General features: G+C 41.7%; 1 protein-coding gene across 1 annotated transcript; it reads left to right on the plus strand.

The window, feature by feature from the left end:
* The first annotated feature begins 6,690 nt into the window (after window positions 1-6,690).
* Rgs5 (regulator of G protein signaling 5) lies at window positions 6,691-49,132 on the plus strand. The gene is made up of 5 exons (XM_052737525.1): window positions 6,691-6,841; window positions 27,975-28,085; window positions 34,095-34,156; window positions 43,734-43,900; window positions 45,477-49,132. Exons 1-5 carry the CDS (start codon window positions 6,798-6,800, stop codon window positions 45,636-45,638), a joined length of 546 nt encoding a protein of 181 aa, XP_052593485.1. The 5' UTR covers window positions 6,691-6,797; the 3' UTR covers window positions 45,639-49,132.
* The last annotated feature ends 22,957 nt before the right edge of the window (window positions 49,133-72,089 follow it).

The raw sequence follows: 72,089 nt of genomic DNA on the forward strand, positions 1-72,089 counted from the left end.
AGGGGGACAAAAAAGTTGCACAAGCCAGAGGCAGTGGATGACTATAAGAAACTGTGTTGTGGGACATGGCAGGGCACATGAAATCACAGCAGTTAGGAAAGTGTACACAAGACTTGCAAAACCCAGACAAAGTCCTAATAGGGAGCAAGGAGTTGGGCGTAAAGTCCTACCTCTCACTAAGGAACTAGAGGCAATTAATAGCCGCTGGGAAAGGGAGGACAAGCTTTCTTTAAGGATGTGGCCCCGGTGCACTGATCACACTCAGCGGAAGGCCACACCACCAAGCTTCCACGGACAATGCCAATTGAACTTGGTAGGTTTAAAATAATAGAGGACACAGAGTTGGGTGGGCAGGGAGTAGGGATGGGATTTGGAGGAGTTTGGGGAAGGTGAGTCTATAATCTAAATACTTCATACAAAATTCTCAAAGACCATATATAAATGAGGAAAAAATATATTTGTGAAAAGAGCTTTGACTTTCTGTGGGAAGTCTTTAGAGTAAATGTGGATGGTGCTGGCACTCTCGCTTCTCACCGGCAAGGAGCTTTCAGACTCTGGGATGAAATGATTCTTCCCCCTTCACGTTCCTCATTTCCCCATCCCAAAATTGAAAATGTCGCTATATTAACTTGCTTTCCAGTCACCCGTGGATTGCTTCATTATGGTGGCAGTCATGAGGATGCTGAGAACCATGACTTGTCAGTTGCTTGACTCTTAAGCTATGTAACGGGTGGATGTGGGTGAACGTTTGTAAAGCAATCTGTGCCTTGCACAGTTTTTGTCTGCTGGAAGACTGGAAAAATACAAGGCAATCCACTTCTGTAAACGACCACCTGTTATCTTCTGACATCTGGAAACTTAAATATTAATAGTTAATGTTGTTGAATCTTCCTGTTTTTGTTTGTTTGTTTGTTGTTTGGTGTCCTGGCTAGTTTTATGTCGATTTAACACAAGCTAGAGTCCTCAGGAAGGAGGAAGCCTTAGTTGAGAAAATGCCTCCATATGATTGGGCGGGGGCTGTAGGAAAGCCTATAGGGAGCTTTCTTTCTTTCTTTTTTTCTTTATTAAGAATTTTTTTGTTCATTTTATGTACCAACCACAGATCCCCCTCTCATCCCTTCTCCCGCCCCCGCCCCACCTCAAACCACCCCTAATCCCCTCTTCCGAAAAAGTAAGGCCTCCCACGGGGGAGTCAGCAGAGCCTGGTACATTCAGTTGAGGCAGGTCCAAGCCCCTCCCTCCTGCATCAAGGCTATGCAAGGTGTCCCACCATAGGTAGTGGGCTCCAAAATGCCAGCTCATGCACCAGGGATAGATTCTGATCCTACTGCCAGGGGCCTTTAAACAGACCAAGCTATACAACTGTCTCACTTATGCAGAGGGCCTAATCCAGTCCCCTGGAGGCTCCACAGGTGTTGGTCTAAAGTTCATGAGTTCCCACTAGCTTGGTTTGGTTGTCTCTGTAGATTTCTCCATCATGGCCTACCCCAGAAATCAGATTGGTGAATACCCTAACTGTCATCATAGAGCCTTCATCCAGATCGAAGCAGATGCAGAAATCCACAGCCAAGCATCAGGCGGAGCTCCAGGAGTCCAGTCGAAGAGAGGGAAGAGGGATTCTGTGAGCAAGGGAATTTTCTTAATTAGTAATTGATGGGTATAGGGCCCCAGCCTATTGTGAATGGGGCCACCCCTGGGCTGGTGGTCCTGGGTTGTATAAGAAGCATGATGAAGCCATAAAAAGAAAGCCAGTAAGTAACACCCCTCCATGGCTTCTGCATCAGCTCCTGCCTCCAGGTTCCTGCCCAGTTTGAACCCCTATCCTGACTTTCTTCGATGATGAACAGTGCTGTGCACATGTAAGCCAAATAAACTTTTTCTTTCCCAACTTGTTTTTGTTATGGTGCTTCACCACACCAATAGTAACCCTGACTAGGATATTTGGAGAATTTGGTCTGCCTTTAAAACAAGGCTAAGAAGAATACAAGAGAAAAAGTAGTATACTCCCATTATTAAATATGTAAGATTTATCTATTTAAAAAATAATAATGTTCTCTGCTCTTGTGAGAAAGTTTGTTTCTATCAAAGGCAATTAGTCCAGCAAGGTTTGTATTTTCTGGACCTTCTCCTTTGTACACATTAGCCAGTTATGTCAGATTGTAAATCTGAGCTCCAACAAATGCCCGTATCTGGGATAAGAATGGAAGCCATCTTGGATGGTCATGCTTGTTAGTGTTAGTATACCCTTTTCATAAATCATTTTCTTGCCAAACTACTTACACTTTATTTTTGTGTTCCTTAGCATAATACCAACATTATTCTTTGTTTCTAACATTAGTAACATTCTGTAATTCACTTGAAAGGCAAGTTCTTTTATGTTTTGTTAAAATAATTTTTTTATATTTACATTTCAGACTTTTATCTTCTTATGAATTGTCTTAACAAAGTCCAGATTTGTTTAAATATCGATGTCGAAGTCTTTTAGATGACCACTTTGTAAGCAACTATTTCAATACATTTAATTCCCTATGTATCTGTGACCAGAAGTACGTAGAGCTGTGCATTTGAACTTTACATGTGGAAAAAATGTAACAGTGGTCAAGGCATGTACGTTTATTACATGGAAAATGAGCACAAAGTTGCTTGCCACAGGGCTTCCTCCCATCTGTGTTCGCCTCAAGGAAAGATAAGGACACCAGCTGCCGCCAGAGGCAGCCTGAGCAATGGTTGCAGAAGGCGGGAGCATGGGCCTAGCTTCTCCTTCGCTCTGGGCTAGGCTGAATAACTTGTGCCTGATGGCCATGGATAGACGCAAGGCAATGCCATACATGCATGGCAGTACCCTGGATGAGAAAGAAAAAGAATAAGTTATAGAGTTTGTGTCTCATGGGTAACTAGCAAGGAACCTCCTCCTACCCACAAAGTTGTACTTAATGCATCATTTAGGAACAACAGATAGAAATGAAGGAATCTTTTCATACTGTACTGGGACTTGTTAAAATTTTTCTTTAGTTCCAGTAACAACTGACTCCAGAAACGAACCAGAACCTGCTTAAAATGGGTAATGTTGGATCTTCAGAGGACCTGGCCACCCTCCCAAGAAAGGTTTCACTACATGTGTGGTATAATGCTGACCTCTTAGAGTCTTCAAGACATTTAGAGTTAAAAAGATATCTGGGAAAACTGCCATCTAGATGATATGAAAAGCTGGTGTAATCCTGCTTGACTAAAGCATTTTGTTAATGTATGAGTTTCACTTGTACATAATGGTTTTTATAACTAACATGGGTCTTGAACTGGTAAGAGATTGAACGTTTTGGTTATTGATGCTGTAGACTTATTCTACTAAACCAGAGACTCTAGATTTTCCTTTAGAAGTAGAAGTTAAGTTAATACATAATGGACTTCTATCTAGTTATTCTGTATAATGAGGTTAATTGTTACTGGCTTTTTTCTACGTATAGATGCCTCCTGGACTGTGCAAGCCTTGTAAGGTTTGGTAGGCACTGGATCTTTCTAACTCTGTACCCAGTCACTTAATGTTAGAAACATAAGTAAAACTATTTTGTGTAATTTAAAAACCATTTTGTATGACTTGAAATAATGTAATGCCTGTAAGATAGGAGCTTGCCACTAGGCAGCTCTGATAAGAGATAGGCCCCAAAGGCAAGATCTGATGTATTCATGGATGGCCACAGGACAGCTCAGATCTGAGCCAAGACCGAGAGAGGCTTTGATATACTATAAGAGACTAGCCCCGAGGTGGCATTGATAGGTTAGTGAACCAGCCCCAAGCTGTGGGACCTGATAGCACAAAGCTACTGTCCAGTGAGATACACAGAAATTAGAACTTTGGAAATGATCTCTAGGATGGCACTGCTCTTCTCCCAAGACATGGCTTCTCTAGCCTATGTGATGATACCCATTGGCAAAGGGCTCTGTGTGTTTTAAATGGCCTTTCTGTGTGTCTGTGACTTCAGTGACCATTGAACTTCCAGCACCTTTGCTGGGCTCACAGACGCCCACCTGTCAGTGCTAGCTGCTGGCTGGACACTCGCAAGGACCTTCTGGACCTCCACCAATGCCATTCTCTGGGCCTGTCATGGCAGAAGGACTTCATGGCAGGCGTGGGTTGAGCCTGAGAGCTTCTGAAACCTCCTCACTGAGGCGTTCCCCAATGGAACCTTCAGCAGCATTTTCTGCTCAACTGCTGTTCTCTGCTTGCTTGCTGAGATGTCGGTTTAACTTTTATATTGGCGTGATACTATAAGGAATGCTTGTGTGAATAAACTGAGCATGTTCAAAAGTCTAATCTTGTGTGGACATTCTGATTGCTGAGCTCCTCAAAGCCTACAGGCCATGCTCTCTACACTTCATTTTGTATTAGTCTTATTCATGTTGGTTATGTTTTTGTAAAGCTTTATAGCTGTTAGAATTTTACGGAAGTTCTCTGAAGAGAGAACCCAAAAAACATTTTTAGGGTTCTAAGACATTTCCCACAGAACAAAGAGAAAGGACCCCAGTTACCCCTAATATAAGAGTGACTCCTTCTATACCTCTTACAGCTTGCTTAAAATTGTGCCTGAAGGATTTACTGACAATAACCCCTTGATATCTATCATCCAACATCGGATCAAATCAGACCAACCAAGACAAATCTGACCCTGGTTACTGTCAGGTTCAAAGGAAACTCCATTTTCCCAAATTCCAAAAAAGCAGAAGGGACAAATGGCTATCTGCGGTGCCTATTAGCACAGGCTAGCCTTCAGGTTCTCTTGCTATCACAAATACATGTTACACATTTCAAAGCCCATGTTAGCATCCTAACTCTTCTCACTTCCTCTCCTAACCTAAACTTCCTCAGTCACAGGTTTCTCTCCCAGCAGCTACCCATTCTCCTCATAATCCTATTATTTTTGATATACTCTCTGTCTTCTCCTCTCAGTCTCTCCCTCTTCCTCTTTCTTCCTCTCTGTCTCTTCTCCCTCCCCTTCCCTCTGCTCTCCTGTGCTCTCCTTCGCTATATGTTCCTCTCTCACCCTCTGCTCTGCTCTACTGCTTCTCTCATGGCCAGGGGAACTCTGCTGGCCATATCCAGTCTACTTCTTCCTCTCTCTGCTCTGGACTCTTCCAGATGCCTCTGGCAGTTCTCTGTCTTTCATGTCTACAATGAAAGCCTCCCCCTTAACCATGCCGTAGAACGGTTGTTTCGTCAGTTTGTACAGTTACCAGGGACCGTAGAAAACAAGCCGTCAGATGCTGACTCGTGTCTTCAGAGACCTCTGTGTAGAGACCAAGGGGAAAATCGTCAGGATTGAAATGGAGTCACACTGGGCAGAGTAGTGGCTGCTTGTAATCCCACAGTTTGCGGGGTGGAAGCAGGAGAAACAGAAGTTTGAGGCCAGCTTAGGTCTTGTAGCCAGACCCTTCTCCAAACCAACAGGATGGAGCTGCTTGTTCCAGCCTTCTGAAAGAAACTAAACCCAAGAGTTATGCAGAAATGGTTCTCAGCACAGGAACCTGACACCACCCGAGTATATTCTGACCTTGATTCCTGCTTGCCTTCCCTTTGTGATTTTTATTTTCAGCCACATATTTCACCTCAAGACTGAGGTGTTAAAGCAAAGAATTGGGGAATGTAACCAACCTATCCGGCAGGAACAGACATTCCAAAGAGACACTTGTCTTCCCCTGTTTGGCTATCAGACTGTTGAAATAAGGACTCTAAGCAGTTAGACCTCCTCTGGCATTCTCCTGCAGGGAGAGGAAACGGCCGAAGCCCCGGGGGGGCATCCAGAACAGGAATTTGTCTTCTGGACAAAGATTTACAGCTTGTGCGATGACCTTGACCTCACAGCAGACTGACTTGCAAGAGGGACTCGGAGCTGGACATTGGTGGGCAGGGAACCACACTTGGCTCGACTGCTCAGTTTTGTGATCTCTTGCTTTCTGTTCATATCCTACCCTCATGTCAGGTAGATGGACTCGGGAGAGTGCCTGGATCTCTTTGCCAGTCTTTCTAGGGACATATGGAACAAATTTTCTTCTGCTTTTCACTATTAATTTAGCTCCCTTTAATTGACTCATTGAAGAAAGGAAGCTGAGTGTTACCTTGGGAGCACAGCGCTCACCCCAGAGTCTGGTAACAATGTGCCTAGGCAGCTCACAACAGCCTGGGCATAGCTGCCTCTGTTGCTCAAAACTGCTGTACCAACGTCTGTGCCATCAGAACCTGGGCTGGTCCTTTTAGCTCCAAATTCCAAACATCTATCTAAGTGCCCAGCACATGGGATCCTCAGGTACACATTCTCTCCACCGAGAAAAGAAGCATAGTTTCTTCCACTGTGAAAGAAAGGTGGGTTCAGTTTTGAATCGGACCCTTGACAGCCCGGAAGTGGCTCTGGGTACTCTGCTTTTAAAGAAAGCCCACGTCACTGTTCTGGCTGACCTGGGATCGCAGACTTCAAGCACTAATGGCCTTATCACAGTTTAGGGTCCCATTTAGCCCTGACTAAACAAACAGCAGACTGTGGTGACAGAAGCAGTCAGAAGCCTGCCCCAGCAGCCCCTGCAGCCAGGGAAGCCTCCCAGCCCTCGCCTCAGGCAAATTGCCTCTGTTTTCCAGCCCACAATTTCTCCAGAGCTCGGGATTGGTCCTCTGAGCCACAGAGCTGTGAGAGAGCCTGTATAAATTCCTCAGAGGCAAAGGCTGCCCCAGACAGTTTTGAAGTTTCCAGAGACCCGTTCAGCTGTTGAGAAGTTCGAGAAGTCGGCTGAGGACCTAACCGCTTGCCAAAATGTGTAAGGGGCTGGCAGCGCTGCCGCACTCATGCCTGGAAAGGTGAGAACCGAACTTCTTCAGTGTAAGAAAGTGGTGAGCCTGTACTCAAGGGAGGATGCCCGGAGGAACCGTGGGATGCGGTCACAGGGATGAAACAGCTGTTTGGTGATAGACTTGGTGTTGTCTCATCTGTAGCAGTACAGAGATTTGGAAAGATCTGAGCTGGAGATCCAACAGGAGATAATTCATGTGTCATTTAGTATACAGAGAGTCCTTTTCTCCCAGAAGATGCCTGTTCTGTAGGGTGTGTGTGTGTGTGTGTGTGTGTGTGTGTGTGTGTGTGTGTGTGTGTGTGTGTGTTTAAAAGGTAGCTTCCAACATCGAAGCATAAAATTATCTGGTTTGAATTCTGGATACCCTACTTATTACCTGTGTGGCTTTGAGCAATTCTTTAACCTCTCGCTTTCCATAGCTGTAAAGTGGAGGTAGGAAGCATGTTTGCCTCATAGGCTGGTTTGGGGGACCGAGCAAGTGTTCATGTGTGTGAAGTGCTCAGAAGAATGTCTGACACAATAGAACCGTGGAAGGACAGTTTGCGGTGAGGTGGAGAGAGCTTCCCAATGTTCCCAGTACCCTAACTTTGTTAGACAGAAGCAGATGGATTGCTGGGCAAAAGAAAAGCCCCTGGGATACAAGGCTTGTTTATTATGTAGCATTCTCAGACACACGGTTGTCCCCAGACTGTGCTATAGTCTGCAAAGAATCCTACATCTAAAATAAACATCTTACTAGAAACAACATCTTAACCCAGCAGCCCATGGGATCTGGGTGGGTGGAAGGGTTCTGCTCTCTTAGGGAATGGATCTGGTTAGATTTACTTTGACAGTCAATCATTCAGGGAAGTAAAAATGACTCTTGTACAGCCCGCTTCTGTCCCTAAGGGCAGTGGCGATGTTTGTCTGAGACGGTCATATTGTTTAGTGGGCCATGAAGGACTTTTGCCTTTTTAAACCTTCACATTGTCATTGATGGTTTCCATCACAGAAAGAAATTCAAAGTGCCACAAAAAAAAAAAAAAAGAGAGAAGATGATACAGCATATTCCCCGGAGTCAAAAGCACAGATGTTTTTAAACTGTTGAGCATAAGCAGAACCTGTAGCAGTGGGTGTGTGTAGTCACGGGCCAGTAACTCAGTAGTCCATTTTTCATTGGACCGGGGGAGGAAGGTGGATTCCAGGGCTCGGAACTATTGATTGTTTTGCTCCCTCTCACCTCCTCTATAGAAAGCTCCAGAAATAGGCAGCGTGCAGAGAGCTGAGAGGCAGCTCAACCTCTTGGAAGAGCACATGGTGCATCTTGCTTCTCTTTTCTGCTGTGAGAACGGCACACTGACTGACCATGCATGGCATGGATGGATGCCTTTAGCCCACCTGGTGTTTGCAGTTGAGCAATCTGACGTCATTACCCTGAGGAACAGTTGACACCACTCCTGGGACAGTCTGCAGGAGTTTGGGCATCTTGACATTGTTAGTCATCGTGTCCTATGCTTTTATGTAAATAACACAGTATTTACAGAGATATAGTGATGGGATTTTTGCAGTTATGCCTGTTACTGTCATGTATTAGATTCATTATCAACATTAGAATTTATTATATTTACATTTATTATTCATTCACTTTATTTCTAGTTGGGTGTTAGTTAGTGTTGTTCTTGCTGGAAACGTATATGTTTGAAGCCTACTATGGTGGATAGGCTAGTGATGTAATTGAGCATTTTGCAAAATTCATAATGTTAAGAATACAGTAAGCTAATTATGTTGGGGGGGAAGGTCACTGAGCAATTGCAGATTCTTACTGATGAAACAATTTCATGCATTTCAAGCCTGTACACATCTCATAGACAGCTAGATGACAAACCATACCCTGCTCACAGGACAGTGTCCCCATGTAGGAAGAGAAATGAGGACACACATTCCTGAGTGCTGTAGTCCAGTATAGAGGAATAAACAAAGAGTTCTTTTCTCTGCTTTCCATGAGGATGGGGAAGAACAAGCATTAGTAGTGACATGTTAGGTCGCAATGGGAGAAAGCACCATGTTTCTAAATACTGAGGTAATGAGTGTTTCCTGCAGGGGTGGGGGAGGGATTGGAAAGAGGAAGGGGAAAAGAAACCCAGCGTTTCTGTAATCTGTGCAGAAAAGGCTTGGTAAGCGGGGAGGGTGGTTTGTTTCCAACGGTGGCAGGCCTTTGGCTCTTGCCCTTAAGGAGCTTCACAGCTTGGGATGCTTCTCCTGGAGCCCCTGTCACAGCTCCTTTAGTGGCTCGCGTTCCCTACGTGAACAGAGCCCTTTCTCATTTAGTCTGGGTTATGCTGAATCACGGGCTGTCAGATCCCAGAAACTTAGTCGGGAAGGGTCCTTGGAAGGATGTTTAATCTCATTCCGCTTCTCTAGTAAGAACTCAGAGTAGAGTGGATGGATGATTACGAAATAAAGTTTATTTTTGTTTCTCGGGCCAGTGTTAATGGCTTGTCTTGCTGGCCGGAGAGAAAAGGATCAAAACTCTAATTAATTCAGGCAGGATCAATCATTAGCCACAGGAAGCAGGATGTGAGTGGAGGCCAGCCAATAATGGGTTCCTGTCTCTCTTTTCTTTGAAAGTTTCAGTCAGTTCTCAGATAACGTGGGCTCTGGACCGTATTTTAAAGACCTACTCCAGTTGCAGGGAGGTAAAGACAGTGATAGCCTGACCCTCTGGCTGCTCTGACAGTGACTGGGGGGCGGGGAACACTACCAGCACCAAGGAGAAGGCAGCTGCAGCACAGGAAGGATGGCTTTGCAGTCTATCCCTGCCTCTGCATTAGCCCTGGAATGTACCAGGAACACGGAAGGACCAGACACCATAGTCATCCTCTTGATTCCTTCCTGCGGAAGCTGGGAAAGCCCTAGCTCTCTCTGAGCCTCATTTTTTCATCTGAAAGTGAGTGTCCATCTTGTTGGAAAGAAGTATCACAAGGAAGAAACAAAACGAAATTCACAGGGTGACAGGCATCACAGGTAAACCCAGCTGAGTAATCCCCCCATCCCCACCCTCCCGCTCCTTTGTATTAGAGGCAGCCCGGAAAACACTGTATTTAGTCAATTCTATGTCCAAGCCTTTGATAAACATTATTTCATTCATAATTGTTCAACTTCCTGAAGTATTCTTCATTCTCCTTTTAAAAAATACACAGTGTACTCTGTATAAAACGCTAGAAAACACATTAAAAATTATGATTCTTATTCCAAAATCACCAGTAGAATTCTTTAGCACCGTAACCATCCAGTAAATGTACAAACATTTCGTGACCATTTGACAGCTGGGTTGTTTGGACTGGGATCCAAAACTTGTCACATTTGAGGTTAGGTCTCTTAGATCTCATAAACAACCCTCCCATCCCCATTGCTTAACACAATGTTTGCAGGTACAACTTAGGAAGTTCCATTATATTCTAAGAAGTTTCTAGATGGGGAGCAGGCAGAGATCCTGAACTATATACTCTTGGCTCAGGGAAGTCCTGAGCCCCCTCTAGGAATTGCTTCCTTACAGGAAGACTTGTTCACACATGCTCTTCTACACTCCTCGCCCCACCACTTGCCTATTCTGAATTTGGACTTCACATACTACTATTTTTTCATTTTAATTTAATTATTTTCTGCACCTAAATCCAGTCATATATTTAAAAGCTGTAGCAATTGTATTTTACTAAATGTGTACATGTCCATAGAGAGATATATATAACCTAGAATTTGACATTACGGGCATTTGTTGACAGTTTTATATGTGTGTATTATGTGTTTTGATCATAGTCACCCTGTTACCCTCTCTCATCTTCTTCTCGCTCTCACTGAACCCTGTGTTCTACCCAACAAGTCTTGTTCTTACTTTCCTGTGGTTTGTTTGTTTGGGGTGTGTGTGTGTGTGTGTGTGTGTGTGTGTGTGTGTGTGTGTGTCCTGTGAAGTTTAATTAATATTGATTGCATGAGCATGGATGGGGTTATTTACTGGAGGTTCACCTATACTACACACACACACACACACACACACACACACACACACACACACACCCCTGCATACACACAGATCTATATATACACACACATACATCTGTATACACACACCTGCACACTGCCCACACACACCTACACATCTACACACACACACACACGCACACGCACACGCACACACACACACAGAAATAGAGCAAGTGTGGAGGGCACTGGGTCTTTTCTGGAACATCAGTAGGTTTAATCAGCCTAAAGACTGAAAGTATGCATCGTCAACTCATCTACTCCTCATGCAGCTTTGGGGTCTTTACCTGGCCATAGAGCTCCTAGAACATCCACAGGGTGTCCCTGGCAAGGCATTCTACTTCTGCTGTACCCAGGTAAGAAAACTTAACTAGGCACTTTTTCCTTTCAAAAGGAAGCACTTCAGTGTTTAAAGGATTGTGCCAAACAGCTTTGGAATCCTCCAGACAGTAAGTACTTGAGCAGGGTCACTTCATGAGGAGCAAATGAGGCTGAGACAAGTGTCCTATCGTCTCCAATTGCCTCTCCAGACACTTCTCAAGCAGTACCGAGTTCATCTGGATGGGTTCTCACTTATATCCCTTAAACTTCATATTCTAGAAAGCCATTGGAGCTGTCCCTTTAGAGTTAGTGGAGGAGATGGAGCACGAAGTAAGCTGCTTGTGACAGCTTGTGAGCACCCGCTCCCCAAGCGATTATTATTAGCAGTGGAGTGTGGACAGCTTTTTTGGTCAAGCTGTGACTTTAGTTGATTTGTGTGTGTGGAGAACATCTGTTTCTTGATGAAGCACTCGTCTGCAGGATTCAAGAAGTTTGGAAAGAATCAAGATGTTCCATCTAAAAAGTGGCTTCCTGTATTTTGGCAGCTGGTTTTAAGTGGTAGCTTACAATGGGCATTTGGGTTTGCAGAAGTATGAGGCCTAACAACGTGCCTTTTGGGGATTGTCTAGTCTGGTGATAACACAAGTAAGCCAGCTGAGTGGGTAGATTAAGACACGCATCCTTGTATGGTATTTTTTTTTCACTTTGATAAAAGGCGTATCTTTTGTTGCCATCAGGGGTTTACTCAGATTTACATTTAGTAGAAGTGAATGACTATTTGTGTGTGCATGTATGTGTGTTGTGTGTGTGGTGTGGGGTCTGTGTGTGTGCAGGTGTGTACCACAGTGCTCATGTGAGGCTAGAGGATGCCTTGAGAGAGTCTGTTCTCTCCTTCCATCACATGGGTCCTGAAGATGAAGGTCAGTCTTACAGTCATGCCGTCAAGTGCCTTTGCCCACTGAGTAATCCAGTCATCCCCAGGAAATAGCTTCTTTGCCAAAGATGATTATAAATTGGTAAGCTGATCTTGGACAAATAGATGTTTCTTTATTTCATAATTTTCATTTTACACTTTTCATCACTTCTGGCACCATTTGTGTGGGCCACACTAAGAAATTCATATTCCGTGGGCAGTAATTGGGTGTCTTAGTCAAGAGTTTGTTGCTGTAACAGAATATCTGAGACTGGGTGGCTTGTAAGAGAAAGACATTCATTTCGACTCATGGTTCTGTAGGCTGAGCTAAGGGCATAGGGCTAGTCTCTTATACTGAGTCACAGCCCAGTGGTAGAGCAAATGTCAAGTAAGTGCCTATGGAAGAGATAACAGGAGACGGGTGGGGGTAGCCTTGCTGTGTGCAACCTGCCCTCAGAGTAACTAATCCAGCCTGGAGAGCCGCATTAGTCCCACTAATGTCTTAACCACCCACTCAAGGCCTCATCATCTCCCAACACTGTTACTATGGGTGATAAATTGCACTTTACAGTTTGGAAAGGAGAAACCATATTTGATTCATACTGTGCCCTACAATTGAATGCAATTTTGACACTGTCTACCTGGAGTTAAAATCAACTTCCACAGGATAAGGTCTCTATCCCACAAGAGTATCCCTATTTCATCTACCCTGTGGACCCCAGAAACTCAAGTCATTAAGCTTGGCAGCACTTCCCTTTACCCAGTAAGGTGGTCTTGCAAGCCAGAACTAAAGGGTTATTTTTATCACCACATTTACTATTGAGTAATTTACTATCCCAGTTTTACTAACTCAAGTCCTTGGAAATCAACCACACCCAACACTTATCGTTGTTAGTACTGCTCTCATGGGGGTGGGGGTGGGAGTGGTGAGGTGATCTAGCAAAAAAGAAAAAGGGTGTTGATGTAGCATTCTCCCTAGCCCCCTCTTCTGCACATCCACCATTAGAACAGGGACACTCAGTCCACCTCGAGTTGAATATGAGCACAGATTGAGAAGGTACATGAGTTGCCTTCCGTGCCTTTATCTCATCCTTCCCTGCTTTAGTAAACCAATGTTTTAATTGCTAGTTCCACTTCTCTCATTCCTCTGCCCATTCCGTATTGAGCACCGTGAGTTGGAGAGTGTGGTCCTTGGCCTTCCAATCATGTGCGAAGTCTTCTACTCCATTTCTTCTGTGAACTCTGAGCATCATGTCTAAGTCCTGCTGAGAAAAGTCCAGGTCAGACTCAGTGTCCTCCCTTATCAAGACCTGTCTGTAGCCTTCAAAACTACCAGCTTCAGTCTCGCTGGCCAGCTGCATTCCAAGGTTCCCACCAGGAAATCTGCCACAGAGCCATAGACAGTCTCTACACTCACACATAGTTTTGACTCAGTGTTCCAGCAGAGGCAACCATATAGGTTTCCATAGATCATGCTCAGTTAGCTTTGCTTAGAGATCAGGTTTAAGTATCTGTTTTACAATCCCAGGAAGGAGAGACATTTCCCTGTCAGATTCAGTCTCCATAAATGGAAAAGAAACACAGTTGCCTCACAAAGAGTTCAATTTTGATTATCTAACCAACCCTTAATTGTCTGTGTTCTTTGTCAAGCTGATATGATCATCACCAGGGAGACTGGGCACCAGGGTGCAAGGGGCTCCCATTTGAAGGAGTCCTGGAAACTTATATTCATGATCATGTTTACCCAATAATATTAGAAACACAGCAAAACTTGGGTCCTCAGCAGGGGCTTGGGCCTAGGGACCTTTATTGGTCCTTATCTTGACTTTTGCTTCAAGCAATTGCAGTGAGGGTTTCATTGAACTGCTATCCTATAAATTTCTCTAAACTTGGGTAAACAGAAGGGATTTATTTAGGACCCTCTCATGTTGGGTGATGAGCAGGGCTTTCATCTACCCAATCCCTTAGAGTTATTAACTCTCTTAATGCCTCTTTCATCTGTTCAATTTCAATTTCTTCCTTTAAAGTCCTTAATTCTCTCTCTCTCTCTCTCTCTCTCTCTCTCTCTCTCTCTCTCTCTCTCTCTCTCTCTCTCTCTCTCTCTCTGTGCCTGTGCGTGTGTATGGGAGAGTATGTGCATGTGCCCTTGAAGGCCCAAGGCATCAGATCTCACTGGATCTGAAAACTCTCGGACTGGCTTTTAAACTATCCCTTATGCAGTTAACCATCCCTAAAAAGCAAAGGGAGATAATGGATTCATTTCCTGTTGCCATTGTGACAGGTGCCACAAGTTTGGTGGCTTGAAGCAATGCACATTTATTCTCACACGGTTCTAGAGGTCAGCAGTCTGACATGGATCCCAAGGGCTGCTTTCTTTCTGGAGGTTGTAAGGGAGATTGATTACTTTGCCTTTTATAGCATTAGGAGGTGACCTGCATTCCTTGGCTTACGGCCCTACCTTCATCTTTAAAGCCAATGATTTCCCAGTATCTCCGCTGTCATTGTCACAGCACCTTAAGACCCTGATCCTCTTGCCTTCTTTATACAATGACCAATTTTACAATGCATCCACCTTAACTTTATCACATCTGCCCCATAAGATGTCTACAAGCCAAGACGGGACCTCCTTGAAGAGTCACTCTTTAGTCTACATGCAGGAGCTATGGGAATGAAACTTGTTGTGACTCAGTCTCTCCTCATGTCTGTTTCAATTTCTTCCTGGCTGTTGTCCATCATCTTCAGTGGAAATATCTCAGTCACAGGCAATGTCTTCTCAAGGGTTTACACAGATGGTTTTTCCACCCGGAAGATGTTGCTCATACCTTCTGTTTTCTATGGGATGCTCACAGGTCCCCTCTGGCAATGCTCCTCCAAGTCCCTAGATCTTTTTTCCTGTCTGTGCTTTGTATCAGTCCTGACTCACATTTGTAATATATGTTAGATTTTCATCTTTCTAAGCCAGTTCAAGTCCCTAGTCTTGAGGAAAGCTCTCAGCCTGAAGGCTGATGTAATATTTGCCCATGTTGTCAACATCATGGCTTCTGGCTTGTGGCAGCTGAGTGACTGCCTGCCTGGTTCCTGGACCCTGTTGCCACATCAAGCCCAGATCTAAAATTTAGTAACAACTTCAGGGAGTTTTTATTCTTCAGTCTTCAATATGTGAAAGTCATAGTGCAGATTGATTACTTTGAATTTGTAAGAAGTATTTTAGGAAAATGCAAACTTTCATGTGAAAGTTTGGGAAGAATCTCTGAAGAGTTAGGACAAGGATAAGAAGTGATTGAGATCTCTGGAGTCTGAAAAAAAAGAACAGAGAGAGAGAGAGAGAGAGAGAGAGAGAGAGAGAGAGAGAGAGAGAGAGAGAGAGAGAGAGAAAAGAAGAAGAAGAAGAAGAAGAAGAAGAAGAAGAAGAAGAAGAAGAAGAAGAGAAAGAAAGAAAGAAGAAAGAAGGAAAGAAAAAAGAAAGAAGGAAAGAAAGAAAAAGAAAAGAAAACATCCCTTCTTCCTGGCATGCAGTCTCTGACAAATCAGGCGCCCCCAAACACTGGTCCTTCCGGAGGTTCCTTGGAATGCTCCCCACCCAGGAAGAAGCCATTCTCCCTCCCTCGAACTCCCAAACAAAAATTCTTTGCCTTCCAAAGCTCATACCGCTTCTTAGGGGTGGGAGGTGAGGCAGGAGTGGTTCACACCTGTGAGCCAATTGCCTTGACCTCTCGTACGTGCTGAGGCCACAGTTATGAACCGCCATTCCCAGGGATCATCACATCATACCCTATATCCCCAGATTCACCTTTGGATCAATATTTGGCGTCAAATTTTCATAACAATCATATGACATAGACATCAACATGTTACTATTTTACTAATAATGAATACATGCCAGCTCAGAGTCAGAAAGTGAACCCCACAAACCTCAGCTCAGCCACAGGTATGCTAACTCCAAATTGAGGACTTTTAGCACATGTCAAGGCTGAATTCCAGTAAGTCACGCCATCCTTGTCTCCACATAAAGGGGAAGCTACCAGAAGCCAGAAATGCTTATTAATATTATAAAGTATTCCCACTGTATCTATTACAAACCATGACAAACAGCTCTTGCTCCATTAAAGTCAGACAAGTAAATTATTATAGAAATGAATTTATGAAACAATAGCTAATTCTTGAAAATGGAAATCTGAGAGATTATAAGCTTCTGTTTCAACATTTCCTTTTCCAGGAAAAGAGAAAAGATCATTTGAAATCTAATTCCAGCGATAGAAACCATTCTCTGGTCCTCATTGCTGTGCCATTATTTTCTCAACAACCCACTTTTAGTTGTTTGGCAAAGAGAAACACTGGATAAGACTTCTGATTTCTCAGGCCAATAATGCATCATGAGAGAAGACACCGAGTTAGTGAAGTGATGGAACTCATATTGGTGTTCAGTAAGATCTTAATCTTGGTGTATTCTCCTTTTCTTCTCTTTCCTTTTCCCCTTCGCTAATACCCTTCATTTATCCTTTCATCTTCTCTTTGGGAGATGCTAAAGGAGCTGAAAGTAGGAGCCACATGCAGTAGCAAGGGTTTAGTCTGCAGAGCCTCTCTGTAATTGAACAGAAAAGAATGCTCGGCGGCTGTGGGTACGTACCACCACTGTCCACAGAAGCTCTCGTGGGAACTTTGCTGACCCTTCCACCTTTGGAACTCAAAATTTCCACAAATATCTGTCTTCTTCAACTGGAGGACTATTTCCCACTATTCATTATCTAGCTTCCAAACTGAATTACCAAAAGTCCAGGGTTCCTGCCAGTGCTATTTTGAATAAGATAGGGAATTGAAGGTCAAAGGGAAACGAGCTGTTTCTGGCCTGTCTGTCTCATCCCTACACTGCCTCTTCATTACCCCCAATAACCTACCCTGAATGGGAAGTATGTCAGAGACAGGCCATAAAAGCTTGGGAAATGTCCCAATTTCCATGAGAATCCTTAAGTAGAGAGTGGACAGAGCTTGGGAAAAACAATGCTATTGTGAAAATACAAAATAAAGCAACATCAGGGATGTCACAGCATGGCTGCATTGTGCTGGGCAACTGTCAAGGCTATAGAAAAAACAGCCTTGATGAGGACAATGCCAACTCATCCTCCATGCTTTCACGGTTGCTCATGTTACCAGGTAGAGATTATTTGGAAGAAGCTTACTGTAACCAACTAGGTACACACCCATTGAGTGTGTCCCATCTCCTTCTTCAATGCATGTCTATCAATGCACACAGACCATGGCAGACAACCGTTGTTCCAGTAAAGTCAGACATGTAGATTAGTACAGAATGAATGCATGGATCCTGTGTACACAATGCTATGATAGGGGCAGCCGTAGTAATAATAACACACATGCTTATCAAATATTTACTCAGCACCAAAATGCTGCTGTAGACACCTCAGTGGGATGAGTTTATCCTCCTCACCGTGGATCTCCATCACCACTTGGTTATGCAAAGTGAGTTGTGATATTTAGTGACATGGGAAGGGACCCTGCTGGATGGTGGAAGGTAGACAACACAGCCATATGCTGTGACTCTGCTTTCATTTTCCCGCTCCATCCCAACAGCTAAAGCAACTGGATAGGCTGAAGTGGTAACAGACTTTGGGGAAGCAAACGAAATCAGAAGGGTTTTAAATTGGTGGGTGGTAGAGGAGAGATGGGGACGGGGGATGCTTGTGAGCTATCCATGAGGTCCTTGGCATGCAAGAAATTGTGTGGGGATAGTGGGAGACAAGATTGGTAACAAGAGACACGGAAAGCCAGAAAGCGCTGATGTTTTCGGTGCGGGATAGACCAAGCAGGGCATGGGCAGGGATGGCATGCGAAGGGAAGGATAAGGTTAGTGAGGCGGATGTCACAGCAGTTCAGTTCTTTAGAACTGGTAAAGTTAAATGTGGAACAGGAAGGACACATTGAAAGAATTTTCTGGAAAAAAAGGAGCAACACGTGTGATCAATCAGCTATTGGAATGAGGAAGACAGTCCATAAGAATCAGGGGGTACAGGTTATGGGAACGAGGTGGTTGTACTTACAGATGAAATGGGGCATTGGGAAGGTGCAGAAGGTATGGTAAACGATGGTACCACGCACAGCCCGTGAAGATCTTGGGTCCTTGCTTTTCTCATTTATGAGCCAAAGACGTCAAATGTTACAACTGTAAAATCTTGCTACAGTTAGGAGGTTAGCAGGAGTCTTATCACCTGTTTTCTTTCGTCCCCCCTGCCCCTCCCTCCTCTCTCTTTTGACGGGAGCAGAGAACTCAAATCTCACTCAAGATCACCCAGCACGGCGACTAGCTTGGCAGGAGGGTTGAGTCAAAGGCATAACACTGTCACTGGTCACGATGTGTCTCCCTTTACTGCCTCTAGCTCATTTTTCTGAGACTATTCTAGATACGTCCCTTCCTACAGGATTTTCTGCAATAACGTTAGAAATTATAAACCCTGGGATTTATGGTGTGCCATGGTACATGTGCCAGGCACCGAGAGAAATGCCTCACGTACAGTAACTCATTTCACCACGACAAAAGATGCTTAGAAGGTAGGCACCATTGTTCTGGCTGGAGATGAGAAAACAAGCCACCAGGGTTCCGAAAGTTCCCAAAGCCACGTGTGTAGCAAAGTGAGCTGAGAAGTCTGAGGCTGCCATGCCTGCACTCGGTTACTATGCTATCCTGTTGTTTCCTTCAAGGAAAAGGAGCTTTTTTTGTGGTGAGGGAGGGGAGTTGAGCTTTCTGGACAGACACTCAACGCTCTGCTTGGCTTCTTTCAAGGAACAGCTCTCTCAACATGTAGACGGTTGCTTTCGGTCCTGTAATCTGAGATGGGCTTCTCATCAGTTACAGACAGACATTTCTTTTCTGCCAAGGGCAAGGCAGAGATTAAACAGGGTTCAGTGTATTATTTGTGAGTGCGAAATGGACTGGAGGTCTGGAAAGTATCTTATGATGTCACTGGGATGGATCCAGGTGGTCACAGGACACGGTTATCCAAAGCAGCTGGCTGCTACTCTTGCCTTGATGGCTTTTCTTGGTAATGGAAACTTCTCCGCATTTATTGTTCACTATTTCCATGGTTTCACCACAGTTATGGTTCATAAATTCTCCTAAATGCCTCCTGTTTGAATTTGAGCAATCTCACTCCTTCGCAGGAGCATTTTTCTACTTATAAAAAGCTGGCTTTTTTTTAATCGTTTTAAATGGACACCATTATTTTTACGTTTCACGTTTGGAGCTCCAGGGTCTCTGGCAGTCAGTCCAGGGTCTGCTGGTTGGGTGTGGCTTTCATCTTAGGTTGAGCTGCAAGCTCTGCTGCTTTGGATTCAGAATCACTATGGACACCGTTCTATCCACCCTCCACCTCTGCAGTCCTCCTTTGCCCTGGTATGTGTGACAACAGGCAGAGATGTGCAGCTACCGTAGGGTGGCACTGACTAGTTCTAGAGCCTTAAATGGCAGGATTTTTGCCCCCTGTCAAGGGGAATCTCTCTCTCTCTCTCTCTCTCTCTCTCTCTCTCTCTCTCTCTCTCTCTCTAACTCTCTCTTCTCTTCTCTATTTTTTCTTTCTTTCTGTGTCTCAAACATTGTCTTCAACAAGATCGGGAAGAAACTATAGTGTGTCCTCAGTGATTTATGGAGAAGAGACACTGAAGGAGAATACAGCCCTCCATCGTCACCCATTTTTGCAGAAGCTCAGGGTTACAAGTCCCCAAGTCAAAGGAGTATTAGGAGTTAGAACTAACACCGAGTGGCATGAATGTTAATAAGTAGAAATGGTGATGATGAAGATGGTGATGACCGTGGTAGCAATGGTAATAATAACAGTAGCTGGCATGTACTGCTAGCATCCTGTTTATGACCAGGCCAACCTTTACTGTTATTATCTCTTGCACTCCTCACAGGAACTGCCTACACCATCTCCCAAATTTATCCTCATTTTACAGATCATGTGATTGAGGCCCAAGGATACACAGCTTGTGTAAGTTCACTCGGATAGTAAGTGGTTATTGGAAAATAAGATGATCTATTCAAGACCAGTTCTAGGTTATTTTCGGTAGGTAACCAACTATATTAATGGTTGGTTGTGGGTAGTTGTTTTTAATAGCTTTGCTATCAGTTTATGAAAGTAAGACCACTGTACCCACAACGAAACCAAACTGAACACATACTTTTTGAGCAAACACTTAAGCTAATGAAAGTGTTTGTATAATTTATTCCACGATATCAACAAAGTTCAAGTGGTCTGTGTTCTGCTTGCGCCTTGTGTGAAAGATTCACTAACCCACAATAGGAACAGAGAGTTGAGATGCTGATGTCCTCATGGTTGATATTAGACAATGGAAAAACCTCAGAGTCAACAAACAGATCTGGGGCTAAGCAGGGATCAAGCCCCAGGTTCCATCTCTAGGAGTGAAGGCTTAGTTCCGTCTTTGCACACTTGGTTTAACACGGACAGGGGGTCCACAGGAGGCTTACTAGTCCAAATCTGAGCCTCACTCCTGTGACTGCAGAGAGAACATTATTCATAGCAAACGCTCTGCTAACAGTGATCTTGATCAGGTCAGCAGGAACAGTTATAGATGGTCCCCCAGGAGCGGAACTTTCTACAAAGCTTACTGACCACCTCTGAGAAGGGAATATCTGATCTACACCCCAATCTCACACTGTAGCAACTGTAAGAAGCTAGAAGTACGACGAGCTAACAGGTCTCCTCACTTCTAGCTCTTTTGTTTTTACCTTTTCTTCCACAGGAGATTTCCAGACAAGTAGTAGTGTGTGGCACGGGGCATGCGCACAGCAGAGATACTGTTTGTTAATCTGTTAAGTAAACAAATGAGTAGAAGAAGAAACTGCATACGGCCCTGTTTTTTAATTGACACTCTGATCTTATGAAGTTAGCGTATTCAAATAAGTGTCCTGTGGACTACCTATGTGTGTGTATGTATGTATGTGTGTACATGTGTGTTTGTGTATGTACATTTGCATGGAGGCCAGAGGACCACCTTGACTGTCATCCCTCAGAGGTTTAATTTATTTGTTTTATTTTATTTTATTGAGATGGGGCCTCTCACTGGCCTGTAATTCACAAAGCAGGCTAGGCCAGCTGGCCAATGAGTACCTAAGGACCAACTTGTCTCCCACGGTCAGGAACTGGGATTATAAGTACATGCCACATTTCCTGACATTTTTTAAAACCTAGTTTCTGGATTCCTCAGGCTTGCAAACTGAATACTTGATCTCCTGAGCACCTCCCTGGTGTTTTGTTGCATTTGCCTGTGAGGGCATCTTCATGACCACAGTTTGGGTACAGCCGAGGTAAAAGCTTGCACACAAAAATGGCAATAGTTGTTATTAAGTCTGACAGGAAACAGTGGAACATGACAAGAGCTTGAAGGATGTAAGAGATAAATGTGTTTTCTATAAATATGTCATATTTGACAGCTGGCGTTGTCAATTCCATTTTTTTTCAACCATCTTATAGTTCAGAATGTCGTATAATGTAGTTAATCACATGAGCCGTGGGAAACAGCTATCATTTCTGAAGCTGCATCTCAGTTCCTTAACAATGACGGCACTGTGTATTTCTCCCCGTCTTTCTTCACCTTTCTATGTAACTGAGGGATATTTTATGCAAAATGAACTCTAGGGTCATTTGCCTAAGGTACCAAATATAAATTATGTAAATCAGGTAAGAAGTTAGGTATACATTTTAATGTACCACACTGCATTAGGTGGCTAAAACAAAAGCAGTGGGTGGTCTCTTTTTAGCCAGATGGAAGTACTAGATAATAGAGTGATGAAGTTTTTCTACATCTAAATGGCTCGGCCTTGCCTTCTCCCAAGACTTGAGAGTCGATCATGATTTTAATCAGTCAAGTTCAGAAGAACTCGGGGGTGGAGGGCGGGGGGGGGGGGTTGAAGATGGTAAATAAACAGCATTGGGGTGTGTGTGTGTGTGTGCGTGCCATGGATATTTATTGTTTTTTAGTAATCAAGAAGCATATAGTCATTGCACCTTCCTGGAAAGAAGCCTGCAGAGTTTTCTTAGCCAGATCCAGGGGTCTTTCTATGGCCATTGTAGCGCATGCCTCTTCCTGGCCAGCAGGGGGCATCTGCAACACAGATTTGGGTTGCATTGAGTTTCGCCATCCAATCATAGATCAAGTCTTTTGGAAATGCCGTTTTGAAAATGCTGCTCTACGCATCCCAAGCTTCCTACAGAGTGTCTGTCTTCATAGATGTACTTGGAATGTGTCTAGAGTCTAGGATTAAACCTGCTTGTGATTGCCAGATGTGTTACAAGCACAGGACCCTCAAAGGCCCCTCTGTCTCTTTAACATAGTAAGATGTACTCTTGCATCATTTTCAGATTCCTCTTCTCATTAAATATACCCTATGTAAGTGGTGTGAATAACTGAATGTATGCTACGCTTAAGCCCTGCTTGCCTGTTTTCTTCCCCCTTTCCGTTCCCGTTTCTTTCTTGTTTTCATCCTTAGTGCTGGCGATCTGCTCAGGCCCTTGCCTGTGCTAGGCAAGCACTTACCACGCTTCCTCCTCAGCCTCTTACTTCTCTGCCTCCAGTTACTTTAAAGGTAGAAACTGAACTCAGTCATTTTATGGTTCTTGCAGTCATCTAGTGGCTTTTTGTTTCTCCAGTCAACCAAATTAGTCCATTGAGATTTTAGAAGATCGTAGGGAGTTGGGGGGTGGGCAGCTGAAGATGGAGGCTAATAAACATTGGAGGGTGTGTGTGCATTTCCATGGCCAGTTATTGCTTTTTTCTTTTTTTAGGAAACAAGAAAGCACATAGACTTTTCACACTGTGTGCCATCAATATTTTTTAAATGATAGGAAAAACATCTATAGTCTAGTTTGCATGGTATACAATTGTGCCTTTAGGGTAGTTCCAAACGTCATCAGGGCCAGAAACACCATCTCCGTCCTTGAAATATCTAGAATCCAAGCCTCTCTACAGGCTCTCAATCAAATTTTCTTGAATAGAGTTCTATTTCTAAAGAGGTTGTGTGACTTCTGTTTGTACTGAGTCCTGGTGCTGCCCTTGCACACACATGCATTGGAAGGTTAGAATTTGCGACCCATGCACCTGCTAGGAGGAAGTACTAAGGTGGTCCATAGCCTGTGGAATCCCAATCCCCTGGCCAGCATGCCCACACGGGGGCAGTTTTAGCTTTGCACAAGGCTACTACTATTCAGACCCTTGCAGCTTGAAGCTCCTGGTGTGACTCATCTCCAGAACTATCTTCCTGTGAGCCTTTAATTAAACTCTCAGCCAGGCATTTCCAATTGATTTGATTTCAAAACAAGTTGTTTTTTTCTCCCTTGAAACACAAAAGGATAACAGGGGAGGAAGACCAGAAGCGATACAAATCATTTCTTGTTAATCAGCATTAATATAATTTAGCCAGAGAAAAATGCCTAGTGTGCAGCCCAAGAAAGCTAGAGACTGTGGCTGACATGGTAAACAAATTAGAAAGTTTTCCTCTCCAGATAGAGATGCTTTTGAAATCCAATTAATGTCAGATACATTCAAGTTTATCTCTAAAGGGGAAACTAATTCGGCGAATTCGAGCTTATTTGTTTTTCCCGTTGATTCGCGATATTCCCGCACTTGTGTGAGGCTCTGACGGGAAGGTAATCCAGGGTGAGGCCATCTTCTAGGAACTCTCGAGCAGTATAGCAACTCCGTGTTTTTTTTCTTGTTGTTATTGTTGTTTGTTTGCTTTGTTTTGTTTTGTTTTTAAGATGCCAAGTATTCAGAGTGGCTAGAACTTTATCATTTGCCAACTTTAAATGATCACTGCTTGATGAACATAAATGCAATAGTATTCATCATTTTCTGCAAATGAAAAATTAGGTCAGTTGACTTGCCACTAACTTTTCAATGTCCTCTCCTTAAGCCTATATACTAAGCCAGGAATAAAGTGCTTCCCAAACATTGCTTTCCAAAGCACTCTCTTCCCCCTCTCTTGCATTCCCGAGGCAAACAAGAGGAAAAGGATGCTTGGTGTTTTGGTATGGTTATCAGTTCTGAGAATGTGTGTGTGTGTGTGTGTGTGTGTGTGTGTGTGTGTGTGTGTGTGTGTATGTGTGTGTGTGTGTGTGTGTGTGTGTGTGTGTGTGTGTGTGTGTGTAATGAGTATCGTATATCTCAGGGTGGCTATGCAGCCAAGGGTAACCCTAAACTTCTCATCCACCTGCCTTTGCCTCTTAAGTGGTGAGATTATAGGCCTTTGCCATCATGTCCAGTTTATGTGGTTCTGAGGGTCAAACCCTGGGCTTCTCACATGGTAGGTAAACATTCAACCAACTGAGATTCATCCCCACCCTCACAAGGTGATTTTTTTAAATAGGTGATATTATAAACAGCACTTCGTTTCTAGATCATTCCATTCACACAAAAAGCCAAACCCACCTAACAAGTGATATAGATAAAATATTTCTGGGATTTGGGAAATGTGTTTGAAGAGCCTTTTCTCTAGCTTTAACTCTTTCCTGCATTCATGTCAAATATGCCACAAGCATGACAGTCCCTTGTCATCCTTCCATTGGGAAGAGGGAGACAAGATGGCGGCCTCATTGAATACAGCACTCTGATCTCTATGTCATATTTCAAGAGCAAGCAGTCCTTTCACACGGCCTTCTCTCTGCCCTGTGAGATCAGTCAGACGAAAGTTAGCAGATTTATGAGAAACACAAAAGGTCTCACTCATTTGGGTGACAACTGGCCATTCTCCAACTCTACTTCTGCTTCCTCTGAGAAGTCCCCTGGACTCACCCCAATGGGAATTGGGACTTCCTGTGCAGGATCTGCTCCCTTCTGGAAAGCCCAATGTAAGTCCTTAATAGACAATAGGCACCAGGAAAGCAAAGACCAAGGCTTATAGGTGTTCATATGTTTATTATGTGCTACCTGGTTAGCAAACATAATCAACTTGTAAATTAGTAAGTCATACATGAATGAATATGAATAAATGAATGAATACTTTAAAAATGCCCAACTCCTTTGTTCTAACTACCCTCTAATGCATGACTATTACTAGTGCATGGGAGATTATAAACCAGTATCTTTCTACCTTTTACAAAAGCAAATGGCTCAGATAATGCAAAAGAAAAGGTCAAAGAAATAGAAGTGGAGGAGGCAGGGAGGGAGAGGAGGAGGAAGCCTAAATTCTGAAAGACCAACAAAACCATGAAAACCCCCAAACATGAGAGCTTATCACTAGGGTTCATGTAAGTGTTGGTGGATGTGATGTTGTGTCAAGGTCGATGCTGGTAGCAGTTCTCCTTATGTGCATGAAGGAAGAGCCGTGTGGAGGCCAAGAGGCAGATGATTCTCTTCATAGTGTAGTGTGCCTGAGAGAAGAGAAACCTTTTATCTCTGATCGCAAATGCGACATATTGACCAGCAGAGGGCAGTCACAAGTGCTGCAAACATTTCCCAATCAACTCCCAATAATGATTTTATTCCAGATAATATAATATGGATAGTCTTACTTCCAGAGTTAGAATACTCAAGGAAGCTTTCTTGATTTAAAAATAACCTATGCAATTTTTTTGACCTTTCTATTTGGTGCTTATAGGCAGGAAGCATGGGTTAAACCTGGTTGAGAACAACGATTCTGCAGTTAACGCTAACTTTACAGAAGTAGAATTGTATTCCAAATGCTGTGCTTAGTGACTCATGTTATAGCACATTTGATCAACACAAAAGTCTGAGAACTTACCATTTCATCAGTCCCAATTTCCAAGCCAGAAAAACTTAACATCAGATAATTTAAGCGACTTGTAGAGCCTGGAATCCAGGGAGCCTTAGCTTACTCAGTGTGTTATGTAACAGTGCCCCCCCCCCCCCCAGAACATTTCCAATTTCTACATCAATGCCTTGTTCCGCTGAGCTCTACTTAATGCTACAGAGTGCTGGAGCTGTGTTTGCTCACAGAGAAGCTTCTAGAGAAAGAATTGAAGCAAAAAGAATATAAATGAAAAGATACCACAGAGTTAACTATTTCTAAGTCAGCTTCAACATCATATTTTGAGCTAAAAGGAAATTCAATATAGTAATTGGGTATTTGTGGGATTTGAAAGTTACAAGGCTGGATTTTCTTCACTTTGACTCTAATATACATGATTTTTAATCTTGGCCATGAATTTTACCTCTGTGCCATCTCTATGCATAAATTAAGAAAGTATGTTTGCACTATCAAAATCGTGTCTGGTTACAACGTGACCCCATCATAGCTCTTTAAGGCTTTGCTTATGATGGGCACTGACTTGGAGACAAATGTTAGCAGATTGGTAAGAAACAAAATCAAGATAATTTTAGTTCATGATGACAAATACTATTGAATATTTGCTAGGTTGCCAAGCAACCGTGCCAGGCACAAAGATTAAAAGGCATTTAAGATCCAACTCCTACCTTTAAAGCGTTCTTCTATACAGCTTGGAAAACAGGCACAAATCAATAACCATAATGCAGCATGATAACCTGATAAACCCTGTGTTAAAAGTGTTCACGTTAAAAGTGTGGCACATGGAGTACCATAGTGACAAAAGAAGGGTGGTCTGGGGTGTCCTGGGAATTCATGTGTGAGGTTAGGATTTTAGGGCTGGCAAGATAGCTCAGCTGGTAAATATACTTTCAACACAAGCCTGATAACCTGAGTTTCATCCCTAGAAAACACGACAAGCCTGATGCTGTGGATCACATCTGTAATCTTGGCACTCCTATGATGAGATGGGAGGTGGAGACAGGAGAATTACCTGGAATCTCCCAGGACATTTAGATCGGAGTACTCAGAGTAGCAGATATGAATGACCTTGCCTAAACAAAGTGGCAGGCAAGAATTAACTCCCCAAATGTCTTCCGACCTCAACAGATGTGTCTTGGCAATGTGAACACACACACACACACACACACACACACACACACACACACACACACACACACCATATAGATACATTATATATATATGTATATATTTATATATATATGTATGTATATATTTATATATATATATAAAGAGAGAGAGATGCATGCAATTTTCATGGTCTGTTTAAAGTATAGATTCATGAAGATGATTTTCTTCAAAGATTGGTTTGGAAACTAGGTGAAAATCATCACATTCTATCCTCTGATGGAAGACTATCCCGATTCTGGCCATTTCTGCAGAAGTTAAAGGACTATTAAATCTGTAGTCCATCTACTGGAAATCGCTCTCCTCCTTGAAGGCTGCTGCAAGGAGGGCACCACAGCAGCTACAGTGAGACAGTGAGAAGGAGCTTTAGAGCAATGAAGCAAAAATAGTTTAGTTTTAGGATTGGAAATGGCTTCCAAAGACATCCAGCTTTACTCTATGATTTTATAGAAAGGGGACAGAGATCCGGCAGGCAAAATAAAATCAAAATTGTTCAACTGTCATGCATCTAGTTGATGGGCAGAGCCAGAGCCTTCAGGAGCCTGCTAGATAGTCCAGTTAGTAATTACACTTGAGAATTCTGCAGACAGACTGCTCGGGCTTCCCTATACACCGACTGGGCTGTATTGAGATATTTAAACTTTCTGTCCTTCAATTTTCTCCTCTGTGAAATGGGAACATATGGAAATGAGAAAATATGAATAGAACAATTAAGGTTGGGATGAGATACTGTGTATTAATTGGTGTCTTCTAAACACAAATTTTGGAGCTCTGGTGTCCTATTTTCTACCTTGATGTTCTTCTTGTTGCAGTAGGAATCAAAAAAACAAATGAGGTTCCTTCCACTTTCCTTTCTCTGATGCAGAGAGAAATCACTGTCTTAGATTTGTGTACCCATGTGTCATTCTTGTTTCCTGACATCTGTCCTTCCAGGGCCAAGGAGATCAAGATCAAGTTGGGAATTCTCCTGCAGAAGCCAGACTCTGCTGTTGACCTTGTCATTCCATATAATGAGAAGCCGGAGAAGCCAGCCAAGACCCACAAGTGAGTCATGAATATGGATTCCTCACATTTTCCTCCAGACGAGGGTTGTTTTTCAAGCATATAGCACCGTCATTCATCTGTAGAACTACCCTTTCAATTACTGAAGACTATGTGAGTCCTCAGAGAGTCAGTTCATAAATAGCATATTTTTGACACTTCTGTGTATAGATCGTAACATTAAATACTTGCAAAGTTGAAAGAAATAGAGCCTTGCCTCATCTTGGGGAAGATGAACTGTACTTTTTAAAATGGCACCAGCCACTCAGTTATTGACTGTAAGGTCAAAACATCTGATAATTTATTGGCTTGGGTCAAGTAACCCTGATCCAATTAATTATGAGCCCTGCACACTCACCAGGAAGTAATGCCCAAGGCCTTTTCCTTAGGAGAGAAATGTGAGCAAGATCATGCTGATGAAAAGGCTGACAATTTAGGACTCGATAGTTTCTTCTTGAATGTACAAGGTTCCCTTCAAGGTCCAATGGAAGAGAAGAACCACAACTTCAGGAAGGAATGGCACCTCACCTAGCTTTTCTCACTTAATGCACACCAAGCATTGCTTTCTCAGTTCATAAAAAAACATATTCCTGATGGGGATTTGACAGGCTTCTGTCTCTCAACTTCATCTGTGTCCATCATCCCCACCCGACTCTTCCATCTGTGTAGGCATGGCAGAAAAGTATGATTCCAAAGAGTCAAGAATCTACCTACTTTTTGTTGTTGTTTGTTTGTTTGTTTGTTTTTGTTTTTGTTGTTTGAGACAGGGTTTCATTTTGGTGCTTATCCTGGATCTTGCTCTGTAGACCAGGCTGGCCTTGAACTCACAGAGATCCTGCCTCTGCCTCCGGAGTGCTGGGATCAAAGGTGTGCGCCCCCACCACCTGGCTGAATCTACCTACTTTAACTCAGTAATACCATCCATACCATCACCACTGTCCATCATCTTCCATTAGCTCCCTAGACCCTTAGTGTCTAGACAGATGCACTTAATCTTCCCTTTATAGCAGAGGTACCCATGGAAATGAAGGCGGGAAGCTAGAAAACCAAGGATGCCAACTCCTTCATTCTGCTACCTAAAAGCTTCAAGATCACAGATGTGTGGGGAAAATACCGGAGTCCCTTTTAACTCTGAGTTCTCTTTTTTAATTTAATATTTGTATAAATTGGCCAGCCCATCCTTTGTCCAAATGACCTTCAACTTAATATAGTTGATTGGCTGGTAGATTCAGAACTGGGTTATTTTGTTTTAAAGTCATTTTCCATCATCCTAAGTGGATATTTCCATTTTCCTCCTTTTATGACTTCAAAGTGTTCACAAACCGGAAGTGAGGCATAATTGAATTTTTCTGCGGTTAAAAAGGAGAAGCTAATTCAATGTGAAGCAGCAGGCTGCCTGTCCTAGTAGACAGCAAGAGCCGTGGTGCATAGCCAGCAGGTCAAAAGGTCTATTTTGAAGCAAACAATGTGGTAATTATTGATCTGTTGGGATTAACATTTCAAATGTAGCTCTCTATTTCCTGCTTTGATTCTCTTCTCCAAATGCCATACAGACACTTGAACTACTCAGTTCTTAGGGATTCAAGAGAGAAATGGTTGGAAAAAACTCGGGGCTGAAATTTCTTGGCTTATTTACTCTTCTTGTCTTCTATTCCCTCCCTTCTTCCAAAAAATATTACTTGATATTGAGAAAAAGAACAACCCTTCCCATCCCCAGGGGATGCTGCATGTGACTGCTGTTTTCAACAGGGAAATTTGACAAGTGCTCCTTGCAAACACACATGCTCCATTCTACCTCTCCATGTTGGGTGGATTTCTGTGCTTTTAGCCTTCAGGGAATGACCTTGCTCTTCACGAGCTCAGCCAAACTCATTTATTCACTTACACATTTCTCTGTATTTTTTTAAACCCATATTTTCTGAGTAGAAAAGTAAATCTTTTGATTGAAGGTATATATTTTTAGCTTCTCTCATCTTCTTTGGGCAATTGCTTTGAGGAAGTACTTTCTATTTTTTTTTAAATATATTTTAACTTCTCATCTGAGTTTAAAAAAATGAGGCCCTGGGAAATAAGAAAATAAGAAAAAGCCCCTAGAAAATAAGCTATCTGTACTCTTATACCAAATCCCAGCTTCTCTTATCACTTTGGTATTCAAAAATTGGTCCTGGGTCTTCTTCCATTAGGAGAAACCAATTATTATTATTTCATGCTGGAAACAAAATTCCCTCCCTCATCCTTTTGGTGCTGATGCGTTTCTCTTTGCTTTTATTGGCTGATGCTTGTAGACTTTCATCTCCTGTGTAAATCTCACATCCTTGATGAAGGTATTGTTCCTAATGCTGGGTGTCTGACCTATCTGCAGAGTTGACCTGCTTTGTCATAGCTTCCTCTCTATCAGAACTCTCCTCCTAACTCATGGTCCTGTGTTCTCCCTCTCCCTTTCCTACTCTGCCCACCCTCTGCCCCTCTGCATTCCCAAAGGCTGCTGAAGGTCCCCAGAATGAATAATAACCAAAATTTGTAAGCCACATACGTTGAGTTTGTAATAACATTATGGTTTGTAATATGCTGAGTTACAAAATGTCAGGGGCAGATACTCTTTCAAGTAGGTTTTTATATTCTGAATGTCCCTCCTTGACATCTGTTATCAATTTTTGACTGAATGTGTTGATCTTATTGTGTCTACCACTTTAAAACCCCAGAATGGCCTCCACAAATAACTAGTCCTAACCCTGGCTGATGACAAACAGTCATAGCACGTTATCCTCTGTGTTCCTGTAACTGCTTCACTGCAGAGTGAGCCTTGAAAGGAAATATGTACAATTTTATGGATATAAGGAAAAGACATTTCAAAAGTATGTAACCTATTCATGGTGCCAAGAGTCCTATTGGCCACGGGGTAAGGACCAAATAAATGGGCATGGACTTGAGCCTGCCTGTGCTGCGTAGGACAGGAAAGAAGAACAGAGCAGTCTCTCATAAATGACGCCAACGAACTCAAGGTTTGTTTTCTTTGTCAAAAGCAAGAACATGGAAAACACGATTAAGGATAATCGAGTATATACCAGACACTATATAGATTACCAACTAAACCAAGACCAAAAGGAAACCAAACCTACAAAATCCAACCATTGGTACTGGCAAGTTAAATTCTTCCCCAAGGCTAATATTGGCCAGTATTGCCAGCAGGTGTAGCAATGGCTCATGGCTCTGTTCATTCAAATCTAAATAGTGAGTCATCTGTGGCTTTCCACAAGGCTGATTCAGGATAAACTGAGCCAGACTTTGGTTACCTATCAATTTGGCACCTACTTATTAAAAGATGTCCTACATAGTGTATTTTGCTCATGACCTATTAAGTCCATAAATGGCCAACAGATGTCCATATGCAGGCTCCAAATTGAACATATATTTTTGGTCTTTACAGCCAGCCTCACTTATTACTTCAGACTGATGCTGTGGACATAGGAAAGAATAGGAAAGTTCTCTAGGAACAATACACGACCTTTGCAGGGGTTGTGTGTACTATTAGCATATGAAAAATATCCAGGAGTGAAAAGCCATTAAGAGTGGAAAGAGTTGTTGTTTCCAAACCAATGTGGTCACTTCCTGAATCAGGTACTATTTACACTGGGCATTCTAAAACCCATAGTTAATCACTCCCATAAATGTTTATTTTGTCTTTCATCTGAGCTAGCTTCCTCCCTGTCACTCCCACCCACACAGGGAGAGGAGAGTCTGTGCTCACCCTCTGTGGTCAGCAATGACCTTGCCAACCAGGATGCTCATTGGCTGTTTAGATCTGCATCTATCTTGTTTCCAAAGAAGTCACACTTAATGAGAGCCAGCAAATTCTGAGAATCAGGACAGAATGAACCTGTTACCTCCTAGACTGCTAATCAGAACACTGGGCTACATGCCGTGGGGGGATCTGTCCTGCTCAACTACGCCCTTAAGTCAATTTGGACTAATTTCACCCCCAAGCAGGCTCGGCACATGTCCCTTTCAGGAATTTAATCTTGGCCGTGATGTGCTGCTGATATTGACCATTACTTGACATTATAATGAGACCATTTGGGGCAAATTGCATCTGGTAACATGTTTAAGTCCAGGGCACCTGCTCATGCCATTGTTTCTTCCTGTGTGCCTTTATGTTAACCAAAGAACAAGGGCAGGAAAAGCTATTTCATTTTATGAGAATATTTTTAAAATCAGGAGGCTCAGGGAGTGAACCAGGCCTACTCTTTGCTCTGAGTTAGTTTCCATTGTTCCATCATATAATAGGCTCTCGATTCTGAATACATCTGGACTTGATGATTGTCTGCAATGTGGAAAGTATTGAACATATTGTGAACATGTACATACAAAATAATATATATATATATATATATATATATATAGTTCCTATATATAATATATGAAAATTTCCTATATATAATATAGGTTACAACGAAGTGTATATATGAAAAGTGCTTGGTATAAAGCAACATAGAGTAGCCAAAGGGAGTTATTGGCCATAGCTGTGGCTACCATTGAAATGAATGAAAAAGATATGGGTGAATACTTGTAATCCATGTTGATACCATTTCTCTTCTCTCTGCTCCTTTATAGTAGCCAAGGGGAAGGGGAAGAGGGATGGTAATCCACTTGTTAGAAATATATTTGTAAGAAAATTTTATGCTTTTGGTCTGATGTTTTTGTGTCCAGCTAGGAAAACAGAACCTATCTAAGTTTATTTCACAAGATTTATTATCCCTGGCTTTTCGTTTGTTTGTTTGGCTTTCAAAGAGAGAAGACATACATTTGAAAAAATAAAATAAAATCAGGACTTAATAGACACATGTTCTACAAAAAGAGGTTAGGCAATAGTCACAGCAACACTGGAGTTTAAAGACCTACTCCATGGATTCCTTACAGAGATAAAATGAGGATGCATATGCCTAAAAAAATAAAAGATAGATTGAAAATTGTTTCGGTGGCATCACTTGCGAATGACAATGATTTAAATGTCCAAAGATACTATTTCATGAAAACTAGGAACATGAATGTTCCTGATTTGTCTCAAACAGTTGCTAAACAATCTAAGACCTAGGGAAAAAGCACTTCATCAACCTCATCTCATAATAAATGTATTGCCAGTCTACTTTAATTGGATGATAAAGACATAATGTAGTGATTCAAGGGTTCAAGCCCTATGAACACAGGAAGATAAAGTCAGCTATTTTCCCTCAGACGACAGCTGCTCATCTTTGCACATTCCGAGGAGAGAAGAGAATTGGTGGTTACGACAAAGCACAGCTGTGGGGATCCTGTGGATGGGAATGTTAAAGTCGAAGTAGTCACGGGATAAATTAGATCTTGGAGGTTAACCTTCTTTTGAGTCAGTGTCTCGAACATTTATGCTCAGCACTCTGACTTAGGAGGTACTAATGCTTTTCTTCTGAAAAAAAAAAATCTTCCAAAATGTATCACTCTATATTAATTGGAAGGAAAAATAAATAAATGTAGATTTTATTTTTTAATTATGCTTCCAGTGTGGGGCAAAATCAAACTGTCTTCTATTAGTCTTAATGAGATGACTTTGGTATTGGGGTGTAGAACCAGATACTAGGTGTTGATTAAATTGGTGGATAATGTGTGGCATTGTGAAACATGGATTAGTTTACCCTCTGTGAAGGGACAATGGATTTTATTAACCTATATTTAAAATAACGATTATCTTTGGACTCACTCCTATGGAATATATAAGACTATTAGACATGGCCTCGGGGCAAACAGACTCTACTTCCAAAAAAGACCTGTCTGGTCAGATTGTTTGGAAAGCAATAAAAATGCACTGTTGATACCAGATGGCCAATAGCTCCTCTGGCTCAACTGGGAGAAAATAATCCTTCTGTCCCTGTCCAGAGTGTTGTATCATTTCCACCTAAGAAAACGAGGCTCGAGTCATTGTCATGCATGTGGTTAACTTCCTTCTTACTCCCTCCCTCTTCTCTGTACTTATTGATCTAGGCCCTCGCTGGACGAGGCCCTGCAGTGGCGCCATTCCCTGGACAAGCTTCTCCACAACAACTGTAAGTTCACCTGGTTCTCATGAGGATCAGACGGGGGCGGGGGGGGGGGGGGCAGACACAAAGCTCCTTCATTCTCCTCATGTCTTTCTCCAGTTTATGATCTGAACAAGAGAAGGGCATCTGGAGACTGGAGTTGTCCAGTTGACTAGAAGGGAAAGTCACTGTGGGAGCACGTGAGGACAGATGTTTGGGGCTTCCTTCATGCCTGTCCTTGTTTGCTTGTATAAGCCCCATCAATGCCTTACTGGTTGAGACTGGGTCTCATGAAGTCCAGGCTGACCCTCAAACTCACTATGTGTCTGAGGGTGACCTAGAACTCCTGATCTTCCTCTCTCTACCTTGAAATTACTGAGATTGCAAACAGGCATCACCCTCCCTGCTTCTGTATGCTTCTTCATGTTCTCATAAGTGAGCCAGATAAACCACCTCTCCTGCTTTGCCGCATCGATTGAGAAAGACAAGATTTAGTGTCGAAAATGTCTTTGAACAAGCAAGCCGTGGACACCTGAGCTCAACCTGGTATCAACGGCTCTTGTGACCTAATAAGATTGCTGTCTCTACCCTTGGCCGACTCTCTCCACACCATGCTTCCTCTTTTGTTAACCTACATTTTAGAGCTTCATTTGAGATGCAACCAAGACGCACATTCTTTTCTGGCTGAAACTAACATACTATTTACCTTTCCCCTACTCCACAGTCCTTACCAGTTCCCAAGGCTTACAGTCTCGAGTTCAAATTTCCAATGTTCCAGATATACCATAATAACTTCCAATGTTCCAGATACACCATAATAACCACGTGACTGGTCATGAGGCACATTGAACTGTTTATGTGAGATTTCTCCAAGTAAACCCATTGACAGAAATACCTTGTTCCCAGATCTTTATCTACTGAAGTTCTCTTTCCTGAAGAGCTAACCCCAGTGACAAATGCTTAGTCTTCTTGGCCATTTAGAAAGAATCAGTCACTCTGAAGTTCCAAAGCCATTCATCAGCACATCTTTCATGGTGCTTAGTACTTGCGGTCTGGTTTTTTTTTTTTTTTTGTTTTTGTTTTTTTGCTTGTTTGTTTAGTTTTGTTTTCATTTGGGGATAAGTCAAAAGCCTGTTGACAGTCAGGATATAGTCTTTTTCTTCTAGGCAATTTCAAAAGACAAAGTGCATAGTCTGGGGTGGGGGAGATAAATATCTGTTGGCTGATTCATTCTAAATTTGTGACCAACTTACAATATCCAACTTCTTCATCTGCATCATAAGAATGGACTAGGAAATTCTGTTAGATACTTAGAAAAAAAACACAAGGATTTAAAGAGTATTTCTTGTTGAAGCCATCATGAATAACAAAGGCAGAGTAGATGACAATGACTGCATGGTGAAGTTTATATAAATACCTTGAAAACAAATTTTTATTTTATGTGTGTGAGTGTTTTTCCTACATGTACTTATGTACCTGAAATGTATGCCTGGTGCTGGTGGAGGCTAGAAGAGGGTGTTAGAGCCCCTGGAACTGGAGTTACAGATGGGTATGAGTTGCCTTGTATGTGCAGGGAACCAAACTCAGGTCTTCTGCAAGAGTAGCAAGTGTTCTTAACTACTGAACCATTTTTTTCTAGACCTTACATGATAATTTTCAATTTGTTTATAATGGAGTAACTTCTTCTTACAAGTAAGAAACCTGGCAGTCTTTGGTTTTTGGAGTAGAGACCTAAAGTCTCTAACTTGAAAGATTTGAATCACATTCATTTCTGATTCTCTTTTTAACCTTTTCTTTCTTCCTTCCTTTTTCTTTCTTTTTTCTCTTTCTTTCTTTTTTTTGCCTTATGTTAAAGAGGTACCGTACCCTTACACATACAAGGTGTTCAGTGAATATTTTTTTGAATGAATGAGCAAGTTAATTGAGTTTGCTTCTTGGAACTAGAAATTCCATGAATGTAGAACAGCCATGTAGAACAAAAACATTTGTATTGATCTATTGATTTGTCTTACTCTAGTAATTTGGGGCCAATTGCATTTTGACATGATGAGTTGATAAATTATGAATGCTAAGTAGCCTAGATAGGGGTATTTGCTACTGTTATAAAGAAACGAGTTAGCAGAACCATGCTTTCCGAATTCTTAAAAGAGAAGATAAATATCAATGTGTTCATACACATTCTTTTCACTTGTACTAATTCTTAGGTTCACATACTCATACACTTTGATTTTAAGGGTACAGGGGACTATTGGAATAAAAAAGCTAAGGGTGTGAGCTAAGCCAGAAGTAGGTAATGTTAATACCTTAACATTGTTGTGGGAGTCAAAGTCTTTCCAATTTCAAACAGATGATTATCCTAGTGTGAGCTTGAGGCCTGGGGATTTCATAGTAATATTTTCTACTTCTCAAAGGAGAAAAATGTGCTTGTATCTATGCATTTGCTCACATATATGTATAATTTTCTCAAAGCAGTAAGTGGAAAAGAATTCAGTAGCTATTTTAGCCAATGCTTTCCTTTAACGTGATATCTATCCATTCAAACTAGCTCCATCAATTAAAGTGCTTAAGGTATGGGTGTGAAAGATCCAATAGAAAAGAAGAAACTGTGCCTTTAAGAGGGATGAAGCTATGAATAAGATAGGCTGTTTATTATTACTGTCTGTCCGTCACTTTTCCATTATATTTCTATCATTGCCTCTCCTCTCTGATTCTCTCTGTGACTCTTCTTTCTCTGTGTGGTTCTTACTGTTACGTCTCTGCTCTATTTATCTCCAGTCATTCCTAAAGAGGAATCATGGAAGGACAGGTATGCTCAGACAGTTCTATGCCAGCATCCAGAAGCTTCAGCATCACCAGCCTGGAGAAGTGATATGTGGCCTGTTATCTGAATATCTGCCATTATGCTTCATGGATAACTATAAATCCAGCTATGGCTGTTCAATATTTCTTATGACATACTCTCATTTGAATCTGCTGAAACTAATAATCTATTATCAGAAATAACCGATATTAGCTGTGATTGATGCAAAACAAGTAAGAAAGGCAGATCCACTGAAAAATGTACTACTCTAGACATAATGATCCCTTTCTGCATGCTTAACTTGAGAAATTTAAACCATTTAAAGTTGAGCATGGTGGCTCATATCTGTAATTCAAACTCTTGGGAGTCTGAGACAGAAGATTGCTGTGAGTTTAAGGATAACTTGGGACACATGGTGAGTTCTGGACCCATCTGAACTACAGAATACAGTGTTGTCTAAAAAACAAAACAACAATGACAACCCCCCCATACATTAACACTGAAGGGTAGGAGTATCATTTTTGCTAATTCATAAGGAACATTTTGAATTCTTTGTGTTAATATAGGCTATTACCTCCCAGAGTTGATAGTTACCAAAGCCTTCATTAAATCAAAATTTTCTATAGTAGAAATAAACCCTAGACAGTTCAATCTTTTCTCACTAGCAAGGACCTACTTACTCAAATTCATTTTAAAATTATTTTATGTATTAGTAAAGTGTGTGTGTGTATGTGTGTGTGTGTGTGTGTGTGTGTGTACGTGTGTGGGGAGATCAGAGGGCACCTTACAGGAGCTGGTTCTCTCTTTTCACTGAAGTTTCTGGAACAGAACTCACCAGGATTGCACATCCAATGCTTTCGCCATCTGAGCCTTCTAACTGGCCCTAAAAATGATTTTTAATCATTCAGGGTCTTTGACTTTGTTCTTAAAATACATCGCATTCTTATAAGTTTTGCCTTCAGTTCTAAAACAAGAGCCATCTGGTTTCATTTGTTAGGTCCATAGGGCACACAACAAGTATGTTGATCTTTAAAAACAAAAATAGATGGCACATGGGAGCTTATGTAATTCTGCTCTAGCACCATCAAGGACACTGATTCTCCCACACGAGCATTTTTAAGAGCAAACAGGGATAAAGCTAGTCTGTGGCGGCACAGTTTTTATTTGGGTCCTCTTTTCCCAAGAGTTGTAAAAGGTCAGAGCATTTCCTCAGACATTCCCCCCCCACACACCCCATGGGCTGGACTGTCCTTCGACGGCTGGCTCCAGGCTCATCCTTTAGTTCCCATCTTCACAGTCTGCCTTGGCTTCTTTTTCTTTGTTTTCCAGTTTTCTTCCTTCTACATCCTGGTCCATCATTCTCATCATCTCACTGATGGACTGCCATGATTTTCACTTATGACAATGATAATAATAATAGTGATATGAAAGATATTTTTCACTCATGTATGCCTTGCTCATATATATATGTATATACATATACATATATACAATATATATTCTAAGAAATTTGCATACATTGGTCTATTTAGTGTTGCAATAATCTCGAGACTTAAGTGCAACAGTCATTTCTTTTTTTTTTTTTTTTTTTTTTTGGTTTTTCGAGACAAGGTTTCTCTGTGTAAGCTTTGCGCCTTTCCTGGAACTCACTCTGTAGCCCAGGCTGGCCTCGAACTCACGGAGATCCGCCTGCCTCTGCCTCCCGAGTGCTGGGATTAAAGGTGTGCGCCACCACCACCCGGCTGCAACAGTCATTTCTATCTTTGAGAAAAAGAATCCATTATTCGGAGAGCTGGGTAGCTTGCCTATGCCATACAATGCTATGACAGTAACAAAACTGGGGTTTTAATTTTCTTTAAAGTTCATGTTCTTCGGTCCTGTGGGAGAGGGATATGCTGATTTCATAGTTCATTGAGACCCACTATGAAGTATTTGGTGCATATATGTATTTGAGGAGGGAGATGGAAAAGGGGAAGTGAAGATAAAGAAAACTCAAATAATTTACAGCCTCATGGAAAAGATGGCTGAACAAGCAGGCATTACCAACTGGGAGGGGGAGAAAAAAAGAAAGCTCTGTTTCCTCTTCATTGACAAAAGTCCTCAAGAGTGAGCAGGTGGCACTGAGAAAGAGATGGTGTCACAGATGAGGCAACATTTGGATTGGGCTTGTAATGGTGACAAATAGTAATTTCTAATTTGATATAAATTAAAAATTCATCAAGAAAGCCAGCGTGGACTGAACTTCACAAAAATTATGCTTGGCACCATATAAAAGCCATGTGTGATTATTTCGTCTTTTACCACAGCCCTGTCATGCAGGTTTCTTTTGCATTTCAGTTTAATTTGCATTTAACGTATAAAATGACGGAGGCTCTAGCAGGCGAAATGACTTGTCCATGTCACTGTATAATGAAGTGTGTCAAGATTCACCACTAAGCAATCTTGGGTCTAAAGCCTGAGCTTTGAACCAATAAATCATGCCATGGTTTTTAATAAGTTCCAGTGTTATTTCAGTGTCCTCTGCCAATCCCTCTCCACGGAAGTCTTTGTACTAATCTCATTTTCAAAGTTTTTAACAATCTGACTTGGGTTCTCGAGTTTGTTTAATGCTCCTTCTATCCTCAGAGGGGTTTTACAGGTGGGGCCCCCTGTCTCTGTTATATAAGGCTGTTACTTTGCTTTGCCTAATGTCAAAGATTGCTACCACTCATTAGGGCCAGCTCTGAGATTAGAATGTAAGGGTACCATATGATGTGTGGGTACCAGACCCACAGAACGCTTATGGCCAGTCATCAGATGGTCTTCATCAGAGTCCTGGATAGTGGAATGGATGCCTGGGTATGCTGAGAGGTCATCTGAGGCTCTGTGCTGGCTCCTACAGGCCTCATAGTGCTTTCTTGGGGTTGTGTGCTGGACTGCTGTGGTGTGGAGTCCCCAGCTAAAAGAAGTGGGGTAAGAAAGGTATGTGCACCTTGTAGAACAGGGATATTTGGCCTGGAATCTTTTCAACTCTGACTTAAAAAGGGCACACGCAGGGGTGATGGGAATTCAACAGGAAAAGTCTCTGAGGGGAGGACCAATAGAAAACCAGAGGCCAAGTGTGGAAAGCTGACTAGAAGTGACTGTGGAGGAGTCTACTAAGAGAATCCACAGAGTGCTCAAAAGCTAGATGGGAGAAAGAGTAACTTTAAACGGCCCCCGGACCAGTAGGGCATAAAGCTGTTTTATGTGTTTTGGTTTAAGGTGCATACATTGACAAAAAGCCTTGAAATGGCATTGTGGAATTCACCAGTATTCAGGACATAGGTCTCTGAGATGCAAAGCTAGTCCACAAGTTCACTTCCTGCTGTGAACTGAATGCTAAGACCACTGAGGAGCCCTGGTAGTAGTCCTCAGGTCTGAAATAACAATGTTTGGAAGGACTGATCTTCATCACAACTGTGGGGCTGTGGGCCAGTGGGGCTGTGGGCCTGTGGGGCTGTGGGGCTGAGGGCCAGTGGGGCTGTGGGGCTGTGGGCATGTGGGGCTGTGGGGCTGTGGGGCTGAGGGCCAGTGGGGCTGTGGGCCTGTGTGGCTGTGGGCCTGTGGACCTGTGGGCCTGTGGGGCTGTGGGGCTGTGGGGCTGTGGGGCTGTGGGGCTGTGGGGCTGTGGGGCTGTGGGACTGTGGGGCTGTGGGGCTGAGGGCCAGTGGGGCTGTGGGCCTGTGGGGCTGTGGGACTATGGGAATGTGGAGCTGAGAGTTTTCCACAAGCATATGCCATGGAAATACTTTCTCCTCTACAGTCTGAAATCTGGTTGTATGGATGCTTATATGACCTCATTTCCTGGTAGCCAAAAAGTGACTTGAGAGTTTTTCCATTGCAATAGAGATCATCCAACACATCTATTTGAAAAACAAGGAGAACTTTAGCCATGACAAGGACAAAACTGGGTCTTATTTCTTTCTTATTCTTAAGTGAAACAACCATTTCTATTTTTCAGAAAAAGAATCCATTATTCAGAGAGCTAGGTAGCTTGCCTATGACATACAATGTTATAACATCAACAAAATTAGGGCTTTACTTTTCTTTAAAGTTCATGTTCTTCGGTCCTGTGGGCTGGAGAAATATGCTGATTTCATAGTTCATGTTGAACTCCAGTTATCACTAAATTATGATTAGTAACACAATAGAAACTCCAGTGGGGATAGGAAGAAGAGACATGCCTAGAGAAAACTGTTGGAAGACACATGAACTGCTGTTCCTGCCTACTCACGTTCAGTTGTTTCTAGTATTGATCGATGATAGTGTCCTAGAAGTGTTTCTAGTATTGATCGATGATAGTGTCCTAGAAATGCAGAGGAAGAATTAAACTGCCAAGTGTCTTCCTTGGGTCCTGGAATCAATACTGAACCTAATCCCAATTCATTTCCAACCTGGCCATTCCCTTCCTTCTGAATTGAGTGTGGCTGCAAAAAGACCATGAACAGCATGAGAGGAATAAAAATGCACTGGGAAGATAGCTCAGTGGTTAAGTGCTGCCTTGTTGTGTAAGTTAGAGGACCAGAGTTTGGACCCCCAGAATCCATGTAACCAACTACCAAGTGGGAGTGATAACCCAGCTGTAATTCCAAGCTCAGAAGGCAGAGGCAGGGGATCCCTGGAGCAAGCTGCCCAGTGAGACTAGTATTACCAGCAAGCTCTGGGTTTGATTGAGAGTTCCAGTCTCAAAGAATGAGGTGTAAGGGCAATGAAGATTTCCAACATCAACCAGGGGCCTCCACATGTGTGCAACATATGTGCATCAGCATCAGCATCGAAGCACAACACATGTACCAACACACATATACACATGAACACACACACACACACACACACACACACACACACACACACACACATACACACACCACATATACATGAAAAAAATGGCCCTGTATCTCTGGTCTTATCATCACATATATTTCGTCCAATTCATACAACAGATAATGACCAATACATGAAAATTTACAGTCTATAGACGAGAGAGCAACAGGTGTTCAAGCAAAAGAGAAATGGGTTGAAATTGGGTCAAAAAATTAATGTAGAACGTGTTACCTAAACAGAAATAATGAAAAGTAGACATGCCCTGGCCAAGGCAAGTAAGGAGAAGCCTGTCCCCTGAAGTTGATGGCAGTCATTTCTGACTTCTGGCTTGGAAGGCAGATGGTACACCAAGCCATGCTGCCAAGACTGGGCCCTTGGCATAGCCTGTGGAAACTAGAATCGTTTCCTCTCCTTCTTTAAAAACCTCCATTTTCCTCCATAATAGTATGATTCACTTCTTAGATACATGGTCGTTAGGATGTTCGTTTAAATAGTTTCATGTGTGTGTGCGTGTGTGTGTGTGTGTGTGTGTGTGTGTGTGTGTGTGTGTGTGTGTGTGTATGCACACATTCCCATTCCTTAGTCAAAGAAGGAAACAGCATATATTTAGATTTATTTTTCTTTATTATTCACATCCAATACCTTGTTAAATCATCTTCATGAGCTCTCTCCATAGAGCCCAGGAATTAACATATGTACACAAATAGCATCTACAGCTGTTTACAGACTCACAGTTGTTCTATTACATTTGAAATCTTCTAAACACTGACTTTAACTGGTGGTCATAATAACTACCTGTTTGTGACAACTTCACCTGATCCTTCATTTAGATACCAATTTGAATATTGCTAATTCACCTTCTTTCAGTCTGGACTGAACTTAGGCTCCTGGTGTGACCTTGTAGCTACTCTTCAAAGGTTTTCTTTGTATAGATGTTCAATGAGTCTCCTCATTTTTTTTTTTTTTACTTTCTCCTTTCCTTGGAATCTCTAAACTCGGCTAGGGACCCAAGCTTATTTCATTTAGCAATGTGATATATTACACTCACTCAAAATTCATCAGTAAAGAGAGGAAACAAGATAATAGTTTCTGGCAGTCGATCATTACAAACATTACTCATTTTGACAAATCAAGTTTTAAGTACATTCTTTGGACTAGGAATATAGTTTTGTGGTAGAGTGCTTACGTAGTATGCATAGGGCTCTTAATTCAGTTTTCACTACTAAAAATACAAGTTTTCTTTGGAATTGATGTGTGTCCTGGATGTCATCAGTATTGACTGAGAATCCTCAGTGTCAAAACATTTGTCACCTGAATGCACACTGCATTCACTTGTGTAAAAGACGGTGAGGTAAAGGCCGCTGTCCAGTGTCCGAGTGCATGAGGAGCAGAGCTGTTCTCTGTTGCCTCTGTATCCCTGGCCCAGCCTGCCTCCATTTGAATGAAGGGATAAAGGCAGACGAGGATGGACTAAAAGTCCGTGAGTGAGACAGCATGATTGAGTCTCTCTGTATCATCTCTAGCATCTGTGTGCGAGCCTTGTGTTTTTCTCTCAGTTCAAGTAGGGGAGAGAGTAGGAAGCTCCTAATGGAAAGTTCCTGTTCCAAGAAACAGAATCACACAGCTCCTGATATGTGCCTTAGGAGAATAGACAAATGTGTGAGACTGCAGAAGCAGAAGGCTTGGTTTTAAGTCCCAGGCTTGCACTTACTTGCTGGACATTTTAGAGCAGTCACTTGACTTCTGTGACCTCATTTACAAAATAGGACACCTAGGGTTCCTGCCTTTTGGGTGTATAATAAGAATTAAATGAGTTTCCATTTGCAAGATTTTTTTTTTTTTTTTTTTTTTTGCATCAGTGGCAGAATGTACTGGAAGTAAAATTGTTTCTTTTTTAGCTAAATATAGAGTTTGTCAAATCAGTTAATGAAATCTCCCTATTGACTTTTTACTTTCTAGATGGACTTGCCACCTTCAAAAGTTTCCTGAGGTCTGAATTCAGTGAGGAAAACCTTGAGTTCTGGGTTGCCTGTGAGGAGTACAAAAAGATCAAGTCGCCGGTCAAAATGGCAGAGAAGGCAAAGCAAATTTATGAAGAATTCATCCAGACAGAGGCCCCTAAAGAGGTTGGTACTGCTGGGCAGGTGGCTGAGTGCCTCCATTTTTTAAGAGTCAAATCAGCACATTCCCAGGCACACCTTCATGAGCTGCAAGCACAACATTTGGAGCTAAAGGCTACCTGTACTTGTGATTAGACTGCCTAGTAAGCACCTACTGAATACAATGGCAGTATAACTGGGTCAAGTGCCTCTGACTTAAATACTGTACAGACCACTGTACAGCCAATGGCTACAGGAGTCTCTCTTCAGTACCATGCAACCAGCCTTAATTAAGAAGGAAGCCAATGTAAGATTTGGGGTGAAATGTGAGGTCTAGTTCCTTCCCTTTGAAATGTAAGAATGTCAACAACTGTTTTGAAAAGTTATGAGAATTAAATTAAACAAACAGTAGATGTGAGAGAAAAAAACCCACATAAATGTGCCAACTAATTGATGCCAGTGAGTCCCCTGTCCCTAGCCTTTGACGTTTGTTGAGGCAACAGGACTTCCACTCATGGAAACCAAAACAATACAAAGTAACAGTGCGAAAGGTATTTAAAGCCAATATACCACTAACTGACTGCCGAAGAGCAGGTATGTTCAGGTTTCAAGAAAGCTTTGGGGAAGTCTGTCTGCTCTTATCTTTGCCATCATCGATGACACCAAACTGAAAAGCTTGTTGAAAAATCCAGGACGGCCGCAGTCAGACCTGTCTATCTGGTCAGGTCCTATAGTCCCACATGGCTCTCTTGAATCCAAGGTGGACATTGAATGTCATCAAGGTTTGATGTCAAACACATAGGTGATTGAGTGAGCCTTTTGAGTAATCAGTGATCTATTACAGATGATTTGTAAGGGGAAAGATTCTCTCATCTCTCTTCTTTTGCATATGTGATAAATCTTATAGAAGCAACGTGAGATATTTATTCCTTTGGCTGTGTAGTGTCCTTAGCTCATCTTTTCAAGAGACAGATGAAGGTATGAAGATGTAGCTCAGTTGGTAGAGCACTTTGTTAGCATGCAGCAGGTCCTGGTTCAATCCCCTGGCACAGACTAACCACTCAGTAGACAAAGCACTGGCTCATTGCTGTGTTTCTTATGTGGTCAAAACTGCTGCTTCCTGGTTTGTATTCAGGAAGACTGGTTCTAAAGCTATGCCAAGGGTCCCAGGCCATGAACTGTTCTTCACCATCATCAGAAGGCAGGAAACCTAATGGGTAGAGAGAGTCTATAAAATCAAGCATTAGTTCACTTGCATTCAGATCTGTTTGATAAACACACTTGTCATAGAGATGGTCATGAGCCACTTGCATATATATCTTAGGTGGTTGAAGAAGGAAATAGCGTAGGCATAGATTGGCTCCTGGTGGAGGACACCTGGTAGTTGTCTAATGCCGGTTGGCTCTGAACCTGAATCACGTGTTCGCTGCAGGCAGCATCAGTTGCCTTACCCCACTGCTTCTGAAACAGCAGTGGTTTTTCTTACTTCATGGCATCCTTTCTATCCTGCATCTCGATGGTGACAATTCTGCCCCTCTGGCTGGTACCCTCATCAAATCCTGAAGCCTAAGCTGACTCGGTGACCCTGTTTCCTGGCCCACAGGTGAACATCGATCACTTCACTAAGGACATCACCATGAAGAACCTGGTGGAACCTTCCCCGAGCAGTTTTGACCTAGCCCAGAAAAGAATCCATGCCCTGATGGAGAAGGATTCGCTGCCCCGTTTTGTGCGCTCTGAGTTTTATAAAGAGTTGATCAAGTAGTAATCTGATCAATGATCAGATTATCAGGCTTCAGAAATCACCCCGTGAGTTGACTTACATCCTCTGTAGTAGCACAGTATCCCCCAAGCACCTGCACGTTTTCCCATAGCCGCTTTGCTCCCAGATACCCAAACAAAGGCAAACCCTACACTGTGTTGCTAACTCACCTGCTCATGTTGGTTTGAGTGTGGATGTGTTGGCCTTCACTCCTATTTCTTCTTTCTGACTGCTTTGTAATGAAGGTCTATCTACCACGTCTTTGTCAGCCTGAGTCACAGAAAAAACAAAATCCCGTTTAACATAAAGCTGTCTGTGAAAAGAATAGGTGATAGATTGTTCTTTGAACTGGGCTGAAAGGAAAAACAAGCGCAAGGGTCCCCTTTCGAGGGGATTTGACTGGTCTTGTTGATTGTTTTCATTCTCATCCTCCAATGATTTCTGAATTTGGTTAGTAAAAGGCATGAAGCTGTTTATAAGGCAGCCACCGTTTGGTTTTTAAGCAAATACATTGTTTAACATACTGATTTCTCCCTCCTAGAGTACCTTTGTGTTAGCTAGACATTCTAAAGAAGAGATACAATAAATATAGTGTGCTTTACAAAATCAGTTTGAACAGAATGCGTTTAAATTTAGCCCTTATACCTCTAAATCATGAAGAAAAAAAAGTCAGCCTTTGACTCTCTCAATTAGAAATGCTAAGTACCCAAGAATCTGATTGAGCCGTTTCTTAAATAATGAAAAAAAAAATTTTTGACTTCAAATATTTTATTTGTATTAGTTGAAATATCCAAATGTCTGAAAATACCCAAAGAATAAACTAGATATTACACACTCACCCAGATTTCTCCTGTTTTGGAGACCCCAATTAACTACAAACTGTGTGAGTGGCTAGGCTTGTCCATGGAGGGTGAGGTGGGTGGGAAGGACGCCTCAAGGGCAGTGCTGTGAGGCTACAAAGGAATGCAAGAAGGCTTGCTTCTGCAGTCAACGGCAGCATTATATATCCATATATCTGCCCTATCTCCATATAATTTTAAATTTAAAGCAATATGTACACATATATATTCTTCTAACACATAAGGCAATAAATGGGAGGTAAGTATTCTGGCTCCAAAGGAGAAGCCAGATGTATTAAAATTGGCCTAGAAACTTCTTGGAGGAAAAAACTCTCTGTGTTAGTATAGTTTCTATGGTAACAAGAAGAAAACACATTCTTTTAAATCTGAGAATTTAGAAAAAGTGGGATGACCTTTGGAGGGAAAGAATGTGTAGTACTTCTTTAGCATTCCTCCCCTCTCCTCCCCCTGCTCTCCCGTTTCTCTTGAGCAAACTGCCTGAGAAAGTATGAAACTTAGTGTGTGAGGCCAGATTGCTTGTGTCTTACTCTTCCGGAGAGCACACAGCCACAGCTGAAAGTGGGTCTGGGATGTAGGACAGAGGTGGGACTAAATTGTGGTCAATGGACAGGAGGACTCGCTTCTTGTTCTTGAAGAAAGCCTATGATGAGCCTCAGAACTGACTCATAATCTGGGCTTCTGTCTGAGTTTGATTAGTTCTGGGTTGAGGGTCAGATTGATATTTTTTAAAAATCAGCAAAAAGAGACCATCAGTCCGAGAGTAACTGAGGAGGCTGTGTCTCATATGTGCCTGTTAGAACAGGGTTGTTCATGTAAACACACACACACGCACACACACACACACACACACACACACACACACACACACACACACACACACACACTTTCTCCTATATAGAGGACACCTTTTGAAAGGCAGAATCAAATGTACGGAAATATTTTATTCTCCTTTCTCATACTCCAAGCACCACCACCCTTTACCATATAAATTGAACTTGAAGCAAATTTTCATTTCAAATGCAGGAGGTGAACTTAACGAAAGAAGTTTTTCTTTTATCCCATTTATGGACTTCACTCGACTGATGCGTTCCCTCTATAAAATCCCTTTCAAAAAGAAGAATTTGATTATTTCCTAAAGAGCAGTAGGTATCCATTAACAAATCAATTAATAAACTAATAAGCACTCCTTTCTAGGGACTTGCCAAACTATGCCGTCATACAAGTGATGGTTTAGGAATGATTTAAGTGGCTAAATTGGAGGAATGACTTTCCCTCCTGAGGCCGTACGCTCTAACAGGCATTTCCGTCACTTCCTGGGACTTCAGCAGATTTGGAAGATAGTGGGACGCGAGGAGAAGGGGAATTAGGCAGAAAGAGGAAATAGCAAAGAAGTCAGCATCCAGTCCCGTGAAATTAGCCCAGTGGCTAGGAAGTGCAGAGGAACAGCCCCATGTGAAAGACGACCAGACTGTGTTTTACCTTCATCCTCTGGGTCTGCAGAGAGGCATTTTGGGGCTCACAATGAGGCAAGACAAGGAAGTTCACCTTAAGATCCTACAGGAAATTGACTAGAGAAAAGGACAACTATGGAGGGCTTCTTTTTTTTATTAAACTTGTGGGTGCCAGAAAGTGGGGAGTGGAGGGGTCAGTGTGGAGCATCCAAGCATCCAAACCTCAGAGCTAGGGAACTCTAGGCAGGTTTGGGATATAGAGTCTTGGTGTTTAGGCTCTCCAGCATTGAGTCTCTCTCCATCCTACATGCATTCTAGCATCCATTGTTCTCTGAGTACAAAGCCCTATGGTGAACAATTTAAAAGCTACTTCTGGTGTTAAATACACTTTCCCGAAGTAAGTCCAGTGGCTGAGGAGAGCAACTGAGAACCAAAGAAAAGCTTTCTATAACCTCAGTACACCATCGTGGAACTGAGAAGGTTGACTTTCCCCACTGAGGAGACACCCGGGACTCTAAATGGAAGCTTATTGGAGAGAATGATTGATACAACACATATTCAGAATCCTTGGAGTTTTACCCTTAATTAACTATTTAATAATAACCATAGGCATCAAGTAGAGAAGCTATGTAACCATCTTACTCATATCCAGTTTAACGTGATTCTTACCTAGTCCCCTGTTTGACGGGACTTTTCCTCCTCACTCACTTCCGCTTCTCTCCACCCTCTCTGAAACACTGTGTCTCACCGTACTTAGGTAATAACGAATACATTAAGAGCACTTAAGTTCCTGCCTAGGAAGAGGTACAGGCGCAAACACAGACAAAATAAAGGGAAACGCTGAGAAATGCCACAGAAGGCCGGCAATCTGGATAATGTTTGACCAATGTTCTGTCATGAAGCCATCAGGATGTGAGGGAACTACAGTTTTGTTTTTTAATTCTACAACTTGGGAAGTCATTTTCTTTTTAGGGTAGAATGGAGTAGAAATGAGAGGTTTATTAAGTCCTGTGCCAGCACTTTTCTAATAAGTTTCAATTCTGGACCAGTTATGTTTGTTTTCTGATTATTGTACCCAATACTTTGTGTAATATGTAACTCACTCTTACTGATAATAAAATAAATATTAACCTAAACAAAAATCACATATTATATTAAATATATATCTATGTAATGGTTTCACACATTCTCTTGACTTCCAAACATTCTTTCAGGAAGAATTATTTTTTTCCTAGGAAAGGATCATTTCTTTCTCACACTGCTCACAACAGGTGAAGCCTTGGTCCATGGAAGGGATCCCCATCAACAAGATTCAGTCCCCAAAGAGGTTGTTAAACAGCACTCAAAAAAGAAAACAAAAAATACAAAGTATCAAATCTTCTAGTGACCACTTCTCCTTAGGTGGGGTAGCAATCTCCTGTCGATCCTGCTGCTGTCCCTGTGAGAAGCAGGGTGAGCATGTGGTAGTGTAGTATAGTTTGGATCCTATATTATTCAATGCACGTAGTAATTCTTTTCTTTCTACATATTGGTGAAAGGGCATAAATCCCCGAGTCACCGCAAACAGTTCGAATCCCATGGTTTTGAATTTAATACTAAGATAGTTTAGATGAGGTGTGGAATCAGGACTGGATAGAAGGTCAGAGCTTATATGGAAAATGAAAAAGGAAATGAGGAGATAAATAAGATCAGATTTACCAAGGAGAAGCAAAAATGAGAATTTGGGAAAGAAGAAAGAGGGGGAGAGACCTAGAAAGCAATTGAAATGAGTTGTCATTTCCAGCCCCCATAAGGCCTGACTGTATTTCATGCAGATGTAATGCCCCCAGTTCATTTCAATACCATCTATGCGTTTCATGATTTTATTTATCTTGGATGAGCTCCGAGAGTTTCCAACAAGCAGCATTATTAATAACGACCACCGATGCCATCGTCGGTGTCACTGTGGAGGCGGTGGCAGAGCAGTTTGGAGACCTGATCAGCTTTCAGCTCTCTGATTGGCCACCAGGATCAGAGGAACGAGATGGAATCTCTTGAGACCTGGGATTATTGGCTTGAACTTGAGCCGAACAGGCCAAGTGGGTCAATGTCCAATGGAAATCCAACCCTACTGTGTGTCAGGTAAGCCAAAGTCAGGCAAGGCGGGCTCTCCAGGCTAGAAAATCTCATAGGCATTTTTAATTATAAATTCACATTTTCTGAATTATTGGTGTCTAAGTTACTTTCCTGTTGCTGTGGTAGACACTATGAGTACAAGCAGCTTAAGGCAGGGAGAGTTTATTTTAGCTTATGGTTTCAGAGGAATGAGACTTCGTGACTGCCTAGCAGAGGCATGGCGGCTGCAACAGGAAGCTGAGTGCTCACATCTTGAGCCACAAGCTCAAAGTGGAGGAACAAACTACAAGTAGGGTAATGCTGTGACCTCCCAAAGTTCACCCTGGGGACATACTTCCCCCGGCAAAGGATCTCCTGAAACTTCACACACGGCACCATCAACTGGGGACCATGTGTTCAAATGCCCGAGACTATGGGGCACATTTCTCATTCAAACCACCACCATCAGTGTGGTTTCAATTTTCCAAATACAATAGTTTTCCCCATGGCTTCTCTTTTCATGGCCTCTGGGTGCAGTTTATGTTTGAATGAGTCTCATCAGGCCAGTTCTCGGTCTTTTCAAATAATCCACTTTTTGGTCAAATCCTACCCTCTTAATGATTTGATGTGTTAAGATAATAAAAGACATGGATGATAATTTCATTAAAAGGCAAGCTTATGAGTCCTTGCTCCATGTTTGGCAGACAAATTTCCCAGCAGGCAGGCAGGTCTCTGTCATTGAGACCACATTTCCAGGTTGTCTTCACTCTGGGGTATCAGGCAGACTGGCGTGATGGCAGCCACACTCAGAGAAATGGTGCCTCATGCAACTGGAAGAACTGGGACGTGAGACATGGACATCTGTCTTGAATTACGCTGCTAAATGCCTAAAGCCGACTTGCTTCCAAATACAATTCTTGGAAAACACAAAAGACACTTAGAAAGGTATTAGAGCACAAACAGGGGTTTAATGATTAGGGGTGAGTAGAGATTGATGTGTTTTTATTTCCTTTAACTGAACACTTATTTGGACTTCTTAATTTAGCAACTAAAACCTCAACCTGTTCAGGTTTCTCTAGCAATCAACTGACAATGAGTAGGTGGAGATGATAAAGATTTTTAAAACTCCAGGTTCAGAAAAATCCTGTCACTTTCAGGATGGAGAACCCCTTCTCTTCTCCCTGCAAAGGTTCTCTTCAGCTGAGAGACCAGAAGCTGGGGGCATAAAGGTCTGGCATGGACTCCTCCTGTTCAGTCAAATCCCCCTAGTGACCAGTTATGCACAGTGGTCACACACAAGGAGACATCCCAACCATCTTGACGATTTCACCCTGTCTCCGGTCCATCAATGAGGAACTTGGGTTCTGTAGATGTTTAGTGATTTGTCTACAGTTACGTCATGCATAATGTCAGTGATCTTCTAGATAACCCAATTGCAAGTTTATGTTATGCCACATTGACATATATATTATATTTATATATATATAATAATATATGTTCTCAAAGTTGATATCACAGAACAAGATGGTTCAGCAAAATGCTGCTGAGACAGTTTTCCAGTTCTACAGCCACTAGCATTAACAAGCCACTCTTCTGAGTATAAAACACCCTGTTTCAAAGTTGTCAACCATTTGTACTTTAATACAAACTGCACTAACTGGATTATGCACATTGCTTATTTCTTAAAATCTTCCCATGTCAGGTAGATGGCTCAGTAGGCAAACACACTTACGGCACAAGCCTGATGACCTGAGCTCAATCCCCAAGCCCCATAATCCTCCCAGAACCACTGTCACCCATCAAAAAAAGACAGGAAGGGACGAACTGTAACCTCAGCATTCTTGTGGAGAGATGGGGTTTGGAGAAAGGAGAACACACTAGAAGCTTGCAGGCTGACTGGCCTGGGATACACAACACAGCAGAAACAAGGAAAGAGACTTTACCTCAGCAAGATAGAAGGAAAGAACCAACTTCTGAAAGGTTGACCTCTGACCTTGATACACATGCTATGACGAAGGCACCTCCCTCCCCCCAACACACAAATTAATAAATATTTTAAAAACATCTTCCTCAAGACAGCCATAGAATTAGAGTACTCTAACGGGAGGACTGGTTTGATTGAGGGATAAAACGTTCTGACCAATGTTGTATTTTGACCATTGGTAATCCATACATGCTGTACATGGCCTCATTATCTGACAGTACCAGGTGACAAATATAAATTTGAGAGCAGAGAAGCAATCTTTTAGACTGTTACTCTAGCCATTACTGTCTTTTACTTCATTCACTGCCTGGAGATGAAGACCTGGATCCATTCTCACTCTGTTTCCCATGTGTCGCTCTCAAGCTGCCTTTTGCAACTCATTGTCAATCACCCAGAGTTCTCCATTATGTACAAATTCTCATAGGAAGAATAACACAAAACCCGGCAGATTTTTTTGAGACAAAGGAGAAAACAGTTGAGAGCATCAGATCAGATTGTTCTGAACTTTGGATGGCTTCCCACGCCCTTAGATATCAGGCCCCAAAGACAAAAGGTCTTGCAGAGTGGAGCATGCAGATCCATAGGGGCAGCTTCACTATTCATTAACGGAATAGCACCTCATATACCCATTCATTTAAAACTCACTCAGGGACCGGGGGTGTAACTCAGTGGGCAGAGTGCATTCCTGGAATTCCCAAAGCTCTAGGTTCAATCCCCAGCACAACATATATCGGGCTTGGTGGTACATGCCTGGAATCCCAGAACCCAGAGGTAGAGGCAGGAGGATTAGAAGTCCAAGATCATCCTCAGATAAATAGCAAATTTAAGTCCAGCCTGGACTATATGAGACTCTGTCTCAAGAAGAGAAAAGTGAAAACCTCAGGCCTTGTTGTTAAAAAGCAAAACACAAATTCACTTCAAAAATTGCTAAGTATTGACTGCCTGGCATTTTGGATGATTTAAATCAATATACAGTGGTATTACAGACAGTCTCACATGGATTCCCTCGGAAATCGCTTGTGTGTTGAACAGGTTATTCTAACTAAAACTTTGACTGCTGTCACTCCAGTGACTAGCATCCTGAGTCTTCAGCTGTCCCACAGCTGACTCTAAGCTGGCATGTCAACACGCTACTTAAAGCTCCTAAAGCTCCCACCATGCCAGTCTCTCTCCTGGTCAAGGCCTTTTATTATGTTCCACTACTTCATCCAATCAACACACAGACATTTTTGGAGAACTGAGCAAACAAATGTCACCTTCTCCAGAGATGCTGCCTTAATCCCCTCCAGATCATATCTAGGGACAATGGATGACATCCCTCCGGGACAGTTAGGAAATCCTCTTGGAAGAATGTTAGCAATACGAAGGTTTTAATTTACAAAAAAGGCATGCAGAAAAATATGCAGATGCCAACTCCTCCTAAATTCCTAGGAAGATGGACAAACGAAGAAAATTAAAATTAGTGTGGCTTCTAGCTCTCCCCTCAGGAAACAGTAGTCCCTACACACACTGACATCCACGATGATAAATGCCAGCTCAGAGAAGAACAGCAAAAGCAGATGGGAGCCTGTGGGACCATCAATAACCACAGAATCCTCTGGGTCCAGCCCCTAACGTGTTTCCTTCAAGGTGTCTACATTGCTCTCCCTGGCTTCTGACATGGCACCTTTTCTAAATAAGTAGGTCAGGCATCTATCACGTTCTTTGTTTCCATGCATCTCCAGCCAATTTTCTAAACAGGAACGGGAAAGGGAGAAAAATAAATGGATTGTCTAGATTCTTGTCTCTGGCAGGTAACTACTGCGTGACTTTTCATTCTGATACCAGTTCTGCCTCACAGAGGGGGGTAAACATGGAGAGAAGGCTAATCTCACTCATTTGAAGCCCTGCTTGCTTCCTCCAAAAAGGCTTAATGGCACTGGGGATTTGTTTCTTCCCAGAGTACTCTTTCAGAATGACTAACTGTAAGTAAAGAAAGTAAAACCGTCTACTTTTTAGCTTGTATGAAGGGGTCTTTTATTTTATTAATCAGCACTCAATAATGCGTCTGCATATGAGGATCGAGGTAGTTGAAATCCAAATGAAAGGATTCATTTAGATCCTGACCCTTCAAACCATGCAACAGACTAAAAGGAGACCTCAAAGATCCAGCAGGCAGGGACTGATAAGAAACTAAATCTGCGGCTCTTTGAACTGTAAGCACAGGCATCAGAAGATGGCCCTAGGGCTGGGAGAATGGCTTTCTAGTCACAACTGTCATCTCCCTCTGGTTGACTCAGTCTCCTGTCACTTAGACTCACATAATCCGAGTTGTAGCCTGCATTCTTCCTCTCCAGATCCTTTGACAACACAAATAATTCCTGAGCAGACTCATTTTACTCTTCTGCCAAAAGGGTATTCTGTAGCACAGAGAAGTGATCCAAAGTAAATGAAATTAGTTAAGTCTACAAAAGGTTTGTACCATGTGAAACAGAGCTGCCTTCTGAGCTCCCCAAGTCGGCCAGTTTGCTTCTCTCATTCCCCATGCTCATTTCCTTTCATTCGCTGTGATAAAACACTGTGACCCAAAGCAACCAAGGGGGAGAAAGGGTTTATTTGGCTTATACTTTCTGGGTCATGGTTCATTTTTGAGGGAAATCAGGGCAGGAGCTCAAGCAGTTCTTGAGGCAGAAACCACAGAGCAGCATTGCTTGTCAGCTCACCCATAGACTCAAGCTTAGCTCCTTTCTTCGGGAGCCAAAGACCACCTCCATAGGACATGGTGCGGCCTACAATGTGCTGGGCCCTCCTGTGTCAGCTCACAATCGAGACAACTTCTCACAGACATGCCTGTGAGCCAAACTGACCCAGACAGTTCCTCAGTTTAGACTCCCTTCTCAGGTGACTCTAGGCTGTGTCAAGATGACAGTTAAAGCTAACGAAGGCACCATCTTTCTGGTATGACTCATTAAGGCACAGTCAAAGAAAGAGGTGTATCAGTTATAATCAGGAGAGAGGGCAAATGCAATGGGTCATCATTTCCATCTCACTACTAGTTCCTAAGTGCAAGCTACAATAAGCCTGGAGCTGTGTTGCCTTCATTATGTCCCATGAACGTAATCTCAGCAGCTCACACAGAACTGCAAGCAGGTAATTGGTCTACCAGATGTCTGCTGGAGCTGCCTTGACTCTTCAGCTACAACTATCCTAAGATTTCATCGTAACTACTGCCCATGCAGTTTTCCATGACCTTACTTCACTTGGTCACCGTTGTAACTTGGTGAAGTGAGTGGGTGGTACTCAAAATGCTTACTTTACTTATAAGATAGTCTGGAGCTTAGAAATTTGAAGATTTTTGCGAAGCCACTCCCAGCAGAAGTAACAGAGGCCAAACACGGAGGGCACAGGGGAATGGAGGATGGGCCCTGTGGCCAGCATGCTCTTGCTATGTCTGTCTCAGTCTGTCTTTCTCTCTCTATTTTTCCCTACTTCTCTCTTGTTTCCCTTTTTGAGGCAGACTCTTGCTATATACTCAAGCTGTTCTCAAACTGGCAGTGCCTCAATTCTACTTCCTGTGCTGGGATTACATGCTCCTTTCCCAGCTCTGACGCTCATTTTCTTATGTCAGCTTCTATGTGGTGCTGTTCATAAATTCAATATTTACAGTATTGGGCTCCTTATACAGACTGGCAGCTCCTGAATGATGTCTGAATGCTATCTATGTATTGATCCATAGTGGACGTGGGTATGAGTATACAACAGATATAATTTTTTTCTTTGAAAGTTTTTCTCATGTAGGAGACCACCAAGATAGCTCCATGGAGAAAGGTGTTTGACACTAAACCTGACAACCTGTGTCTTGTCCCTGGAATCCACATGGTGGAAGGAGAGACCAAACTCCTGAAAATTGTCCTCTGACCTTCACAGGTGTACCTTGGCACATCCACCACCATCAAATAAATGTAATTAAAAATTTTAAATAATAAAAACATTTCTTACTGGAGCTGGGGAGATAGCTCAATGGGTGTCAGATGCCCTGGAGCTGTAGACTCGAACTCAGGTCCTTTGCAAGGGCAGCAGTCTCTCCAGACTCCACAATGTGAACTGTGTAAGGATTTTCACTCCATTTTTCTCACGAGGAACTAAGAGTCAAAGAAAGTCAGCAGGAACCCCAGGCCCCCAGCTGGAGAAGAGCAAGATGCACATGGTGTTCTCTCAGTCTTCCATTTACTTTTGTTTCTTCCGCTTTAAAACTTCACAACAGGCCATTTCACAATGCAGGAGGCTTAGGCTTTCCAAGGTATTCAGTGGCCTAGAGCCCCGTGTTCAGAGTGCCTCTCCTGCTTTCTCTACCAGGACAAGCGCTCTTGGTCAGTACCCTACTCCTCTACAGAGGACCATCCTCACCCGTCCTTATGGAGAGTCACCTCCGGGACTCCAAGGAGCTCATATATTCTCCTAGCACAAGGAAGTAAGGGCTATGTTGAGATTTTGTTATGTTACAGAGATTTTCCATGAGAGCTGCCATGTCAAATACACTCTTGTTCTCCTCCTAAGGGCACTGGTCAGACTCCTAGTTTCTCCCAGCTACATTCTGACTTTGCCCAGACACCATGTTTGCATAACTGGATTAACAGCCATCAATCAGCAGCCGTAGGAAAACACATTCCCAAGCTCTGGAAGGCAAACAGCCCAATTTTCTGGATCATGAGCGATCACTGGAACAAGTCACATAGAGCCAAACAAAACAAAACAAAACAAAAACAACAACAACAACAAAAAATTTTAGGGAATGGCAGTCTAGAAGAATAAACACAATGATCCCAATCTGAGTCTAAGTCTCGGAGGAGCAAAGCCCAGGGCTCTGGGCTTTTCTGCATTTTAAAACTGCCCTAAACTCAGCTTTGGAGTTAGCCCATATGTATACATGAACTGGGTTCTGACTGTGTAGCAGGCTCCATGCTAGCTAGGGATACAGCCATGAAGAAATCCCAGTCTCTGCTCTTTGAGGACTTGGGAGTTTGTGGAGAAGATCTGTGTACAGATGGAGTGGCAAACTGAGAAGATAAATGACATGCTGAAGCTCGCAGTCTGGAGATTCTAGAGAAGGGAGCCGCCAGGTAACCTCTGTTGTGTGGTCAGCCCCGTGAGTGAATTTCAATGCGTTTCCAACATCACACTGTCACTACTGTTTACTTCTCACTTGTAGAGTCAGACAGGTGCTGTGGTACAGATGGCCACACCCACTCTCCTCACACCCAGGGTTAGTCCTTCCCACTGGGTGTAGGTCCTCTCTCTTTCCTTCCCAATCCATTCTTTAAAGACACAACCATGAGGTCACTTATATATGGAGAAATTCAGACCACAGCTCTTCCAAAGATTTTACTCTATGTAGTTTCTCTAAAGTAACAATATTAATAAGAATAAAATTGTTGTTTATACTATATGCTAGATATTTTACCTAGTTTTGCTGCCTATTGTCACAGTTTCAAGGAACAAATATGAGGTAGTATTACCCTTCCTTTTTGAAACTGTAAAAGAAGTTTAAAGTTTAAAGTTTAAAACAAGGCCACAGTGTTTCTTTAACTGTCTCTGGACTGTGAACCCCCCTACGTCTTTTTTGATAGTATACTCCACAGAAATGAGTCGGTACTGCAACTGGGGTAAATTAGATGCTTAAAGTGTATTGTTTAGTGAGTCAGTCGAAGGAGGCCTGATATAAGTGCCACTCGACTGATCTTGTAAGATAGGAAAGGTGGACATGATTTTCCCCATTCAACTTGAACAAATTCGGAAGCGTAAATGATCTCTCTATGCAAATTCCATAAGCAGCAAGGAGCTGGAATGATTCCTAGTCTAAGATTTGTCCACTAGCAGGCCCTGCCCTGTCAAAGCAGCAGGTCTCTGCTGCCTGTCTCTTGACCTCTCACACAACCTGATCCAGGAGTTGGTCCTTGTCATCTGTGCCAAGAGTCAAACTGAATTCCACGACCGCACCACTATGGTGTCCCACTCACAGCACACTGAACGCTGTACTCATCGGCCATCAAAGCTCTATAGTCACACCTTGTTCTCAATGCCCGGCATTCTCAAAACAACTCGGGAAGGATACAAAGGATTTTTCTGGTTCAGGCATCTGATCAAAACACCTTCTGGCTTGCTCTGAGCTCCTGACATTAAGTCACTACTAAGACAAATTAGGTTCCCTTGAAAAGAAGTTAGTATACTGTTAACCGGATTCTGCTCAATTGTTATTTTTAATTATAATCACGTAGGATATGTAGGGAGAGGGGGTGAAAATGTACTAATAATTGCCAATTTGCTACTTCGACAACTGGCATTGTTTACTGTTGCGGAATATTTGTTTAACAATGCAAAAATGTGTTGCATTTGTTCAATTGTGTGAAGATGTGTTGCTCTTTTACCTTGTCTGCCTAAGGCACCTGATTGGTCTACTAAAAAGCTGAACAGCCAATAGTGAGCGAGGAGGGATAGGCAGAACTTCCAGTCAGGGAGAGAAAGGAGGAGGAGGAGGAAATCAGGCTCAGGAGGAAAGAAAAGGAAATGAAAGGGAGATGCCGGGGCCAGACAGACAGACAGACAGGCAGGAGGAAGCAAGAAAGGAGGACATAGTGAATGAAAGGTAAAAAACCCTGAGGCAAATCGTCGATGAATAGAAACAGGTTAAATTAAACTACAAGAGCTAGTGGGACACGCCTAAGCTAAGGCCTAGCATTCGTAATTGATAAGTCTCTGTGTCTTTATTTGAGTGCTTGTTGGTGACCCAAAGAAATTCCAACTACAGTTTACTAACTGTATCTCATATTTGTTTAAAATTATTCTTGAGATTCAAAGCAATTTTACTAGACAATTTAATTTCATTATTTAAAAAAAAAATACCCGGAGAAATCAAAAGTATTTTATTGTTCAGACGTAAAGCTGTGGCAGTCATTCTCAGAAATTAGCATATTGTCTAGCAGATCCTGTTAAGTTGTTATTTTAATTATAATGAGGTGGGATATGTGGAGGGAGTGGGGGTTTCTTGCTGTTGTTGGTAGTAAATAGACAGAAGTGGGGAAGAGCAAGAGCAAGTGCTCCCTCAGCATGTGCTGAAGACCGACCGTGAGGCAGACTGAAGGCCTTCCTTCTGTGCTTAATGTCTTCAATGTCCTGCCTCAGACATGGCAAGTCAAAAAAGACAGATGACAGACAGACAGGCAGACAGACAGACACACATATATGAAAACAAATTTTCTCTCTCTACTTTCAAAATTAAAACCAGAATACTTCTGTGGCCTGGTGTGGTGACTTTTTCTGCATATCCCCATTAGTTCTCCAGTAGACACCAGATTGATAGCACATGACACCAAATCCTGTAGACTGAGGGTTCAGTCCCACCACCATCCCCACCACAGTCACTTATATGAGCCGTCATCATCCACACCATCAGTGACCTTGCTTTAAGTCAGGTTTCTTCCACACCCTCCTTGGGTTTGGCTCATTTGATGTCTTAGCTCAGAGAGCTCAGGAGAGCACAATTACTGATTTATGATAGAGGAGACTACAAAGAATCCAATGACCATCCAGATAAGAGGGAGGGATGAGGTAAGATACGGGGTGGGACCGAGAGCTGCCGCATCCTGGTCAAGTTCAGCACTCAGCACCTCCACGTGTTCAGTGAGTTCACACTTCTGTAATATTATGAACTTAAATACAAATGGATTAAACTCACTAGTGAAAGACAAAGTGATATTCAACACACTCATGATGAAGAATGTGACCCAAAGATGTGCTATGCATATGATATCCATTTTGCAAAAGGCAGTCATTAGAGAATTATAGAGTCAACTCAACTAGAAAAGGTACCACTCAATAAAAACCTCCCCACCCAAATGGGGCATGGGTTGGGAGAAAAGGCTGGGAGGCAGGAGGAGGGAGGACAGGAGAATCTGTGGTTGGTGTGTAAAATGAATAGAAAAACTCTTAATAAAAAAAGTATTAAAAAAAACCTCCCCACCCATGTTCATATAATTAAACACACACAAAAAGACATGGAAATAAGAAGGGAGCTTGCTGGGAAGAAGAAGGGATTCAGTGGGAAGGGAGGAGTAAGACAGGGTAATGAACAGAAGGATCAAAACATATTATATACATGTATGACATTTTCAAGGAATAAATTTAATGTTTTAGAAGCAATTGCAGGGAAAAAAAGAATTGCACAATATGTAATGGAAATTGGCTAAACAGTCTCTGTAAGCCTCTAGTAGTCACGTCTGATGAAGGAGCTTGACATCCACAGAGAAGACATTTGGGGAAGAAAGGCAGATGCAAAATAAGAGAGAAAAGGAACAAGCTAGCACCCCAGCTGGAGGCCGCGGGGCAGGACTGAAACTGGTGTCGTTCTTATGGTCTCTGTCTGTGATGGGAGAGTTGGGAGAGAGGAGGGTGGAGCAACCGCAGGTCCAGATGCCACCTCAAGCCAAAGGGATGAAATCAGCAAATGATGCATGGGCTGTAAGAAACGGTTGATGCTCGATGTTCCTGCTCTTACCTCCCACAAGTATCTTTCTTGTGATCCATTCTAACTGGTGACCTACTAGGAGAGGAATTTGGAGAACTGAAGTTTACCTTGGTCAAGCTGACACATTACAAAGCCACTTTGATATATAGTCACTCCATAAGAAACTTCTGAGTGGCTTTCAAAAATACTTCTACTATTAGGTCAGTGGTAGAATATGCAAGAATAAGTTACCCCAAATTATTACCAAGAATCACTGTGACTTTTCGTTTTTGTTTTTTGTTTGTTTGTTTTAAGGCAGGGTTTTTCTGTGTAGTTTTTTGGTGCCTGTCATGGATCTCGATCTGTAGACCAGGCTGGCCTCAAACTCACAGAGATCTGCCTGGCTCTGCCTCCTGAGTGCTAGGATTAAAGGCATGCGCCACCACTGCCCCGCCCACTGTAACTTTTACATTTTGGTCATTTGAATACATATGTTGTGGTTTTGGTTGTGATTCAGCAGATTGCTGATAATGATGAACTCATTTAGTGTGTGTGTGTGTGTGTGTGTGTGTGTGTGTGTGTGTGTGTGTGTGCATGTTTATACAAGTGTGCCTTGGTGCCAGTGTAGTGGTGATCCGATGACAACTTTTGGGAGTCTGCTCTCTCCTTCCATCTGTGGGTCCCAGGGATTGAGTTCAAGTTGTCCAGCTCAGCAGAATACCCTCAACCCCTGAGCCATCCCACCAGCCCAGAAGAGCACTTTAAAAATATATACTTATTAACTATCTGTATATTTTCCTTGGTTACATGCTTGCTCATATTTGTAGATAATTTTGCCTTTTAATAGTTAAAATTAAATAATTCTTTCTATATTCTGTATGTAGGTCATTTGTCAGGTTTATTTCAAATAGTCTGGGATTTAGCTTGCCTTTCTAATTTCTTAACACTATCACCTACTAAGCAGAATTTTTAAATTATACAAAATCATTTTCATTATTCTCATTCGTGGCTAGTGTATTTTTTGTGTTTAAAGTATCTTGATATAAAACAAGATCCTGAGACAAGGTGCATTTTTTCCCAGGTTCATACTCAGCCTCTTTAGCAACATCTGTTCATGATGCCTTCCTTTCCTCATTAAATGTCTTTGTAGAAGCTGCCCTTCATAGATGTGCATGAAGAGGTCTCGATTTTCATTTGATAAATTTGCATATGTCACTATGGAAACTCCATTTCTATTACTATGGTTTAAGAATAATTTTTGAAAGAAGGAAATCTAGCTCTTCTAACTTGATCCTTTTAAAGTTTGTTTTGGTTATTACAGGACTTCCATACATTCGTGTAAATTTTTAAATCAATATATCTGTGGTGATACTTTATCTGTGCCCCCCCAATAAAGTTTATCTGAGGATCAGAGGAAAAAGCCAGCCACTATATTAAACATAGAAGTCAGGCAATGGTAGCACACGCCCTTAATCCTATCACTTGGGAGGCAGGGATCTGTCTGGATCTCTGTGAATTCAAGGCCACACTGGGAACAGAGCCAGGTGTGGTGGCACAGGCCTTGAATTCCAACACTAGTTAACCATAAAGATCTGGAGGTCTGTACAGACAGACAGGAAGTGACAGAGTTGGGCAGAAAGTAATGTAGCTGGGCAGAGAGAGGAAATGATATGCAGAACAGAAAGGCATAGAGGCGTGGGTATACAGAAAGTAGGTCTCTTTGGTGGAGGATCTCCACGTGGTAAGAATGTGGCTGGCTTCTTCCTGCTTTTTTGATCTCTCAGCATTTCACCCTAATATCTGGCTCCGGGCTTTTTATTAATAAGACCATTTAGCATTTCATCCTACATATATCAACTTTTGTTCTTGAAAATTCTGAGAAGGTAGCTAGGATTGTTTTGAATTTATAGACAAATTTGGAGATGAGCAACTGGTTATATTGGTTTGCATCAGTCTTCCTGGACGTCATATGATCTTCAGCACAAATACTCATCAAGTTCTGATGGGACTACACCTTAATAAATTCATCATGGATCTCAAATATCATTAAGCAAAAATGCATCCATTGAATATCATGGCTTACTTTAGCCTAACTCAAGCATGTTCAGAGTGTCTAGGGGTCTTGATCAGATTCATTTTCTCTGTCAGCTAAAGAATTAAGAGGCAGGAATAATCTGAACACAAAAGGTAGCAGCAGAGAAATCTCAAGCACTGCAGATGGGGTTAGGGTTGAGGAAGGTGATGCTTGATGATGAGGAAATACAGACACACCGTAGACAGACAGACAAAAAGACCCCCTATGAAGCAAAAGGGGGTTGGGAAAAGATAAAAAAAAAAAATCCAGTCTCTTCTTGAAGGTGGGAGGTTTTGAAGCCTCTGAAGAGTCTTCCTCCCCTAATTTAGGATTGGTCAGTTTGAAGAAAGCTAGGATTGGCCCAGAACTGTTGTATAACATGTCCCAAACTTGCCAAGCCAACCCATCAGCATGGGGCCTGCTGGTGGGAGATGAAAAACTACAAAGCCTTTGTTTTAAGCCGCCAGGTTTTTGTTTCAAGTCAGGAGGGGGAGGAAGAAGCTGGTCATCTTGGAAATTCACCACTGTCTAGCCTTGGTCCCTCCCCTATCTGTTTGCCTACCAGAGGGCCAGGCTAACTCCCAGTCTCTGGAAAACACCTACAGTACTACAGCAGCACAGTCATCTCCCAGGCCTGGGTTGTAATGCAGTGTTGGATATCTCATGGAACTTTTCTTTGTTCTGCAGGACGCCATTAGATCTTTTCCTTCAGCCTCCTCAACCTGCACTGTTAAAGGCCTGAGTACCTAAAATCTGTCTCTCTACCTAACACAGAAAGTCCAAATAATTATTTTTTAAGTGAAACACAAAATGGTTGTGTGGATATAATTTCAAACCACCATGAAATTAAAAAAAAATCATAAATTGAACCATCATGAAATGGAGAATCAGCTGAGGAAGGGATTACTAGGTCATTAATTAAATCTATTCCTAAGATTTATTTTCTTTTGTTTTTTTGAGATAGGGTTTCTCTGTGTTGTCTTGGCTGTCCTGGAACTCGCTCTGTAGACCAGGCTGGCCTTGAACTCAGGGATCCGCCTGCCTCTGCCTCCCGAGTGCTGGGATTAAAGGTGTGTGCCACCATGACCTGGCAAGTATTTCTAATTTCCATTTTAAATATTATTATTAGTCTAAAATTTTTTATGTCTAATTTTAATTTTGCCTTAGAGATATAGATGGCCAGAGTTGAACAACTAGAACTCACGGTGGAGGGAAAGAATGGGCTCCTGTAGAGGCTGGAATGAGAAATGTTCCCCATAGTCCCAGGTATCTGAACACTTGGTCCCAAGTTGGTGACACTGTCAGGGAGATCTGGGAGGTGTAGCTTGCTAGGGGAAGTATGTCACAGGGGAGGTCCTTGAGATTAAAAGCTTCACCCCTGCTACTTCCAGGTAATCCTCTCTGCTGCCTGCTCATGTTTGAGGACATGATCTCTCTGTTTTCTGATCTTGATATACCATACCACCAGCCACAGTAGACTCACCATCTGGAACCATAAGCCCAAATAAACACTTCCTTTGGTAAGTTGCTACTGGTGATGGTGTAATGGGTGATGAAGTAATACAACTCCAGAAGTTGCCATCTGACTTTCATAGGTGCATTGTGGCATGCATGCACCATTCCTACACACACACACACACACACACACACACACACACACACACACACACACACACACATACACATGCACGCACACATGCAGAGACATACATGCACACACAAACACATATACAAACACACATACATGCTCACACACATAGACATACACTAATAAGTTTAAAATATCTTTTAAAAAAGTCTGTTGAAATCTAGAAAACATTTTAGCTGAGTAATTTTAAAATTTGTAAGATGTAGCCAAGTCTCTGCTTAGAGAATAATTTAGAATTTAGCTGCTTCAATTAGATTGGGTGAACATACCCTATTCTTCCTAAAGTGAATGGTTTAAGCAATTACCCCATAAGGAAAAAAGTAAAGGTGCATAAAAAACTGAGTGAAAATAGTGTGCAAAATGGAAATCTGAGTGCAAAATAAATAGAAAGTTAAGGAAAACGAGAAAAAAAAATGAAAGAATGCTGAAAACCTGTCAATTTTGAAAACAGATGAGACCAAGCAAAGAGAACGATGCAGGTTATGTTATTGTAATTTGCTTTTCTGCGGCTCCAATGAAGCTTTGGAAGTCATGCTGATATGTGTTGCATTAGTTTATTAAACTTACTGGCCTATAATATATTACTATAAAAGTACTGTCATTTGCTTATCTAAGAATACAGGTATATAAAGGAATACTCAAACATGTCCAATCTCAATATTCGTAAGGAATTTAAATCAAAAATTCAATCAAACACCATGAGATAGACACAGTAGAATTGTTTTTGTAAATGCCCTTATCCTCTTTGTTTTATGTCCTGTTGGTTGTTTGAGGCAAGATCTCACTAGATAGCCTTGGCTCAACTAACACTCACACTGTAGCCAAGGCTAGCCTCAAATTCACACTACTCCTGCCTTTCCCAAGTGCTAGGATTATAGACATGCACCACCATGCCATTTGTCACTTATAAAATAAAGAAAAGACTTTAAAATTTTAGCTTGTTCAAAGACTTCATGATGAATGAAGGATGGATGTTTTTCAAATATTTCTGATATATTGACCCTCACATTCCTCCTCATTAATTTTGTAATGCTGATGTCATAGTGCTAAATCACTTTCAATTTTAGAACAAATGTAGCTGGGATGTGAGGCTAATCTTTTTTCTTCTTGTGAAATTTATTTTGTAAACATTTTCGTGGCATTTTTACTTCTGTCTGAGCGTGTGATAACTGCCTTTAAATTTTCACGGTTGTATGTTCTTGTAGCAATTTTGGTGTCAAAATTATAACTGTAAACTATGCTTAGCAACACTCTCTATTTTTATGTATTTGAGAAGAAATGATGTGTGATAAGAATTGTTCATTCCTTTAATACTTGATAGAATACATCACTGGAAACTGCCCAAGAATGATTCAGTGTGGTTAGTGGCTTTAAGATTCCTTAGGACCTTAATTTCTCAGGAGCCAGCTTTTTTGTGTGCATGTTTTACATTAAGAACAACATATGTTCTAGAACATTACATGGTGATTTAAAATGTCTCTTATCATGTTTTAGTAACTAGTGTTTGTAGTTGTTATAAACACACATTTTTTTTCCCTGAAATCACTGGATTGTAATCTCTTCTGGTCATCAATCATCCATGAATTGGATTTCTTTTTATTAGCTTTTAAAAGAAACCAATTTATTTGCTTCACTGATTATCTTTATGACTTAATTACTCTCTTCCATTTGTTTCTGCTACAGCTTAATGACTACATTCTTGTTATGGTCTATCTGGTTCTGTTTTGTAACATCTGAAGTTGGATGTTTATCTCATTATTTTTAGCTTTTCTAATTTTTTTTTTACTTAGCTTTTTAAATGATACATCTGCAAAGTACTGCTTTAATGCCATTATGCAAATTTTGGTAATAATGATTTTATTGTTATTTAATTCTAAGTAGATTTTGCTTTCCATTAGAGCTGTCCTTTGGTAGTTGTTTGACAATGTGTGTCCCTGTTTCCATATATATTTTCTCTCTTCATTCTTGTCCTTTATTTCTGTCCATTCTTATCTTACTTATATTATTTAATTATGTGTCACCTTTACAAAAATTAGTCATGTAAATTTGTTGAGGTTCATTTTCATATTCTAGCATAGTGGTTCTCAACCTTCCTAGGGCTGTGATCCTTTAATACAGTTCCTTATATTGTAGTGACTCTGTAACCACAAAATTATTTTTGTTGCTACTTCATAACTGTAAAGTTATAAATTGTAATGTAAATATCTGATATGCAGGATATCTGACCCTGTGAAAGGGTCATTCGACCCCCAATTCAACCCACAGGTTGAGAATCACTGTTCTAGTATATGGCAATTCTTGTAGATTTTGTAAGATAGCTTAAAAAGAAAAGTTATTCTCCAGCATGGCTTTAGTTTTGATGTTATAGATGGTCAAGTGTAGCATTATGCTCCTAAATCATGAAAATCTTCCTCAGGTCATTGTGTGATCAACTAATTACCAGGAGACACGACAGTTATCCACAGAGGAACTTACATAAACCACTCACAGAGAACGACTACATAATGTGGGCAAAACGAAAAATAGTGTGTGAAATAATCAAACACATCACAGAGTCAAGGATGGAAAAGAAGACACTGGAGTGGAGAGAATGTAGACGCTCACATTCCTCCATTATACTTTCCCCTCAGAGAATGTGTGGATTCCTGATACAATATATCCTGAAAATGTGGTGATGTAGCCTAGAGTTTCCCAGCCCGATCACTAAACTGACAGTAAGAATTTGACAAGCCAGTAGTCCTGAAAGGGAAGGAAACTGCAGGAAACCGAACCCCAAATCCCGAATATAATTTCCCAGGGGTTATCGATAGGTTCCTGAAATGGGAGCTAAGAAACCTAGAACAATGTACCTTGAATTTGACAGGGTTGGAGAGCTAATAAGAGAAAATTACGTCATAATTAAACTGTCTTCTAAATTAAGACAATGATATAATTTTCCAATAATTTCACATATTTTTATGGCTTCCTCTGCTATTAAAACTGAGTCACTTGGCATGTGTCTTCGCATAAGGTCCATGCTAGACTTTATTTTTACCATATGGCTCTCCATTTCTCTCCAAACTATTTACTTAATAATCAGCTTTCTTTTTTTTTTTTTTTTTTTTACTGATTTGAGATGTTGCCTTTTCTAAAAGCAAAACTGGTGTCTTAAAATAAATATAACTCAAATCAGCCAGACATTTTCTTCTCAAACTCAATGCTCCTCAGAGCCTTCTCTAGGATTTCCCACTACACTGTCTACACTTAAATTAGCTTGGCCAGACCTGATATCCATCCTTACTCCTTTCTCACTGTACACTGCACTCCTTCCCTTTACAAATATTGTGTCACTTTCAAAAATACATCTAATCTGTCCGCCTTCTAAGCCTGCTACTGCTACCTCTGTTCAAGCCATCAAACTGTTCCTTTGAGAGAAAGAAAGGTTGTATACTTGGGTGGGTGGGAAGATGGGGAGAATCTGGGAGGTGTTTGGGCAGTGGAAACCATAATCAGAATGTATTGTATGAAAAAAAACTCTATTTTCAACAGAAAACATTAAAATTATCTTTCTTCTTTTTTAATGTTCCTCTGAGCTCCTGAAATGGCCTCTTCTCCAATCTCTGTACCATTTCCTCTCATGCAGCCTTCATACTGCAGCCTGAGTGATCTAACACACACATATACACATATCTCACACATACATACATATACACACACATATACATCACATTCACACATACACACCATATACATACTTTTACACACACACAACATACATACTCACATACACACCTACGTATCCCCCACATACATATACACACATACACACCACATATATATACACACACATAGACACACATATCCCCCATATACACACATACACACACACACACATACATACACATATCGCATACAGACACTCTCTCTCTAAATTAAAATTATAGTTAAAAACTCTTGACAAAAGTTAGCTTAGAGCTTCCTGCTGCCTTCTCCCCACACTTAGAATGAGATCCAAAGCATCCCTGTGAGCTGCATGACAATGAAACCTCGCTCCACACTTTCCTTCCTTCTGTGCTATCTCTCTGGTACGTATCCCACATGTTCCAGTCTCTAAGCCTCTGTGCCTGCTAGTCTTGCACTGACTTTGATTTTCCTGCAGATGTTCATGTGGCTCACATCCTCAGGCCTGTGTTTGTTCAATTGTTCCCTTTTCAGATACTGTTATTAATAACATATATGCATACAGAGCTGTTGCTCATCTCACATTTTTGTATCTGCCACCTAAAGACATTTTAAAGCATGATATTGACCATTCGCTTAAACACAAATATACTGTCTTTGACATTCTTTATTGTATCTTCCAGTAAATCCATCTAATCACACATAAAATCCGTCGCTTGACTTGCTCATGATAAAATGATGTTTTCTTCTGGTGATGGTGAGACCTCCTTAGTTGCATGGCCTTCTAAATAGTCTCCTTCCTGAATATCTTTAATTTTCCCGAGCTCATTGGACTCTTGCATGATTTCTCCCTTATTTAAGTAATGTAAAGATTAGAAAATAATCATTTGATTTGAAGTTTTGATATCATTGACCATGATTCAAGTTTATTATTATCAGAACTCTGAAACACAATTTCCTTGAATATGGAAACTTAAACTCATGTGGGATACTAACACCAGCTCAATAGAAGTCTGGATAGAGCTCCAGTGCTAGAGAAGGACACAAACAGCACTCAAAAGCAGCAGCATGGAGAGCAGAGTTGTGTCATGTCAGTGCCTCAAACACACAGGCCAACAAGCTCTTGACAGTATCAAGAATGTCCTTATGTTTGGGCTCTGTGCTCATTAACAAACCTCATCACATGGTTTAAAACTGCCCTTAAGCCCTGGCCTAAGAACATCTCTTTGGGAAGGAACTGTGACTATTAGGAAAATACCTTGACAAGGTTGAGTTTAGAGGTGAAACTCTCCAAGTAGGAGCCAACACAAGCAAGGAAAATGATGTAATTTTTATACTCAAGAAAAATACAAAGTATTTTGGTTTGAGAGAGGCCTTCATTGCCCATGTCCTACGTTGTTCCTGTTTTCAATGTATTAGTGGGTCTCTTATTAGATAAACTCATATATAGTTTAATAATCAGCATTAACCAAAACACACAGAGAAGTAAAATTTGGATGCCAGAGGAATAATGGATGATAGGAAAGTAGATGAGAAGAGGGTGTTGCTGGGTAGTTAGTTTGGCAGAGGGGCTAAAGCAGTTTTAAGAATGGGGGCATTTAATGTGGGATTTTAAGTTTTATATAATTCTTAAATTGACAAGCCCAACTGCATCCTAACAACTTCAGTAAAATCTTATGTACATTGCTTTTGCCTGTTCTCTTTCTCTCCCTCTCCCGTTCTCTCTCCTCTTTCCTCTCCCTTCCTCCGTGTGTGTGTGTGTGTGTGTGTGTGTGTGTGTGTGTGTGTGTGTGTGTGTGTGTGTGTTATTTTAGAATGATAGAAGGAGAAGAAAGAGCTGCAAGAGCATGTAAGCTGTCTGGGACTACAAAGCACCAGACAGAACTGTGAGCGGTAACTAAGAACTGTGAGGGCAATAGATTCAAATTGCTCTCTGGTTTGGGGGTATTTATTTATTTATTTATTTACTTACTTACTTACTTATTTTTGTCTGCAGGAGAAGAGTGTTTTAGTCAGTACAATGCAGACGCCCACTGCCACTTTATTTATCAACACAAGCATCATGTGAATTCTATCAGTATGAGTCAGTTTGTTGAGTGGAGTTGACTCAGGTCATTGGCCAAGTCTTCTTTGAACTTACAGAGCCAAGGCTCATTTCCAAATGCCCACACACAGATTTCTTTTGCCTTAGTCATTCTTCCACTGAGAACTGGATCCCTTCCTTACATTGTTTTACTTCTGTGTGGCTAGGGTACTCTTCCTCACTCTCTCTTTTGAGTCATTTCCAGTTTAGAGCTTTGTGCATCATTGAGTCACACTAACATTTTTTGGGGTATATGCACTCTTCTCTTTTTCAGAATAGAGCACCACCTAACTCTGTCTAGGGCTATGAACTCACTCAGGGAGTTTAGTCTTTCTGGGCCCCAATTTTAACTTCTGTAAGGTGGAGATAATAGCAATAACATCAAGGTGGCAACAGTTACCTGAGATCCTATTTTTCAAAGCGTTTAACACTTTTCCGAGAATATAGCAAAGTCTTGAGGAAATCCCAGCTCATTAACAGTTGCTGATGACTTCAGTCCCACTACATTCTTCTTAACTTCAAGGTAGTATTTTCCTCTACAGTGGAATCACCGTCAAAGGAAAAAGAAAACTGATGAACTCTGTTGCCTCTGGCTAAACAGCATTTCTCCACTGATTTCCCACCAGCCTTCATGGCTCATGGCTCAAATAACAGGTCCATTCTGCACAATAATCTCCTCATTTATTAATTATATCCATGGAAATCCTGAGTATCTTGGAAAGGGAAAAGTATCCTCTCTAGATGTAGAGCACGAGACTGTGGAAATGTGTGGCAAACACCCAGCCTGGGCTTTGAGTAGCAGTGAGCCTGAGGGAGAAGGAAAGCAGGTCTTTGTGTTTTATAGCAATATCGTATTGATTTCTGGGTTTTAGCCGAGGTTCAAGCTGGCATAGGTTCTGTTGACTTCACCAGGATCAATGCCATCATATGAAACACTCCTAACATATTATTTCCTGCTCTGTATGAGTACCTTTCATCATTTTGGCATTAATTTTTGACTCATTCCCATTTATAAAATATACTTGTCATTTGATCATATTTCTCTGACTCTTATACAATCTTTTCTCTTAAATATTGATGACAAATATAACTATGACTGCAGTTTCTGTCTTGTTGGCTTCACCCATTTTATCTAGAAATTGGTATATATATATATATATATATATATATATATATATATATATATATATATATTTTAGAATAAAGAATGAATTACAAAAAATAGTTCAAAGTCAATGGAAAACTTAAGTACAGACTAATAGCTCACAAACACCTAAGCTTACTGTTGTAGAACAGAATCATGGTACCTAAGCAAGAAAATATAGTGATCTCTAAACTTACTTTCTCTTAAAAAAAATGACTGGGCCATGAGATGGCTCAATAGTGCTTGCTGCTAAGACTGATGACCTGAGTTCAATTCCAGGGACTCACATGGTAGGAAAGAACTAATTTCTACTTGGAATGTTGTCTTCTGACCTCCATAGGTATGCTGTGGCACACCTCATCCTCTCAAATAAATAAATGTAATTTTAGAAATGATAAAATAATGCCATCTGATATGCTAACCTTTGAGGAAAAAAACCTACATAAATATGAACTGTATTTTTATTAGCACTGATTTGGCTCTTTTCAATATCCTTGCTTTAGCATTATGGAAACAAGGTTCAGATAAGACAAAATTACTTGGAAAAGAAACCGTGAGTCAGCAGGAATGGTCTCTATTGTATTTGTCAGAATGTTGGGTGATGGAATAAACCAGGGCTCATTTTCTCATTAAGCAAATCAGACCCTTCAAATCAATGTTTTATTTGTATAATGATAAGGAGAAAATTCCCCCTCATCAGGAAGAAAACACACAGACCTACTGTTCTTTTCCAGCTTAGGAAGTTTAGCATATTGAATTAGTAATGCTAATATTTCCCAAGCATATATCCTTTTCCTAGGAAAATGGAACTGCCAGCTGAAACTGTTTATCACCTGCAGGCATCCTTGTGTATCATCATCACTAAGATGCCCACATATGTTTATAGTTTTGTTAGGAACCCTGGGTTCCCCTCAGGTTTGCATGTGTTCTTCCTCTTGAATAAACAAGCTGGTGGCACAGGCCTGTAATTCCAGTCA

The sequence above is a fragment of the Peromyscus californicus genome, unplaced genomic scaffold (assembly GCF_007827085.1).
Source record: "Peromyscus californicus insignis strain IS unplaced genomic scaffold, ASM782708v3 Scaffold_14__1_contigs__length_90479793_seg_2, whole genome shotgun sequence".
Lineage (NCBI taxonomy): Eukaryota > Metazoa > Chordata > Mammalia > Rodentia > Cricetidae > Peromyscus > Peromyscus californicus.

Coding starts and splice junctions, on each gene's coding strand:
- Rgs5 (XM_052737525.1), top strand. CDS start 6,798: ATGTGTAAGGGGCTGGCAGCGCTGCCGCACTCATGCCTGGAAAG. Junction 6,842..27,974: donor CCGCACTCATGCCTGGAAAG/GTGAGAACCGAA, acceptor CTGTCCTTCCAG/GGCCAAGGAGATCAAGATCA. Junction 43,901..45,476: donor AGACAGAGGCCCCTAAAGAG/GTTGGTACTGCT, acceptor CCTGGCCCACAG/GTGAACATCGATCACTTCAC.